This window comes from Patella vulgata, chromosome 5, assembly GCF_932274485.2.
Source record: "Patella vulgata chromosome 5, xgPatVulg1.2, whole genome shotgun sequence".
In the NCBI taxonomy this organism is placed as follows: domain Eukaryota; kingdom Metazoa; phylum Mollusca; class Gastropoda; family Patellidae; genus Patella; species Patella vulgata.
Genome location: NC_065883.2, coordinates 24638607 through 24698984, shown reverse-complemented (window position 1 = coordinate 24698984; position 60378 = coordinate 24638607). Strand labels below are relative to the sequence as shown.

Sequence of the window (60378 nt, the reverse complement as noted above, 5' to 3'; positions counted from 1 at the left end):
TGACAACTTCACGCCATTTGGTAAATGAGATTTAATTTAATCTCCTTACCCTGGGAAATGAGAGAATGTTATTTCTTTAATACAGATATAGCAGAAACAGAAAGCGTCAGTAAAGCATCAAGGAAAGAAAAAGAAATTAACGCCCACTTCAATACAAACCATGTCATATTGGGACTAACATACGGTCCAATTTTTTCCCATAATTCGCTTGTGTGTAGGGTACTTTAGCAATGGTAGGAAACCGGAAGTCCCGGAGAAAACACGCGAGTTTAGACAGGCGACATTACTCCTTATAACGCACAAGTGTTTGATCAACTATTTTTCATATTGCGCTTCTTTAACAGTTGGAGGAAACAACAGGAGAAAGCCCACAATGTTGGACAGGCGACCCTACTCCTCTTCATGTACTGGTGTGTGATGGATCGAACCCCGTCACTTGACCCAATGATAGACTTTACGATCAAAGGGGACTGTAGCAGTGGTAGGAAACTGGAAGACCCGGAGTAAACACCTGAGATTAGGCAAACGACATTGCTCCTTATCACGCACAATTGTTGGATCGAAAACACGCGTTAGACCAATGGGCCACCTAGCTCCTTTTCTTTTATTTTAGGCAACTTACCTATTGTCTCCACCTTATATACATCATAATCACCGAGGAGACTGTCAAATACACGGTAGATCGTATTCATCATATCTATAATCTGTAGCGGCGAACTGTTTAACACAATCTCGTTAAAACCACAAATATCAGAAAAAAATAGAGTCACTCCATTGTAGAATTCTGGTTTCACGGATTCTTCGCTTAACAGTTTACGAGCTATGGATATTGGTAACATTTCGTACAATAGAGTCTGTGTGCGCTTTCTCTCTTTTCGTTCGTCGTCACCTTTTGACCTTAATACTATATTGAAATGCTGCATTTTAGACACAAGTCTGTTAATAATTATCACAATGAAAGGAGACAATAAAGTTGGTATTACCAAGGCAATGATAGCTATTGTTAATTTGGACTGCAATGATAAACTAAGACCATCAATAACGGTTAAGAGGTTTTCAGCCACATCGTCTTGTAGCGTTTTTAATATATTTAAGTAGGACGTAAGATTTGCAAACCATATTTCACCAAGTTCGACCGATGGACGTGATTCGTTGTTTCTGAGAATTCGGCCTCGATTTTCCTCTATTATTCTACCTAGATCAGTATTTAGGTGTTCATCAATTCTTTCTTGAATAGCTTGTGAGTACAGTTTGCTTTGCTGGAGATAACTATCTCCAAGATATCGTCTAGTGTGATATCGATATTCCTCAGTGGGACTAAAACCACCTGGAAAAATAAATGAATTAATGAATAAATGAATGAATGAATGAATAATTGAACACCTATATACAGTTACCAATTACCCTACTACAATTATCATTAATTTCTATTTTGATTTCTACTTGCGACGGCCGATAAACAGGACAGAATGTGCCACAGGCCTCTCGTTGTCAGCCTCCTTTCTATTAAATCCGGTTCGGGGTGTCTTGAAATATAACCGTAGATATTAATATACAAATATATTCGTGTATTCCGACACACTGGGATCAAAAGGTCGTATTCAAAAAATCGTATCTGATATTGCACCCAAAGCCCAGCTTAGGCATTGACCTGCGGGTAGGGGGCCCCGCGGTTCATGGCAAAAATATCATATTATGTAATTATTCTTGTATTACAGACCGTTTAATTGTGTGTTACTCATGCATGCCATTCAAAAGGATATGAAATAATCTTTTCGTCGCGTTAAGGGCCCCGCAATTTTAGTCAGGCCCAGGGCCTCGCTTTGGTTAATCTGGGCTTTGTGCATCTAGACATCGAGTCGAAATGTCGTAGGTAAATTGTGGTATTGTGCGCATAGCCACTAACAAAAGACGTCGTTGTACGTACATGTATGACTAAATATACAGGCGAGAAAGATTAATCAGTTTATAGTTTTACAAAAAGAGCTATATTGGACACAGATTGGCCTTCAATTAATATTGAACAATAGATGTTGCACAATACTTCTAAAAGATACACAGTTAAATGTAAATCAATACTGGCTACTTTCGTTTGCTAGTACCCTTTGGTAAGTAACAGAATCGATTTTCTTCGCGCTTAATATTATGTACATTGTTTGGAATGATCTATATACGATGTTTTACAATATCTATAAAACCATTTTTGTTGGGTTTGAAATACGGACAAGAAAAAATAACAGTTTTGTCAAATATGGCAGATGCGACATTTTGACCACCCCCAACAACAATTATAATTGTCTATTGAAATATATTGTTTATCGGAATATTGAAAATAAACATACCATACCTTTCGCAAAGAAGGTGCTTCCTAATGCTCGTTCAATTCCCGCTTGTTCCTTGCTAAGTATCAGAAGATGGTAACCGACCGACTGTCTCCATACATGGCCATTAGCTTTTCGAATACTGGCACCAGTCCATTTTATAAGAAGGGTATTTTTTACTGTATAAAAATCTATCACACTTTGTATTGTCTGATTAAAAAGCACCATCCGGAATTGTCCCACGGTTGTCTTGAATGACTGTCGAGTCGCGTAATAGACTTTTGAATTCTCATTGGCATGTGGCCAATAGGAAATTTTATCAATTGCTTCATCGGTATTTCTGTAAGCTGTTGCAATTTTTCCAAACAGGCTATTGTCAAAGCCGGCACCAATATATAATGCACTTAAGCCTCTTTCAATTTGTAAAAAATGTATCGCCGTCCCTAACTCTAAACTCAGATGTATCTCCTTTGATATAAAATTATTATTATCAATGCCCTCCACTGCATCTTGAGAAGATACAGAATTCTGTACTACAATAGTTAACACAGGAACTATAGAAACACACAATATCATAAAGGACTGGAAGTTACGCCTGTTGAAAATTCTTCTGCATCCAGTCTTGCTATACCTATGTGATGTTGAATAATCACTAAACACTGTGGACGAGTAGACGGAACTTGCACGTGATATCATTTTGTTTCATAAGAAGGAGAATTGTACACTTGGTGATCGCCCAAAGTCAAATGCTCAACTCATTTGGAACATCCATTTACTATAACTCGAGAATTCATCCATCCTGAAAATACAAGAATTAGTAATTGATAATGTCCGCTATACGGATGATATTAATGGTCATCATCATTACAAGAAGAATTTTACCACCTTATCTTAAATATCTCTTGATGAAGAAGTGGCTTATTCCGTTTTCGGAAATTGCAGTTATGTTGATACAATGAGATGTCACTCAAAATAAACTAAACCCATAATAGATCTCTTAGATCTTAGATGCTAAACTTTTGTCATTCGGGAAGCTCATTCTCGACAATGGGTAACATAAGAGTGCCCATTAGTTATATTTATTAAGAATATCCGTACCTAAGACCACCGCTATTTTTGAAATGATGTATTTAACTTAATGGGACTATTATGAAAACTAACATGATTTTATTGACTGTGGACACTTGTAAAAGTGTACAAAAAAGTATTTTGCCCGGGCAGTACATTTTTGAAATAAATTTGATCCCGATAACAAATACAATTCTCGACTTCGTTTGATCTTAAAGCCGTGACTCGTCCAAAATTTAATGTTAGCAGACAGAAATCCATGGATGCCGATAAGTACCCTTTCGTCCGGAAGTTGTGAGTTAACAGCGCGAAGGCAAGAGGACAAGAAATGATCAGTGCTAGCCAAGAAATTGAATCAATTCTTAACGTCTCATTGTTCATTTTCTGCCTGAACAAATACATGTAATCCGTAATAGTGAGTTGCCCGTATTACTGAGTTCAATTTATAAGGAATATAGAAGAAAAAAATTGGTTCTTTCAATATCTGGCCGTATACGTGAGTTGGCCGTAATATTGAGTTGGTCGTTAAGCGGGATTTCACTGTACATGCTTTTAAGAATGACAAGGATTAAAATAGCCAGCGTCCTGTTTCATGAAATTTTAACTAAAGATAAAATCCAAATTTTAGTAGATACTCCAATTTTGAATGGATAAGCACTACAACCAGTCTAATATTATCCAATATTTAAAATTAACATCTCTTTCTCTCCAACCCCAGTCCTGTAAAAATCTATGGCTAGACCCAGGAAAACACTACCCCATGAAATAGTCGTCTAAAGAATTCACACGATCTATCTCTATTATTCTAGCCCCGCTCCCTTATATAGGTGCATATTCTTTTGTCTCTGTTTATTCTTTTGTCTCTGTTATTTACGTAAACAACTGATAACAGCTAAATTCCAAATATGGAATGGACATTCACCCCAAACCTGTATATCGACAGGGATTGTTACCTTATTTGGTCAACAAATATGATATATGTTTTATAACAAAGAAAGATGTGAATGGCCAACATGCTCATTAATCTATAGCTCAGTTAACGTATCAAAATAACCGGCATATACTTTCTATATTTGTGGTTATGAAGTTAGAATCAATAATATGAAAGACTAGAAGAATGCCCGGCTTCGCTCGGGGGTCATAACCCCGAAACCGGAAGTGGTAGACGACAGTCACAAATATTAGGTCCGAGCTACCCCTATACCCCAAATTTCAGACTCGGGGCAGACCTAGTGTAGCCGACAACCCCGAACAGACATACAAATAGACAGACAAACGACAGTCACAAATATTAGTATAGATAACGCTATCCATCATATTTCCACATTCTTGTCTTTAGACCCCATGTCTTGTTATTGTCACAATATTCATAACCAATTTTAATTTGCGTTTCAGAATTAACTTATACCATAGCTAATAATTTGACAATGGAGAATAATTAACCAAAACCCTAATATTATTTTACATAGATGTTTCAAAGCACAAATTCTTTCCCTCCATATTACTACACAGGCCCCAGATCACCATTAAGATACCCGCACCTTATCAAAGCCTTACACCCTTTCTTGCAATAGCGGTGTTCTGTTCACTGGGCAAATTGAAAAGTTGATTCATATACGATGGAATTTGAACGTTTTATAACTTTGATTCCAGATCATGCTCATTATGGTTTTATTCGTCAATAGTATACTGTTAATGAACACAAACAGATTGAGGAATTAATTGAACCTCGGTGCTACTGAGGTATTACAGACCAATAAAGTCTTACGCGTGCTTTATATGTGGAGATTAAACAAATAACTGATAGGAGACATAGTGACTCGTGGATAGGGAACTGGTTCATACACCAGGAAGTTCCGAGATATTTCCAGCCTGACTTCCCTTTGTCAGTGGTGCAGTGGCATTTAACGGTCTAAATTTCTGCATCAACTGGGCTCATGAAGACAGGCATCACCCAGTGTGCTGTGGGGGATATTTCTGCCTATTCGTCATTGAATTCTAATTCTAACCAGTATAAAGTTAGCCACATTATTAAAATAAACTAACTCGTACATTTCGGCACTAGTTTTTCATTAATGTCTGATATATACAATTTCCATTGTCTAGCTGTACATATACATACATACCTTATTAACCGTATAAACTATCAACTCGTATACATTGATTTTCTACATATTATATCAAATAGTCGTCTTAATCAGCCGTCCAATGATTCACACTCTACACAGAACTAAGCATATATCCGTACTAAAATTATTTTATATAGAAATCTAGTGGGAAATCAATGAATGGATTATACCTGTACTTGTCAAGGCAATTTAAACATCGTTTCCACCCAAATTCTTCATTAAATACTTTAATGGAAACTATATAAAAACAAGAGGCCATGGGGCATGGTTGGCAACTAGCGTTAAAGCTAAAATTCGATAAAATACAATCGGAACAGATTTTTTTGCTATTGTTTATAGGCTGATCAAGATGTATTTAATGTACACGACATGGCGGTAAATGCAATATTTTATAAGTTCATGGTCAATATGTACTCACTCACGAATCGACATACTTATGTATGCAAATGTCTTAATAATCAAATCTATGTGCGATTAATCGAGCGAAGATATTCATTTATAATACAATGTATTTTCTACAATGTAATTTTATTTTTAAGCAGCTTATCATAGTTTACATAACAAACGAGAGAGGGGGGCTAAAGTCCACTCATCTACAAACTAGATCATTTCATGACTAACATATAGCTCAATTTTATTTCAATAATTTTATTAAATCGTTTTGATCTTTAGCTGTGAGAGAAAACCGGTTTACGCACACTACGAGGCTGGATAGGCCAGCCTACTCCTTGTCACGTACAAGCTGGAAATCGAAACCACGCCAGTTGACTTCATGACGGGCCTTATGATCTAAAGCGCACGCAGTCACCTACACTAACCACCCCCTCCACCCACACACACGGAACCCTCTGGAACTGCCCCTTGTAGAACCGGCACATGGGTTTAGACGCCTGGATGAAAGGTGTGTGTATACAAAAATAATATTATCTAATTATCTGCGAACTTTTGAACATGAAGAAATGATACGTTATTAATGAACATAATTACTAATTACATCTCCCCTAACAACGTAATTATATAGTCAATTAGAACGGACGTGTTCATTTGATAAAGGCGTTAATGATTTGTATCAAATAAACGTAGTATTAATAATCTATAAATTATTTACAGTACGGACAATAACGTCTAAATACTAGGCCAAGAGCATTGAACTCAGTCTGGTTTAACAGAAGTTCGAAAAAAAAACCTCTAAGAAAAGGGTGAATCATTGGTTTGATTAATCGATATTCGAACCTACTAGTATAGCTCAGGACATAACTGTAATTTTTTATCTAAATATGACGATGGCTAATGAGATGATCTATGCACGTAATTATCACGGAGCTGTGCATTCGTAAAAAAAAAATCGACACCATCCATCACGCCCCTCTATCTAATTTTCCTATAATTGACTTCAATATTTCAAATGTAACTATTATACACACCTACAAATCGATAATCGATTATAAACATTAATCATAAAATGATCTGTTCTGATTTAGTTTTTTTCAACACGGCGACATTAATGCACTCCCACTACGCATGTCGGTTGAAAAATCACAATAGCACTCAAGTCGTCAACGCGATAATAAAAAAAATCTATGTGCGATTAAATAGGCGAAGGTATCCATTTACTAAACAATGTATTGTCTACACCAATCAATGAGTTGCTTGACTGAAATATTTTATGTAATTTTATTTTTAAGCAGCTTATCATAGTTTACATAACAAACGAGTTTCGTGCTATAATAAAATATGCGTCATTTTCAGGGTTTCCGATGTTAGAAGTAGACAAGGTATGATGAATTGACTCCCTGAAGGGCCTTTTGATCTAAAGCGCAGGCAGTAAGTTACCTCCACCCCTCAACCCCAGTTTAAAGCGGTTTGTAGCTATATAAAACACAGGGTGGCCAAAAATAATCATTTGTTTCGAATTAAACCATTTCTACGACAGCATATTCGTTCGTGCTAGCTGTTTTAAAGATTTAAAATGGCCATCCACGTTTAAAATCTGCCCGGTATTACATTAACGCATACACAAGCTTCTAGGAAAAAACGGTTTACGACGAATGGGCTAGAATTTATATATGGCGAAAACATAATCAGCCCACCTAAAGCTAATCACTCCAAACATTAGATAAATTGTATATGTGGCATTTAGTAATTCAGTGAGAATAACGCATGACACAGTTATATAGCATACACGTTACTTGGAAGATTTATTTCTGGCGACGTTTCGATGCTTGATAAAGACGAGAAAACCCTCGTCGAAACGTAGACAGAAATTTCAAGTAACTTGTATGCCATATAATTGTGTCATGTGTCCTTAATTAGATTTTCTTTAATACATACATAAAATACACCAGCCCCGTTGGTGAAAAGAGATATGGACAACGCATATTGCCAATATAAATACCACTCAACTTTTGTGGGAATTAAAATCTTTTCTGAATAACCACCAATAATAAGTGATTTGACTGATGACGAAAACAAATCCTAAATCTAATCAACTATATAATTTACAATAAACTCCTAAAACGGGCGACAGTTTTTATTTTGTGGTAAAAGTGGCAGTGGAAATCGTGTAACGTATGAAAACATGTTGGAAGGGGATTCTTTTAAATTGTGTTCCAACTTGTTCTTGTTCCTGGTCGTCTGTTTTAAACTGTTTTAATGAATGAATGAAATGGGGTTTAACGTCCTACTTTACTGCACCTATATCGGGATAATGAAGACTGGCATAGTTAAACAGTTTGCCATGTAGGAACATTTACCTGACAGCAAGGCCAACTGTCAAGGGTTCTTTCACGTGCACATCAATGTGACCTTGGGTTTTGCCCATCCGAACGACTAGGCGCTGTTCCTTACCCAGCATCTTGCCAAGAACCTTCTCGGCCTCACCGGGATCGAAGCATTGACCTCCAGGCTCGGGAGCCAGGGACCCATTCACTGATCCACCGCTGCTCCCAATACTATTACACATAATCGGATTTAGTTAATTACAACCTTTACTTAATCACAACCCGACAAGACGACGAGTCGACAAAATACAATTATTTAGACTTGTCGTGCGGCGACTTGTCGCCTCGGAAGTCAAACTCGAGCTTGCACATTTGCTGATTGGATAACTTGCATGCGCACAGATTAACGGCCGAGGCGACAAGTCGCCGCACGACAAGTCGAAAGAATTGTATTTTGTCGACTTGTCGACTTGTCGGGTTGTGAATAAGTCGAAGGCGACAAGTCGACAAAATCAACCCGCCAACACGACAAAATAACCCGACGATCGTCGCCTCGGAAGTCAAACTCGAGCTTGTGCATTTGCTGATTGGATAACTTACATGCGCACAGATTAACTTCCCAGGCGACAAGTCGCCGCACGACAAGTCGAAATAATTGTATTTTGTCGACTTGTCGACTTGTCGGGTTGTGAATAAGTTGACGCGACAAGTCGAGAGAATTGACCCGACAAGTTATTTTGTCGTGTTGGCGGTTTGATTTCGTCGACTTGTCGCCTTCTTCATAAGGCGACGATTTAGATGACATTTGAATGGCCGCTAACAGCCACCATAATTTGTGCATGTAAGAAGGGATTTGGTGATAAATAAAATCTCCTACTCGTCTTTTTTGATATCAAAAAATATCAACACTCGTTGATAAAGTAAAAAAGAACTCGGCAGAGCCTCGTTTTTTGTTACTTTATCAACTTGTGTTGATATTTTTTGATATCAAAAAAGACTGGTAGGAGATTCTCTATATAGCGATTATTCTCAAACGGCTCAATTTCTGTATTTAAAATTGACTATGTTACGACTATTGCCTTAAATCTACTTTTATTAACGATGTCCTTTGGAACTTGGGACGATTCCTTTAAATTTGATAAAACATGCCTTTTCTATTGTGTCAAGTGGACGAACAATCTGAACGACAGACTCACCCTACCTGCAGAGTGAATAGCCATGATAACCATATGACGTTATCTAAACGTCACAGGTCATGAGGTCATATCAACAAACACCATCATTATGATCATTATCAACATTACAAGACACAATGTTACATTGTAAACAATAGCCTTCTTGCAGCCTTTAGGGCTGTATAATCCGTACAGAACGTCCTATCGCTTCTTCCAATGATTTTTCACAAAAATAACACCATTTTACAACTCTAGATTTGACGTCGGCATATTGGCACAATTTTGTGTTTCGGTCGTGTCTATTTCAGATATACACAATCAATTCTGTTAATGTTATTAGCGTGAGGATTGACTTAAAGTTAATTTATTTCAGTTCTAAACAAAAATTTAAAACTCTAACGCAATTTTAAAAAAATAGCCAAATTCTGGCTGGGATTACTGAGCAAAATGGCCATTCACTGTATACTTCCGAAAAAAAAGCCAGCTACCATTTAATTTTCATATGTTAGTTACGTACGGTGGACGAACTGTTCACGTCATGTTGATATGTTTTTAAGATCTTCCTTATGAGTTTGCAATGTGAATAAATGTATAAATAATAATTTATATAACATTTAAAGCTATCAAAAAGACATATACAATAGGCAGATTTAGCTCTTGAATAATAAACATTTAAAACTTTAAGTGGCATAATGTATCTAGGTTTGTTTATTATACTATTAAAAAAAAGTAGGGGATATTTGATTTTGGGGGAATAATACTAAAATATGCAAATGACTACGAAAAAAGTCACTATAGAACCTAACAGAAGAAACATTTCCAGTTACATATGACGCCCAAACGCACCAATAGCTACCGCATGGAATGCAGGTGATGCTTGGGATCATCATGGGGGTCCAACCCAAGATTTGCACGACTCTGACTTTGAATGTTACAGTCATTGTGGCATTGAATTCCAGGGTGGAAACATCAGTTTAATTGTTTTAGTGACCAGAAAACAAATTTTGATATGCGTCGGCTTACCCAAAATGAAAGGTTACGTGCCCTTGGCATGCTACAGATCGGCACAACACAGGCGGTTGTGGCGCGGACGATGAATGTTTCTCAGTCTGTCATAAGCAGGCTATGGTCCAGATACCGTGATACACAATCTGTACAGGACAGACCACGCTCAGGTCGACCAAGGGCGACAACTCAAGCCCAGGATCGATTTATCCGTACCTTGGCCTTGAGAAATCGTGTCATCACAGCAAATCAGATCAGCGCTCGTCTTCAAACAGACACTGGTGTGAGAGTGAGTGGCCAGACGATTCGGAATCGACTGCATAGGGGTCACCTTCGCGCCCGACGTCCTCGCGTGATCCCTTGTTTGAGAGATCATCACATTCAGGCAAGACGTCGTTGGTGTAGGGATCGTCAACACTGGGATAATCGACGCTGGAGCAATGTGATGTTTTCAGATGAGTCAAGGTTCACTGTTGATTTTTTGGACAGACGTAGGAGGGTGTGGCGTCGTCGAAACGAGCGCTTCCAAGACGTTAACGTCATCAGACATGATCGATTTGGGGGTGGTATTGTTATGGTGTGGGGGGTATCACTGTTGCTGGAAGAACGGCTTTACATGTTGTTGCAGGGCGTGTTACAGGCCAGTACTACCGGGACAACATCTTGGCAGTCCATGTTGTGCCGTTCGCACGACGTCATGGCCGCCGTTTCATCTTCCAGGATGACAACGCAAGATGTCACAGGGCCAGGATCGTTACAGGTTACCTCCAACAACAGAACATCACCACATTACCTTGGCCAGCACTGAGTCCCGACCTCTCCCCCATCGAGCATGTCTGGGACATGCTTGGACAAAGGTTACGTCAACGTCAACAACGTCCTGCCAATGTCCAAGAACTTGCTGCTGCGTTGCAACAGGAATGGGACAATCTGGACCAAAATGACCTTAGACGTCTCATTTGGAGTATGCCACGTCGGATCAATGCTTGTTTGGCAAACAGAGAAGGATTTACCCGTTACTGACTTGGTTGTGATGCTGTGGTAACTTTACTGTTTGACCCCGGGTATCATTTTACCCTTATAATGGTCAGTCTGTGCCTTACTTAGTCTAACGATCATTTGGAATAAATCGATGAATGTGAACTTCATTTCATTTTGTCATTTGTTTCTTCGTCAGTTTCATTAGGTGACTTTAATAACACTTAAAAATCAAATATCCCCTAATTTTTTTTGAATAGTATATTTAGAGGAGCTTAATCTCTAACTTAATGTTTTCCATAATATTTGAAATCAAAAACACGAATTAGAATTCAATATGTATCCATTTCAATCGATAATGATGATGTTACCTTGTCGTGAACATTTTAAAATCAATACACCAGTCGAACATTATCCAACAAGACAATGCGGATGTTATTAGTAATGACTGATTCAAAACGACAAAATGATAACAAAAGAAATCCGGTGTAGATTGGACTAAGCAGACATGGGCGTCACACAAGGGGGGGGGGGGTCCGCCCCAATTGTTTTTCTGGGGGGGAGGGGGCTTGAATATACTTGGACCCCTCCCCCCCCAAAAAAAAAAACAAAAAAAAAAAACAAATTTACATAGTAGGCCCTAACTCCTATTTATTTACAACAATTATTAGGATTAGTTAAGATTCTATCTGTATAAAACCTGTACATATCCCAATATGGTTTACATTGCTAAAATAAAACACAGAGAGAATCATCCTGGAAACATGTGTGAAGTGAAAAGTAACTGTCTTCCATAAAATGGTGTCTAGTTAGCCTGTCAGTAATATTTTGTAAAATTCCAGAAGTATAATTTCACGCATAACCGTTGGTTATGGAAAAAAAGCATAGGCGTACGAGCCAGGGGGGCCTTTCGGGCAAGCTGAATTTTCGGGCAGACGGGTAAAGTGAAAAAAAAAATTATTTCATCTATTTGGCAAAATAAAGTTCCCGAAATCTAATAAAACACTAATTTTACGGGCTGGAATAGCACTAAAACGCACTTGCGAGCGTCAAATATTCCAAACTTTTTTGGGGGGTCCATACAAGGTCAGCGCCGCTTCTTTACGTCTCGAAGAAAACCGGCGCCACAGTCTGTAAACCTGAATTTTTTCGGGCATTTCTAGTTTTGCTTCCCTAACTGTCATCGATCCCTAATAAAACACTAATTTTACTTTTCTTTTAATTGAATACAACGAATTTGTACTGAGTTGACTATGGATTAAAACATTTTGTCTAGAGCCACTCTTCTTTGTGCGACATTTTTCTGGCATCGATTATTATTTGTGAATGCAACTGCAACAGTCTGATTGGATGGTTGGAATTCAGAATGGGATTTTGGTTACAAAACCATTGGATACTTTTGGAGCTGCTTTCACGGGCTAGAATAGCAGAAAACGCATTTGCGGTGGTTAAATTTTCAAAATTTTCTCTGGGAGGGTGAGGCCCCCATACCCCGCGACGATTGATTGGTTGTTTGGAATTCGGGTCAGCCAGGTAGGCTATATTGGACCGAATTGACGTTGCTGTATTCACAGGCTGGAATAACAGGAAAACGCGTTTGCGGCAGTTAAATTTTCAAAATTGTTTCCCAACGGTTGATCTTTTGATTGGAATTCGAGTCAGCCATTGTAATTAGGCTATAGACCACATTGAAGTTGCTTGTTCACGGGCTGAAATAGCAGGAAAACGTGTTTGCAGCCGTCAAATATTCCAAAATTTTCTGGGGGGGGGGGGGGCATACAAGGTAAGCTCCGCTTCTTCGCCTCTCGAGGAAGACCGGCACCGAAATTTTTTCGGGCATTTCGGGTTCTGCCCCCCTAACTGTCATCGAGCCCGTACGCCTATGAAAAAAAGTGCTGTTCTTTTGGTATACTTTATACATACAGTACAAGCTACTAATGTCATTTAATAACCTGTTCCTTATCAGTTTGTGACCATCAAACTTATGTTTACTTTTTGAAATCCATTTATAATACAACTTTTTTGTAAATGTCAATGTGTATATGTATATAGTATTGTAGTTAATAAGGTGATTGTCAAATATGCATCCTCATAAACTAAAGTTACGTGATCAAGTTTTGTTTCATTTGGATCCTCATAAAAATTCCCCTACTACATGTAAACTCTTTTTGTCGTGTTGTTCATAACTCAAGAGTAACATTCAATATGATAAACATTGTATTGGTGTGATGTTTTAGTTTAACCCCGTAAAATATGCCACACTCTCCCTATCGCGCTACATCGGCTACGCCTCTGTAAGCAGATGTAAAGAACTGCCGTTCAATTTGGAATGTTCACGTATTTCACCGAACATAAATGATTAAAAATTACTTTACTTTTTATTTAAAAAATTGGATATAAATCATTTTATTTACATTATATTCTTATTACATTAATAGGTGTTTTTATTCTCATTTTCATCTATTAATTTCAAGGTTCCAAAGAATTGAGCCATATGCCCTTTAGTAAAACCTTTCATATGTCATGTGACATGACCTGGAATATTTTTAGGTGAATTAATAGAATTAACGGAATTTTTTTTAAATAAAGCAGGAATATCGACTGAATACAGTAGACGCTCCTTAATAATCCTAATCATTCTGTTCTCCTCTTTGAAGCCTTTTCATCCGTAGCTTTGCTGTATAAATATTATATTTCAACTACGGTAGATACTATTGATTTAGTTATGATTTGACTGAGCAAAGTAATTAACGGTCCCTTTGACGTATAAATAAAATCTGAAATGTTTTCTAGAAGAAAAATCAATTATCATCATTGAGATCTAATGCTTTAAAACGGATGTGGATATACAATAATGATTTGTAACAATTAGCCCCATTTGCAATTATCTTTAAATAAGGTCACTGAATGACAATGTATCACCTTTTAATGCTGTGCTGGTTTCTTATTAGAAAGGCGGGAAGAATGGGTGACCTAGCGGTTTAACAATTGCTCGTGAAATCACAAGCTTTGTCATTGGGTCAAGGTCGATTCCCCTCCTGTATTAGTCTGGTCGGGGTAGAAAATTTGTGGGAAGAAATTCCTACCCAAATGATTTCTTCATTTTCTGAAACAACTATGTCCCTAGTGTTCCAGAAAAAATTTCCCCGCCAATCGGAGTTGAGCAAATTTTTGTACAGCATTTTGAAATTTTGACCCCCTTGGTCAACATAATGAAACTGAAAACCATTTATAACTTCAAAAATATCAATTTTACAGCCTAGAAATATATTATCAACATAGGAAAGTGATACCAAGGAATCCAGAAATGACGTCAAAAGTAACGTACGATGTCACCGTGACGTCAGAATACAAAATGGCGGAACTATGACGTCACTGTGATGTCAAAATTCAAAATGGCGGAGACGTGTTGTGAATAAAGCAATAACAGCAAGCAAATATACAGGAGGAATATTCTGGACACCATAAAATATTCATTCGGATCATTTGTTCTACCCCGTACCAAATTCATCTTCTAAATCAATGCTGATTTGTTCGCTATTGAGACAACCCTCCCCGTGGCATCCTCCACACGCTTCAACACATTTCAAACCATTCTTTGTACAAGAACATGACGAGCATTGGTGTTTCAACGATTTACATTTACACCAGATGAAATTCAGAACGTTGTCTGGTGCTGATGGAAGAACAGTCGCGATGGGAACGTATCTATTATCTATCACTTGCCAACCCCAATTCACAGGATCGACGCCATCGTCTAGTTCATCCCAAATTCTAACCTGAACATGAATGCGGTGAGCATGCTGCTCGGCCGCGGCAGCTGTTGGAGGAAGTCTATTGATTTGAATGGAAATTTTTTTCAGCAATCATAGCTTTGTACCTTAGGTACCGGACTTTAGTCAGAGAAATCTCATTTTTGTGACCATACATTGACATTGCACAGAATAACCTTTCCCCAGCTTCAGATACTTCGGACTGGGAACTTCCAGGTGAAGCTATTGTCTTGCTAGCTTCCTGAAAGATGTCACTGTTCGTATGTTTAAGAAGTCCCAATTTACTGAATCCGAAACAACCAGATTTCCCTCGCCAAATTGTCGTATTTGGTTCATAACCGTCGAACACGACGATTGGCGAGGGAAATCTTTTTACAAATGACCGATAGTTTTCTAAGATGTTGGAGATAATCGTACCCTTATTTCACCTTACAAAAATTAGCAGACCTCCATCAATGACAGTTATTTCACTGGTGAGCGAAGTGTTCGAAACGGGTGAAACGTTCTTGAGCAAATGCTCAGCGAGATCGGACTTGGTTACATGTCGCATAAGGCTCCTGCAAACAGTGAGGACGGGAAGGCACTCAACTCATATTTGAAGAACTGTTGAATATCTGTACCCGAGCTGCTACGTCTAAATATAGGAGCAGTGACATTTCTCTGAAATTGGACACCACAGTTATCTATAGTCAAGCCCAGTTTCTGGCCAACATTGAAAACAAAATCCGTCTAATCAAGCAGGTAGTCAACGATCTTGAATTTTGACATCACAGTGACGTCATAGTTCCGCCATTTTTTGTTCTGACGTCACGGTGACGTCGTACGCAAAGCCGTGTATAGGTAAAGTTACGACAACTCATTTACAGGCGCCATTTTGGTGTCCCAACTATAACGCCATAAAAACTATGACGTCATGGCGTCATATAGCTTTACTTAACAAAACGTTTTATTTTTTTCTTGGTATAACGTTTAACGGGCTACAATTCATCCTAAACAATTTGCAAAAGAAACCAATGCAGTTTGGTTCAATGATAAATATGTCAGACGAAATCATACTCAAAATCGGCCAAAATGACATGATTAACAGAATTCAATTGGGTGTTCTTCAGGAATTTTCGGAGAGCGAAATCTCGTAATCAGTGTATTTTTGTGGTGGGGGGGGGGGGGGGGGTGTAAATAATTTCTTTTTAAATTCTTCAAACACAGAGTGGTTATGCAAGCGAAATGTGTGGAAAAATCGAATTTGACAAACATCAATCAAAAAAATGTATTTGTCATTTGGTGGCGGGCATTTCTTTCAATATGACTGCCAAATTTGGTAAAAGAATATCACTTTAAAAAATAAAAATAAAAATGAAAAAAAAACAACATTAATTTGGTAATAAAAGGGCAGATATAATCTCAAAAATTTAATTTCGAGAAATCTTGATGGTAGAAATTCACAATGGCTGGCAAAATGAAATCCAAATTGGTGGAATTTTAATTAATCGTCATTTCTTTCCGCTGGGTATGACTTTATGTGGTATATTAATCCCGAAATGACATTGTTGCTCTTAAATGAATATATTGTTAACGCGCTTTAAACATCTAGATGCAATAGACTTGGTGTAGAAAATTTTAGGTACATTGAAATGTTGGCAGTAAAGATAATATCATAGTTTTTAGTTACACATTGTTAACCAACCGCCCATAGATCCTTTACTGATAATAAATCATATACTTTATTCAGCTCGACGCAACATTTAAAATGATTAGATGCAGTTCGTTTAACTTGAATGTAGATATTATATCTATGTTGCATATATAGGACCTTTCCGTTGAATCATATCATAGAAGTATCTTATTTCATAGTTTTACGTATTTGTTGACATTATAAAGGTGTACTTGTTCTATTGTTCCATTTAGCCTATGCATTTTCTTGTTTCACTTGACTAAACAACTAAACAAAAAAATTTGTAGGAATGTATTATATACACCCTTTTTGTATTAACAATATATATGCATATACAAATTATTTAGGGAGAGGGGTTTTACATAGGCTAAGCCTGTTCCCCAATCCCATTCAGCCAACCTGAATAAAAATATGGTTTAAAAAAAAAAATTGACAATAAATCATATACTTTATTCAGCTCAACGCAAGACTTAAAATGAATAGATGCAGTTTGTTTAGCTTGAATGTAGATATTATATATCTATGTTGCATATATAGGATCTTTCGGTTGAATCATATCATAAAAGTATCTTATTTCATAGATTTACGTATTTGTCGACATCAAGGTGCTCTTATTGTTCCATTTAGCCTATGAATTTTCTTGTTTCACTTGACTAAACAAAACATTTTGTAGGAATGTATACTTTTATAGATTGAACAAAAAGCTGATAAATATTGAGATGTGTGGAACATGTTCGGGGCGATTTGTAACAAATCTCAGACACGATATATACTATTCAAAAAAAGTAGGGGATATTTGATTTTGGGGGCATAATACTAAAATATGCAAATGACTACGAAAAAAGTCACTATAGAACCTAACAGAAGAAACATTTCCAGTTACATGTGACGCCCAAACGCACCAATAGCTACCGCATGGAATGCAGGTGATGCTTGGGATCATCATGGGGGTCCAACCCAAGATTTGCACGACTCTGACTTTGAATGTTACAGTCATTGTGGCATTGAATTCCAGGGTGGAAACATCAGTTTAATTGTTTTAGTGACCAGAAAACAAATTTTGATATGCGTCGGCTTACCCAAAATGAAAGGTTACGTGCCCTTGGCATGCTACAGACCGGCACAACACAGGCGGTTGTGGCGCGGACGATGAATGTTTCTCAGTCTGTCATAAGCAGGCTATGGTCCAGATACCGTGATACACAATCTGTACATCACAGACCACGCTCAGGTCGACCAAGGGCGACAACTCAAGCCCAGGATCGATTTATCCGTACCTTGGCCTTGAGAAATCGTGTCATCACAGCAAATCAGATCAGCGCTCGTCTTCAAACAGACACTGGTGTGAGAGTGAGTGGCCAGACGATTCGGAATCGACTGCATAGGGGTCACCTTCGCGCCCGACGTCCTCGCGTGATCCCTTGTTTGAGAGATCATCACATTCAGGCAAGACGTCGTTGGTGTAGGGATCGTCAACACTGGGATAATCGACGCTGGAGCAATGTGATGTTTTCAGATGAGTCAAGGTTCACTGTTGATTTTTTGGACAGACGTAGGAGGGTGTGGCGTCGTCGAAACGAGCGCTTCCAAGACGTTAACGTCATCAGACATGATCGATTTGGGGGTGGTTCTGTTATGGTGTGGGGAGGCATCACTGTTGCTGGAAGAACGGCTTTACATGTTGTTGCAGGGCGTGTTACAGGCCAGTACTACCGGGACAACATCTTGGCAGTCCATGTTGTGCCGTTCGCACGACGTCATGGCCGCCGTTTCATCTTCCAGGATGACAACGCAAGATGTCACAGGGCCAGGATCGTTACAGGTTACATCCAACAACAGAACATCACCACATTACCTTGGCCAGCACTGAGTCCCGACCTCTCCCCCATCGAGCATGTCTGGGACATGCTTGGACAGAGGTAACGTCAACGTCAACAACGTCCTGCCAATGTCCAAGAACTTGCTGCTGCGTTGCATCAGGAATGGGACAATCTGGACCAAAATGACCTTAGACGTCTCATTAGGAGTGTGCCACGTCGGATCAATGCTTGTTTGGCAAACAGAGGAGGATTTACCCGTTACTGACTTGGTTGTGATGCTGTGGTAACTTTGCTGTTTGACCCCGGGTATCATTTTATAATGGTCAGTCTGTGCCTTACTTAGTCTAACGATCATTTGGAATAAATCGATGAAAGTGAACTTCATTTCATTTTGTCATTTTTTTCTTCGTCAGTTTCATTAGGTGACTTTAATAACACTTAAAAATCAAATATCCCCTACTTTTTTTGAATAGTATATATTTTTGATACTAGTTGAGCATCAGAACAACATGATTATTTAATTGGAAATGGGGCGCAAATAGCCAAAAGAGTCGGATAAACTCTAAACCAACTGCGTCTCCTTCACTGGGCCCCTTCAATGTTTGTCTACCTGTGGAATAACATGTACATTATTTGTATCTGTTAAATTTGTGCGGTTTATATATTAGATTAATATTATTATTTACCCATGGGCGGGGAGTGATAACGTCTTACCCCAAACAAATTGCAAAAGAAACCAGAAAGTTTCGGAGAGCGATATCTCGTATATCAGTAATGTCACTGATGAAATATATGCCCGAGACACATGTCACGCTTTATTTAAATTTTACCGATTTTACACCGATTTTAAATTATTTATCCATTAGTCAATTTAAAGAAATTTCTATTTTCGAAAAATTGATGATACAATTAATGATCGATGACAGAAAACTGACACACAATCCGGAATGACTCCAGACCAAAAATCATGGAATTTCAGGCATTTATTTTGCCGGCTAGAAGGCAAAAAGGTTGTATCTCCCAAATTACTATTTACATTTACATTTTTCACTTTACCCGTCTGCACAAAAAATCTGATTTTTAAAAGCGTATGCAATTTAATAGCGCTTTTATTTGGTGTATCTTTTATTTCACTTTCTTACGAATTAGACTATTCTTATAACAATAATGTGCGCTTTCTGCATAATAATAATAATAATAATAGTTTGTTCAGCTATACTTTTCGTTTAAAAAATGTATTCTATGACATATCTATATACATCCTTGTCGGGGGCAGTCAACTTCGACAAAACAATATGATAGGACATAAAATAGATAGTGAGTAGGTACAAATACTTGGGACCCAAGATGGCGTCTTACTACACTTGAGGTCATATTTTCTTGACGTCATATGAAATTTCTGGCTTCACAGTTGTCGCAACTTTATCTATAATATACGGCTTTGGTCGTACGTTACTTTTGACGTCATTTCTGGATTCCTTGGTATCACTTTCCTATATGTTGATAATATATTTCTAGGCTGTAAAATTGATATTTTTGAAGTTATAAATGGTTTTCATTTTCATTATGTTGACCCAGGGGGTGAAAAGTTCAAAGTGCTGTAAAAATTTTTGCTCAACTTCGATCCGCGGGAAAAAATTTTCTGGAACACTAGGGACATAGTTGTTTCAGAAAGTGAAGAAATCATTTGGGTAGGAATTTCTTCCCACAAAGCTGGATTTGTCACCTTCTCCAACCAGCCTATATGTTGCAAGGAGTAGGGTCCATAGGCGTACGAGCCAGGGGGGCAGGGGGGGGGGGGGCAGCTGCCCCCTAACTTTCGGGCAAGCTGACTTTTCGGGCAGACAGGTAAAGTGAAAAAAAAAATTTTTATTTCATCTACTTGGGAAAATAAAGTGCCCAAAATCTAATAAAACACTAATTTTACGGGCTGGAATAGCAGGAAAACGTGTTTGCGACTGTCAAATATTCCAAAATTTTCTTTGGGGGTCCATACAAGGTCAGTTCCGCTTCTTCGCCTCTCGAAAAAAACCGGCGCCGCTGTCTGTAAACCCGAAATTTTTTTCGGGCATTTTTAGTTTTGCTTCCCTTACTGTTATCGAGCCCTAATATAACACTAATTTTACTTTTCTTTTAATTGAATACCACGAATTTGTACTGGGATGACTATGGATTAAAACATATTGTCTGGAGCCACTCTACTTTGTGCGACATTTTTCGGGCATCGATTATTATTTGTGAATGCAGCTGCAACAGTCTGATTGGATGGTTGGGATTCAGAGTGGGATTTCGGTTACAAAACCATTGGATACTTTTGGAGTTTACACAGGCTAGAATAGCAGTAAACGCATTTGCGGTGGTTAAATTGTCAAAATTTTCTCCGGAAGGGTATAACCCCGAACCCAGCGGCGATTGATTGGTTGTTTGGAATTCCGGTCAGCCAGGTAGACTATATTGGACCAAATTGAAGTTGCTGTATTCACAGGCTGGAATAGCAGGAAAACGCGTTTGCGACAGTTAAAATTTCAAAATTTTCTCCCAACGGTCCCGTCTTCGTGGACTGTAAACGATTGATTGGAATTCGAGTCAGCCACCTTAATAAGACTATATTAGACCACTTTGAAGTTACTTTGTTCACGGGCTGAAATAGCAGGAAAACGTGTTTGCAGCCGTCAAATATTCCAAAATTTTCTTGTGAGGGTGGGGGGTGGGGGGCAAGGTAAGCCCCGCTCTCTTCCCCTGTCAAGGAAGACTGGCGCTTTCTGTAAACCCGAAATTTTTTAGGCATTATGGGTTCTGCCCCCCTAACTGTCATCGAGTCCGTACGCCTATGGTTTGGTCGCCTGTCCAACCTCGTAGATTTTCTCCGGGTCCTCCGGTTTCCTTCCACTGCTAAAGAATCCAACGCGCAAGCGAATTATTGACTCTCTCTCTCTCTCTCTCTGCCCCCCTCTCTCTCTCTCTCTCTCTCGGGGGGTTGAAAGGCTGAATGGTTAGCGTGCGCGCGCTGTATCATACAGTCTGTCATTGAGTCGACTGGCGTGGTTTCTAATCCCCGGTTGTACGTGACAAGGAGTACGGTCGCCTGTCCAACCTCGTGGGTTTCCTCCGGGTCCTCCGGTTTCCTTCCACTGCTAAAGACCCCTATGCGCAAATGAATTATTGAAATAAAATTAAACCATATGTTAGTCCCGAAATGACCTAGTTGTGTCGAGTGGACGTTAAACCCATTTCTCTCTCTCTCTCTCTCTCTCGCTCTCTCTTTTAACATATAGTTGGGTACGAGACCTAAAATCCGTGACCAATTTTCGGGAAAGTTGTTTTGAAGGTGGTTTCTATATGACAAAAACCTGTTGAAGCGATTAAGCTTGAGTGCCTCTGTCTAAAATGCCTGTGGAATCCGCTAGAGTGCCATATTTAAAATAGAGGTGGAGCTAAAAATATAAAATATTTAATATAGGCTTCTGAGGTGGCTATTCCTATGTTTTAAGGGTCTCGGAATAGAAATATATCAAAAATTCATCCGGTCACTAGTTTGGCCAATCAATCAACGAAAACGAGACAAAATTGAATTCCTCGATACTGAAAACATACAATTTGACACGAAACTTGAGCATAGTTGAAAAAAAATATCCCAGCAAGAAATAGCGGCCATCTTGGAATTTTTGGCCATATTAACCAAACTAGTGACCGGATGAATTTTCGATATGATATTTCGATTCCGAGACCCTTAAAACATAGGAATCGTCACATCAGAAGCCTATATTAGATATTTCATATTTTTAGCACCAAATTTGGCCTCTATTTAGAATTTATCACTCTAGCGGATTCCGCAAGCATTTTGGACAGATACACCTAAGCTTAATCGCTTCAAGTTTTTTTTTATACAAAAACCACCTTGAAAGCATATCACTGACAGAAGCGGGCCAAGAAATGGCTAAGCATAAAACGAAAAACCATTCACCGGCTACAACCTCCTGAGGAGTATTACAAACTTAAACTCACCAGAGCTACTTTTCGGGCATATTTAATGCTTAATTACTCAAAGTCTAAGATCACATTCTCCCATTGGTGATGGTTGGAAACTGCTCCAATCTGGGCAGTTTGTTGTTAGTGATTTACTTGTTCATAGCAGCGATAGTGCAAGTGATTAAGATTCCGACGAAACTTCAACTTCGGAGGAACAATCTGAATCTGAACAATTAGAATTGGATCTATCTTTTGAATCGGGTGACTGGGATTCCGATGAGTAACACTTTAAGTGGAAAAGTTGATGATGTCGATTATCGTGCATGATTAAATATTACATGGATCCATTATCAAGCGTTGATTAAATTAAAAACAACTGATTACAGAGTATATCAGGTTGTAGATATCGGTGAGTACCTTCATTTCTTGCACTCTTATTGCTGGTTGCATATATCGACGCAAATTCATCATAATTGAATACCTCGACACCGAAAACATACAATTTGGAGTATACAAACGTAGATGGGAAAACTATTTTCCAGATCAAAAATGGCGGCCATTTTGGATTGTATGGCCATATTGGCAAAACTAGTGGCCTGATGGATTTTTGACTATGATATTTCGTTTCGGAGACCCTTAAAACATACAAATAGACACCTTAGAAGCCTATATTAAATAATATTATATTTTCCCGTGAAATCTGGCCGCCATTTTGAATTTGGCCCTCTAGCGGATTCCGCCAGCGTTTTAGAGAGAGGCACCCAAGCTTAATCGCTTCAACAGGTTTAAGTCATATAGAAACCACCTTTAAAACAACTTCCCCGAAAATTGGTCACGGATTTTAGGTCTCGTACCCAACTAATAAAGAGGGGACGACGGTGACACAGTGAACAGTGAATACGACACTGGCCAACCATGTGCCCGGTTTGCTCTCGAGACAGTTCCTTTGGAACAGCGTCTAATCGGATGCGACCAATAACAGCACACTATATGGCGTACGTACGACTTTATCAAACCGGTTTGATCGGAGAGGTCGTACGTTAAATCACATTTCAATTATCAGAAAAAATATTAGTGTTTACATGCAAAATACATCCCATAATCATACTCCTTTAGCTACATAATAATATAAGGTTACAGCGGATGTTAGCCTTTTGTTGTATGGTAACGTTTTTTTCGCAAACAGTCGTCATTCCATCGTTGACTTTAAAATAACAATCGGAACTTTATTAAAATTCATAGATAAGAATAAATATTTACTAACAACTTACCTTTTACTATTCCATGCCATCTCCCTCACAATTAACGGAGTTCACGACAAAATATTCCAATACATCATGTTATTTGTTAATTTCTGCTGACAAAGCTGATATGCGGACACCACGCTGATGGTGTGTGCCATCATCCATATTATCTGTCGTTGAATAGTGTCTTGTTACTTTGGTCATACTATGACTATTAAGCTTCACCTATCGATCTCATAATTACATCTAATTTATATAAGAGGAGAAATATCAATATGATCTTCCCGACATGAAAAACCTATAATATAACCTTGCGGTCTATGTCTATGACGTTAGTTTAATTACGAAATACAATAGCGGAACAAAATACGTTTTAAGGAGCTCAGCCTGTAGCTCAATATTTTCCAAACGCTTATTAAAATTCAATATTGGTCCATTTCAATCAATATTGATGTTGTTATCTTGCCGTAAAATCATATAACCACTATTGAATATTTTATATTGAACAAGTTAAAATCAGTACACGAGTCATGTATTAAACGGTTTCGAGTGTCATTTGTAATGAATAAAGTAAAGCATATCATTCAAGACAATGCAGAAGTAATTAGTAATGACTGATTAACAAGAACTCATGGAAAGCACTTATCAGGCGTAAACGACAGCTGTTCAATTCGGAGAATTCACGTATTTAGGGTTTAACGTCCACTCGACACAAACTAGATCATTTTAACTACGAATAATCGCCCATTGACTAGATTATACGGTCGTTTACATTATTATTAACAAAGTCCAAGGGGGGTAACTAGCACTAAAACACTGAAATTAATTTAAGAATTGCCATTTCAGAAATTCCATCTGTATTGCCAGTTCAATATCCAACTTAATTTTTTTGTTGTAAAATTTCTCTCTTCGTGGGAGGGGTGGGGCGAGGGTGGGGGACGAATGGTTAGCGCTGCGCATTGTTTTATAAGGTCATTGAGTCAATTGGCGTGGTTTAGATTCCTCGGCTGTACGTGACAAGAAGTAGGAGCGTCTGTCCAGCCTCGTGGGTTGTCTCTGGGAGCTCTGGTTTCCTCCCACTGATAAAGACCCTACGCGCAAGTGAATTATTGAAATAAAATTGAACCATATGTTAGTCCCGAAATGTCCTAGTTTGTGTGGAGTGAATTTTACCCCCAACTCTCTCTCTCTCTCTCTCTCTCTCTCTCGGTACCCTACATCTAGCCTCGACTCTGCGACGGTAAGTGATATGCACCTACGCCTATACAATTCCGATGCGGCACCGGTTTATTTATTAGGAAAACTTGCCGCTTTTAGAAAGAAGTTCTCACAATTGCGTCCTTCGAAGAGTGTGTAGAATTTTCAGTGCAAACTTGTCAAAAATATTGTTCAAAGGCGGCGTCATGGGCCTTTGGTAATCCGGGAACTTGAAAGTAGTTGCAATGGCGGATTTCGCCATACAGCCGAGGTTAGATGTAGGGTACTGGAATCTGCTGAGGTTTGCCGAGTGACAACAGACCCAGATCCTCCATACATTTAAGACTGCGAGGTTCTGGGTTGTAATGATAACATGGGGGTCACATGTTTGATCCCGGTGTTGACCGAGAAAGATCATCTGGATTTTCTACGGCTGCAATTGATACACTATTCGACTCTTTGCGCAAGTAAAATTAGGTTCAGTTGCAAAATTTTCAACACATATCATCATAGTTTGCATGGAAATAAGTGATTATGTTACAAATAGTGAAGAGTGGGACACATAAATCTTAATCTAAATTTTCTAAATTTTCGAGTGATATAATATCACGTGATTCTGGTATGGCGGCCATTTTTAACTGAACAAAAATTTCGCATTGCAGTTGGGTTAAATCAAATCATATAATTATGCGGTAAGGTTTCACCTTTATTCAATAGGGGATTGGTTTATTATATGCTAAGCTATGTGCAGAACACTTTGGGGTCAGTGTAATCTGAAATTAAGGGAGTTATATAAGGCCAGCAACTTTTTTGTAGTCAAATGACTTCAAAACTTGCGCAAAGCCCTTAGGACGGTCCACTACTGTGGCTGGAGTAAGACGTAAGACATCAGTAGTGGAACCATTTCTAGAACTTAACGAACTTATGATGGTAAGCGATTATCAATTCACTCCTTAGTGAATATTTTAGAAAGCATGTTTAACCCCGGGACTGTTGGTCTTTTAAAATATTTTAAGAAAACGCCAAACATAAATATCTGAAAGATGTTAAAAGAAATGATGTTATGTATGTCGCATTCTACCTTGAAAGGACTAATACCTTTTTGATTCAGGTGGAAATTTTAACGCTTGTTGAATTAACAGTTAGCTTCAAGCTGGGATACAATAATAAAATCCCGTTTCAGTTACATCGGCCGTATTTGTGACTCCATTTTAAAGAAAATGCGACGGCATCGTGGATGTGGCGTGTGTGGGTGGGTGAGTGTATAGGTGGCGTGTGTTTAGGGTATCAAAGCGCTGAATGTACCGCATTGATTACTAGGGTGTAACAGTAGCGGTCGAAGTGGTACTGGTATATAGAAGAAGTAAGTACGCTGATTTCAGTCTGATTCCATCGAGTCAAAATTTCCGAAATGACGTGGACGTTAAACTCAATTCCCCCACCCTATCACTCTCAGTGGTCAGTGGCACAGGACAGAAAGCCTGGCAAAGGGTCCTGTACGTACACATTAGCGTACACATAAAACAATCCCTTGGCAAGTGGAATTCATAGTACACTGTATGGCGTATGACCGTCTTCATTAATTAGCCCAGTCGGAAAAGAACAGTTCCCCCCCCCACACACACACACACAGAGTTCAGTCAAACATTAGAGCACTTAAAGGACAATATTGTCCTTTAATAATGTGCAAGGAATGGAATATCGATTGTGACAAATACAATATAAAAAACTAGTTAAAATTCTATATTGATGAAGACATTATAGAAAATTGCCGAAAGTAAGAAACATAATGATTATAATTAAAGGCATATTGACACAACAATTACAAGTATATAACAATTTTAAAATAAATCAAATAAAGTGTCATTGAGGATACCAAATTTTCAAGGACTGAACTTTTAAAGTGTGCTTTTAAACAATGGACATGTTGACATTTTAATTTTTTAATGTTTTAAAACTATTGTTTTAAGTTATATGTATTTTAATTGTAAAGAGCGCCTTGGAGCAGCTTATTAGCTGGAACACTCGGCGCTATACAAATTGATTATTATTATTATTATTATTATTATTATTAATATGTGTTATTTGGAGAAAAAACAAAACAGAAAGTAAAGATAGGAAATCTGGGGTTTGACCCCGGAATTATACGTTGGTACCAAAACCTGGATACTCTTCATATAATTCCCGAAATGACCTAGTTTGTGTGTCGAGTAGACCCCCCCCCTCTCTCTCTCTCTCTCTCTCTCTCTCTCTCTCTCTCTAAAAACTTAATTTCAATTTCACTCTTTGATTGGATGTCCCACTACACCTGTCTATGCACGCCAGTACTGGAGGAACACGTGCCTGATTGTCGAATATAATGACTGTGTTATCGACTGTCTACAGAATTCAAGGAAACAACGGTTTTTTTTAGTATTGCTTAATTCTTTTCATATTGGAATTATTGGATTCATGAAAAATTACGCCCTGAATTTCAAGAACGAGTTAAGCTAACTTGGTAACTCTTGATTAGCACCGGGAGTCGACATCTTGAAGTGGTCTAACTGCGTGTGGAAAGATCTGGTTAAACAAGAATAATGCTTAAAATATGTGAACTGTCGACAAACTGTGTGTACAACTGAAACGCGGTTTTATCCACTGTCCTACAGTTGTCTGCTAGCGAGGAGCTTCGATCAAATTATATTCTCTACCGCATACCGCATGATGTGTGCTGAGCGCGAGGGCACGGATTAGGGTATACTTATGTGGATACTACTTCTCATTCAAGCTAATTAATATTTTTATACTGTTGTATCAAGAAAAATATACTATAGTACGTAAGAGAATAAAATAAGCTAAATAAAACAATATTGTTCCTAAACCTCTTTATATTTATTCAGCTTCAAGCATGATGGTATGAATTTAATGGCATCTTATGCTTCCTACTTCGTCGTATCATCGCTCTAATAATGTCGTAATGTCGTGTTGTCGCTTATGAAATGGCGCGATTTTTATATGGCTACTCTTCGTCAACATATTATTTTTAAAAAAGCGTAGCATGTTGCCATAACGAAGGTAAATGAAATGAAATGAAATGGGGTTTAACGCCCTACTGTTCTGCTCTTATACTGGGCTAATGAAGACGGGCATACGCCATACGGTGTGCTATGAGGGAAATTTTGCCCGGACAGCGGCACTATCGCCTACTCTTATATCGAATTCCAACTGCCAAGCGATCTTTTACGCGTATTCCAATGTATACACGGAACCTCGGTTTTTCGTCTCATCCGAAAGACTAGACAGCTGTCCTTGTCAGGCCCTCCGTTCTGCACCACTGACAAGGGGAAACCACGTCGGAAAATCCAGATGAACTTTCTCGGCCAATGCAGGGATCGAACACCCGACCTCCAGGCTAGCGAGCCAGCGTCTTAACCACCTAGCCACCGTGGCTCCCATAACGAAGGTAAGAATTATATCACGAAAAATCAAAATGTTTACGAAACTAAATTGGCTACAATCTGCTTTAATGTCGAACATGTTTTGTAATAAATTTCAAGTAATAGTGGAAATGGAACAAAATACCACTTCTAACTGCAATATTCAGGAAATAAGTAACACGAATTTGTCTATATGTAAGTAGGAATTTATATTATGTAAGTAGCAAGTTATATGCATTGCAGAAAGTATATTAGTATATTATGCATTATTAAGTTAAGAGTTAATATTACGGCGGACATTCCGTTTCATAAGAATCTAGATCCAGGGTCATTGTTCTAACAGTTCAGTATGTCGTATCTAGATCTAGTGCAGATTAAAGAGAAGCTTGTCAGGTGGTGACTGGTTCGAACGATTAGACGCTGTTCCTGGTCATGCCCTTCGTTCTGCACCACTGACAAGGGGAAACCACCTCGGATAATCGTGAGGAACCTTGTCGGCCAAACACCAGGATCGAATCCGTGACCTCCAGATTAGCGACCAAGCTCCTTCCTCACTGAGTCCCCGTAGCACGACCAATGAAAGAAATACGGCCTTTAAAAATTGATCAGTACTGTCTTACGTAGTAGACTTCATTATCAATATCGAGAAAATACCAACCCCCCGATGTGAATCTAATGAGTACAAACAAGATATCATATATTTCCTTTCCTAATGAGCATTACATCATATCGCAGTACATTACATTTGAGTGCTATATAAATTAATCATTATGTAACATTATATTACATTACAATAAACAATAAATCGGATGTGGTTTACTTATTAAATTGCAGAGGAAATGTGAAATTTGTTGAAATTCGAAATTTAGTCTTTTGATTATGTTTTAATCTACCAAAAGGTAATGGTATCAAAATGTCAGCCACCATTCATTTAAATATACATTTAAAGGGAAAACTAGAAATAAAACCTAACCAAACATACTGTTGCTGGCCAACAGCCCACGATTTCATTCAACCAAGTAATTTCACTGTAAGTCGGTGTGATTACAATCTCCAGGCCACTTATTATAGAAGTTTAAATGAAAAAGGAGGGTCTGGTAAAGAACGGTGTTTACTACTAGTCACTCGGATGGTACGAAAAACTGAGGTTCAGTGTACACATCGGCGTGCATATAAAAGAGCCCTTGACAGTTTTAATTCGTAAAAAAGTATCCTCGTCTTTATTGGAATTCAATTGCTGTCCAGACAAAAATTTATCTCATAGCACACTGCATATGGCGTATGTATGTCTGTCTTCATTAAACCGGCCAGTGCAGAAAAGTAGGACGCTAAAAATTGTTCAGTCGATTATCAATTCAAGTTTTAAGGATAAACGAACAAAATATTTGTTTACGATGCAATATAAGATCGTTTGCAGGTTATGGTAAATGTCATATAGTTACTGTTATTTTCTTGAAAAAGTATACACTCATTCAATTGATTGTAATGTATATAATCCTTATCATGATAATATTATGTGTAATATGATAGCCAGCGATTCCTATAACGTAGGTCTTAAGTATTAGTATTACAAAATGTTAAGCTCTTGAAGTGTTGGCTTCCACTGGTAAGATGAAAAAGACGTGTACATGATATAAATGTATAATGAATGACAATCAAAATAAATACAAGTATATTAAACCACTCTTTAAAACTGAGATTTTGTAGGGCGTGACTCTATTGTAAAGCAATTTTTAAAGGGTCATCAGAAACAACACCAAGTTTATTGTTTTAATTAGCTATAATAAAGTGATAAACATAATAAACAACGTGTGTAATTTATTGTGTAATTTTATGAACCATAATAATGCTGGATATTTATAAACAACAATGATAATGCCTAAAGCTCATCAGGTGAAGGTAAAACATCACAGACTTAATTGTTTTAATTTGCAAAATAAAGTGATAAATATAATAAACAACGTGTGTAGTTTATTATGTAATTTTATGAACCATAATAATGTTGGGCATTTATAAACATACGCACACTTGTGGATTTTGTTAGTATTACTTAAGTTCTCGTGTATGTATTGCGAGTTAGCCTCTTAATAACTGGAGTGTTGTGTAATCTGAAGAGTTTGCTGGAAGGATTGTAAATATTTGAGACAGGTTGGTGACCAGTGGAGGCTATGCCAGTTTGAAATAAATAGCCGAGAATTGGGCGGCGTGTATGAAGTGTATGTGGACCAGCTTTTATTGAAACCAGATTGACGACCGGATTGACCCATACCTCAATGTTTTTCACTTGTTGTCAGAATGTATCACGGTGTGGTGTTTTGTATGCTACTGGTCAATGTTTTGAGCAAGAAATCAACGGATCCTGCGAAAGCTCAGAATTTTTTAGATGATTATAATAATCAAGCGACTCGCTTTTTTAGCGAATATGTGGAAACAATGTGGAACTTTAATACAAATATTACAGAACACAATAGACAGATAATGGCAAGTACATTTAGAAGATTATATTTTATTTTTATTAGAATCAACTATTAAAAGATAAGTTTAAACGGTTTTGTTTGGAAATGTTGATAATGATTAGAATTGTATTTAATGATATAAAAATAAAATAACGTTTGAGTTAACACTGACGGTTGAGCTAATATATTATATTTACTTTACTATCTGATTCCAATTTTCATTTATTTTTACGGTCGTTTTTCTTTTGGGCCAAATTTCTTTAAGCAGGATTGCTGATGTTGATGCTATACTGGGGGATTTGTGATGTTTATACATAAAATAAATTTTATTATGTATTTTACATTGCATCAACTTCGGAGTCTCAAGACTAAAGCTAACACCATAAATTTCAAGTCAAATCATATATAGGTAAAGTCAAATAATTCACAATATTGAAAACTTGTTCTTATCGCAATTGCCTAAAACCTGGAAATGTCGATAGTTGAATACGATGTCAAACCAATCGTTTTTACTATTTTTACAGACAGCCGTTTAAAAATCTATAATATAAACCCTGCCCTAAGACACCGATAGAAGTTGGCTTGGTGCTACTGAATTATTAATTTACTTTACCTTATACAATTTCGAATTTGCAGAGATCGCATTAGGTAACCAAACGTTTGCTGTACATTTGCTATATAACAGATGTTCGATTATTATTACGCAAATTCTCTTACTTCTAGAAACTTTTGACAAAAAGTGCCCACGTATTTAATATACTTTACCTATCCATCATGCAAACTAGTTTCATTAAAGTATTTTAATCATATTACAATCTGGTTCTGCCAGGTTTAAGTCATTTAGCATAAAATATGACAGGTAATGAAGTATGGCAGCTTTTTTTTTTAGAAATAAAGTTATTCGGTTAATGATAACAAATATCTTATTTCGATAAGTTAGAGTGATATATATCGGCAAGCGTTCATTTTAAGAACGAATATTACGGTGGTTGATATAGGACATGCAACAAAAAAAACAAAAAAAAAAATCGCTAGCGCTCGCGATACTAAGTCGAGCGGCTTGAGATATTAAGTCGACATAAGATAATTAAGTCCAGCGCTCGAGATAATTAAGTCAAGCGCCCCCAGCCTACGCTCCATCCCATGCTCAACACCACCACTAAACACCACCAGTAATCTGGGATGTGGGAGGGGTTGTCGCGTTTCAAGCTATAGCTTGAGATACTAAGTCGATACTAAGATAATTAAGTCGAGCGCTCGAGATAATTAAGTCGAGCGCTCGAGATCATACAATCGAACACGTCTCAACCGAGTTTTTACAGCCCATCCAAAGCTGCATTGACGGAGCGGATACCCATCCACCACACCCAACGCTCCATTCCATGCTCAACACCACCACTAAATATTTCCCATTATATCTACCCCCGTCCATGTTAAGGAGTGAGTAATCTGGGATGTGAGAGGGGTTGTCGCGTTTCAAGTGACTTATGTGACTTGTCGCAGGAATCAAAGTGCCATATGAAATTAGGACCTCAAGCAAAATATCTTTGGCAGATATCTTTACACCCTGTTGATACAAAATGATTATTAGTATTCTGACATCCTCTCTGCTAATGGAAAATCCAGCCAAAATACATTTAAGGTGCATCATTCGATAACCAAGTCGGTTACAAGAGCCGCCCAAGTTGCTATTAATAAAGTCAGCAACATCTATTACATCAGAAAGATATTTATTCCTGTACAGATTATTCCGACGTATATGCGTCTCAATTGCCTGTCAGATTTAAGATTAAAATTTTGGCTGGATTTTCCGTCACTGCAGCTTTGGGTGGGCTGTAAAAACGAACAAATGAATATCTTTATTCTACAAGTTGAACATTAAATAATGCACAAAATTATACAGCTTGAAACATTGGTTGAGACGTGTTCGATTGTATTATCTCGAGCGCTTGACTTAAAGATACATTATTCAAGAGCTAAATCTGCCTATTGCAGGTCTTGCTTTAAGCCTAAAATGTTATCTAAATTATTAATTAGACAATAATTAACTTATCCAGTCCATAATCAACTCTCGATGTCAACGCTACCCTGTGATATTTATTGGATTAGGGTCCGATTTGCTGCTCATCTTTCATTCATGATTTAATTGTGAAATGGATAATAGAGGCTATGTTTTTTATCGTACCGACTTTAGTAATGATGATCGAGGCTAGGTCAATAATTCAGTCACTAAAATCTCGGTTCAGAGTGGATAAATTTGACTGAAAATTTCAACAAATTCCCTTATTTAGTTTTTTAACTATTATAGTGAGAACTGTCAGCGGTTTATCTAATCTCCCATAATGTATCTTTAATTATCTCGAGCGCCCGACTTAATTATCTCGAGCGCTCGACTTAATTATCTCGAGCGCTTGACTTCGTATTTCGAGCGCTCGAGATATTACTTTTTTTTGCATGTCCTAAATCAGCCACCGTAGAAAATTTATATTAAATATTGTTATTCAAGCCAACAGTCTTTAGATCATTGACGGGGAAACGTCAAATGTATCACAGAAAAGGTATCGTTCTCTCCCAGAAAATCAGTCATTCTAGATTCGCCTATTCTGATTACAAACACGAATTGTGACAGCGTTTGGTAAACTCTGGAACCACGGTGGCTCCGTGAGTAACGCGCTGGTTTACTGACCCCACCTTGTCTGTGGTGCAGGACAGTGGGCACGATTAGGAATGTCGTTTAGGATTGGACAAAACCCGTAAAAGAACTCTTGGCCGTTGGATTTCGGTGAAAAGTATTCATATGGAGGGGCGTAAAGATCGAGACAAAATTAATGCATAACAATGTAGCAACAAAAAAACTGTACCAGTGTTTACATGTAAACCGCGTACTGGTTGGAATTAACGTTGTCATACATATGCCTTTATTTTCATTTAATGGCCATTTATTTATTTAAGGCTGCGTTTTACTTAAATATACATGGATATTGGATAATGGCCTCGAGTGGGGGGTTATTCTTTCACCACACGAATTTAATTTCTAAAGAATAAAACAAAATAAAAAAGAACCAGCATGAAGGGACAATCTCACTGAATTCGAGAATTGACATTTACAATGAGCATTATTGGCTCACTTAACCTGGCCGCATCACCAGAATACACTAACAACAATGTCATATTAATTCATGCATATGCATACGAATATTTATAGTTTCATACGATTTAATTAACCTTGTATTCACGATCGAGCAATCTTATTCTATTTTAAATCTAAAAATGTCTCCGTGTTATTAAAGCAACGGGTGAAAGGGGTGGCTATATACCAGACAAACCATTTATAATTCGTGCTAACAGCTTACTGTGACTTTTGATGAACACACACCCTTGACTGTAAAACTTGCGGTGAGCCGGACATAATTTCGTTCTTATTTTATTTAGTGCAAACTTAGTAATCAGTTTCACTCTATAATTTTACTTATAAGAAATATCATATTTTTAATTTTCTTTTAACTTAAAATAAAAACAATTCTACAACATCTTACAATAATTGACCAATTCAAGTGTCTTCCTTTTCAGAATGAAACTGAAAATTGGTTTCCCATTTCTACATTTCCAAGTTCTCGTCTAAAAGTATTAAAATTGTCACGAAAAGATCTTTTGGAAAAATTTAATAAGCTACAATATCTTAAAATAATGGTTTAATACAAGTGTCGTCCTTTTCATAAAAAAAAATGAGAGACGTTTCCCCGTTTCTACATTTCAGAGTTCTCGTCCATAAATGTTAAAAACCCTCCGCAATATAGATTGTCATGAAAGGATCTTTTGGAAATATGTAACATATTTAGATTGCTAAAACTAAAGGAAGACACATATTTGCATGAAAGGATCTACTGGAAATATATTTAACATATTTAGATTGCTAAAACTAAAAGAAGACACATATTTGCGATAGCGTCCATTATTGAGTTTCAAGATTAAGGAACCCCCAAGTGTCGCAATTCCCAAAAAATATTTATGATGTTTTACTAGATTCTTTAGCATGGCAAATAACATTTCTAAATTATATACCTTGAAAGCCATTCATTACTTGTTTATTGGGCGTATTTTACCAGACGCAATCTATGTTTAAAATAGTAGCTTTTACACGGATTTTCAAATGTGTCTTAGATACTGACCCCCCCTCCCCCCTTCCCATGCGCGCGTATATAATGTGACATCATGGCCTACAGATAGGTGTATGATGTACACTAAAAATACCCCCACCCCCGGGTCCTTCGTGATCCTATCCCTCTACACTAACCCTCATCCGATGGTTATCAAAATCAGGACATTTGACACAAATCCTAGTAATGGAAATTTCTGTTGCCAATAAAGATTAATGAGACTTTAATAGCATTCATGTTAATTGGTCATTATGATACTATAAAATGAGGACAATTTCGCCACTGAAGAGAGAGAGAAAGAGAGAGAGAGAGAGAGAGAGTAGAGAGAGAGAGATGGGGTTTAACGTGCACTCGACACAAACTAGGTCATTTCGGGGCTAACATATGGTTCAATTTTATTTCCATAATTCGCTTGCGCGTAGGGGTCTTTAGCAATGGGAGGAAACCGGAGGACCCGGAGAAAACCCACGAGGTTGGACAGGCGACCCTACCATGTCACGTACAACCGGTGAATCGAAACCCCGCCAGTTGACTCAATGACAGACTTTATGATACAGCGCGCACGTGCTAACCATTCAGCCATCCACCACCCCCCACCTATAGAGACAGCATATGAACACTCTTATAGACCACCACAAAGATATCTCCTGTCAATTTATTTGCTATCAAACATTTCTCGTACTCACAGCAAGTACACTGTTAAGAAATAAAAAAAGAGAAGTAAGTGCAATCCATTAGCCGTTCTTTAGCATGGTACTCACTTGACAAGGAATACTGTTTTAAAAACAAGCGTTATAAAATCATATAAATTTGAAGTTTTAATTTAATGCATCTGTCACGCCCCATCAAAACACTAATAATTAGCTCTTTTATAACCAGGTAGAGTTAATTATTACAATAAACCATAGGTTCACTTTCATCCCAGGTGAAATTCATTACCAATGTTTCTCTTAAATACAAGACATATGAGTTATTGCAAATCTTTTTTCTTGGAAGGCGCAAGAATAAATACGGAGTAATTAATTTATATAATATTTAGTACTAACTAACATACGCTATACAAATTTGATTATAAAGCAACGAGGGCGTCTTACCATTAGTTTGGCCATTATCGAATCCAAGAACACGCTAACCAAACAGTTCGTTTCGTTAGTAACTTTGGAACAGCATTTTTCAGCTAGTAAATAATGAAAGTAAAAGGGGTTTAACGAAAACTATGAAAGAAAACTAATGAAAGAAAACTAGATGCTGGACAAGCTAACCTACTCATTGTAACATACAGTCTTCTGGTCAAAACCGCTCAATGACAGATCCTATGATCTAAAACTTACCTCATCCCCCCACCCATCCCCAGGTTCAAAAGAACACTTTAATTTTAATGAACTTGTAAACCCGTCGTTGATTTTTTCATGTTGTAACTGGGCAAACTTTATAAAGAATGTGTGAAAATCTCTTTTAATGCCATTAAAATAAAATGAATTAAAGTCAAAATATGAAAGAGAATATTTATCTTAAGACGAAATTGCCTGAAATTAAACCACTTTAACGCTTGATTTTGTTTTTCATTTAAATATTTTGAAACATTATTTTTAAAGGGCTTTAGCATTCTTCGTTATATTTATACAGCTAAAACTATAAGTAGTTTCTCTTGCTAGGAAATGTTAACATTAACATACCACACAAAATGTGTTTAAAAGGTGAAAATAAGGTACACCTCATGTAAAATAGATACAATGGTGTGTGTGTGGTGTGTGTGTGGTGTGTGTGTGTGTGTGTGTGTGGTGGGTGGGGGGGGGAATGTCGTGTACGACGAACAGTATACTTTTTCCCTATTTAACATCTTGTTTGAAATTTATCATATAATTAGTTCACTTAACTCAAGAATATATGGAGGATATTTGTCGTTTTAGAGTGAATAACATATTTTATTTCATCGAGAAGCAAGAAAACTTATATTTTCACGAATGCGTAGCATGAGTGAAAATATAAACGTTTTCTTGCTTAGAGATGAAATAAAATATGTTCTATTTATTTTATGATTTTACAATCATTTTAGGTAAAAACAACATGGACTACTGCTAGCCAGTGGAATAACACTTTTATTTCACTGATAAAACGCGGTATTCCACTACTGATCATAAAATAAATGATTTTGTCTGTATACAAATGGCTTGCAGACAGCTGGCAATAAAAGAACTAAGACTACTAGGTGGAGGGGGCGGGGGGGGGGGGCGGGGGCTATTTTCGACCTCTCTAAACTAGCTGAACGTGTAGTTACTATGAAAACTGTTAGGACTTTCATTCTCCTGGTTTTTTTTTCGAAAATACCAACGTAAGTTCCTATTTAGATATTGTACACTTTATAGGTTAAGATTAGTTTCCTCATCATCTATCATCACTATTTAATTGCGTTTATTCTTGCGGTAAGTCTAAGTAGCATGATTTTAATACTAATTACAGCCATTTAACTTTAGTAGTTACTTCCTTTAGTACTTACTTACAACTTGAGTTATTTTTTACACTAAGATAATTACACTTGACACAAAACTACTTCTTACCAAACTGATTCCCACAAATACAAATACTTTCAGTTTTTCAGATTCATTTCTCATTACCTATACTTTAAAACCCCAGCTGTTCAGACGCTTGCTCGCCTAACAATAAAGTCAGAACACCAAGACCTAAGATCAAGCCGCTATTTGGAATCTGTATGGGGTTAAATTCTTAGGGAATCTCATAATTATTAAAAAAAATTTCATATAAATTTATATCAAAACAAGTAGTTAATTTATGTGCGATATCAGTCTCGGTGAAAGCGGACATTAAGCCCCACGTACGAACGGAAAGGCAGTTATCTTCAAAGTATTAGAAGGTATTGCAGTAGATAACGCTGAGATATCAGTTATGCGATGTATTATTGGGTGATACATATCTTTATTAAAGATCTAGCTCGTCACAAGCATTTCCACAAGCACCCTTAATTATTGAACATTTTAACTGGACAAAAAAGAGAGATAAAGTAAATTAAAAACTGCCCAACTACTGGATTTAAACGCCAGAAACAATGACATGTACAACAATAATGACAAAACTAGTTTATACATACTTAAATGGCGATCGCAGTGGTCGAGTGATTAGGGACTGTTCAATAGACGATGCTTGTGGTGCAGATATTATAAAAGGAAATTGTGTCTAGTCGTTTTGACCCGTGTACAAACTGGTAGTGCACCTAAAAGATACCTTGGCAGTTGGATTTTAAATGTCCAGATAAACTTCGTCCCGTTACATAATATTAGTCTCAAAGTGACCGAAGCTTTATGTAGATAAGACCCCCTTCATTTGCTTACAAATAGTGTATTTATCAGCAATTCCTTACATTTTAATTGGGATGGGGTTTTTTGAACAGCGATCTGAAAATCAAATGCTTATAAATTGAACACTTATTATCAAAATTAAACGGTCAGCTTTAAACTGAACAAAAGTACAAATTATATGATTTGGGTTGATTTTAGACGATTTTAAAGATTTGGTATGGAATAAATGTGAAAAAAATAGGGACAAATGCGCAAGATTAAACGATACCCGGGTTACAGTGTTATTTTGTTATATGAAATGAAATGAAATGAAATGGGGTTTAACGTCCCACTGTTCTGCTTCTGGTTAATAATTTGAACGTTTTATTAAATATAAATGAAAAGACGGGAATTATAGTATCCTTTACAAACAAAATCTATTCTACTATAGCCTTAAAGTAGGTGCAATACAATATGTGTTAAAGGGGTTAAACCTCTAATTCAATATATTTTTCATAGTATTCGAAATTAAAAACACGGATTAGAATTCAATATTGGTTCATTTTAATAAATATTGATGTTGTATATCTTGCCGTGAAAGTGTATAGAATATTTTAAAATCAGTACAGGGTTCGATTGCTCTATGGTTTCGAGCGCCATTTGTAATGAATAGAGAAAAACATATCGTACAAGACGATGTAGAAGTAATTAGTAATGGTGATGCACAAACGACAAAATGATGATTAAAAAAAAGTAAAATGAACTCAAGACTGCCGTTCGATTTTGACTGTTCATAGAACATTTCCGTTTATTGTAAGGTTCCAAAGAATAGAACCATACGCCCCTGAAAGCATGAAGCATGAATTTTGAAAATTGTTGTCTATATTTTCAGGTCAATAAAAGTGTAGAGGTTGCTCAAATTGAGAAAGAGTGGGCCAAAAGGGCGAATACTAGGTTTGATTGGGAAAAGTTGAAAGATCCATATATAGTTCGACAGTTCAGGAAGATATCTCATATCGGAATAGCAGCAATGAAAGATGAATCAAAATTACAGAGGGTAAGCATCTATGGTTTCTCAATACGACTCAGTGAGTAAGACGTCGTTTCGCTAACCTGGAGGTACCGTGTTTTATCCTGACATTGGCCGAGAAAGCTCATCTGGATTTTCCCGCGTGGTTCTCAGCACTTGTCAGTGTACAGGACAGAGGGCCTTGCAATGAACAACGTATAGTCGTTTGGATGGGACAAAAAAATTAAGTTCCCGTGTACACATTAGCGTACACATAAAAGAACCTTTGACAGTTGGAATTTGATATAAGAGTAGGCCGTAGCGCCGCTGTCCGGGCAAAATTTCCCTCATAGCACACTGTATGGTGTATGACCGTCTTCATTAGCCCCGTTGTAGCAGAACAGTAGGAGGTTGAACTCCATTTCATTGCATTTCTATTTTAGTTCAACGGTGATAATACAGCAACTAATGTAAATTATAGTGATTAATAAAAGATTGACACAAATTCTTAATTAATTAACCTAATTTTAACCTCAATACTTCTTGATGAACTCTCCGATTATATAAATTTGTAACATGCCAATTTAAGAAGTAACGGAAATCTAGACCTAATTATAATAATTGTTTTGTTTTAGTTATTTTTAACATTTTAAGCCCGGTTCCCACTTGTCAGGGGCTATTGTAGTGGACTGTGCGTAAAAGACCCTTGACAGTTGGAATGCTATGAAGAGTAGACGGAAACGCCTCTATGAGGTAAATGTTGCCCGGACAGCGGCGCTACGGCCAACTTTTGTATCGAATTTCAACTGCCAAGGGATCTTTTAGATGCACGCCAATGTGTACACGGGACCTCAGTTTTTCGTCCAATCCGAACGACTAGATAGTTGTCCTTGTCATGGTTTTCGTCCTGCACCGCTGGCAAGGGGGAGCCACACCGGAAAATTAAAGATTACGTATGTATACATTGGTTTTAAGTAAGGTAAATCCTAGTTTGTGATGAATTCTTTTTTTTAATTTGAAGTTGTATTATATAACTCTAGATATGTACAAGCTTGCTTAAAATACGTATGGACATATACAACGGCACAGAAGATGTTTTATTTTATTTTATATTGTATTATAATTATGAATTGAATTGAAGAAATATATATAATACGGCATTCTGGTTAAATCGTGTCGTCTGAAGGGATTATAACATATATATTCATATATTCTATTTTAGTTGAATCATTTTACGTCTACATGTATTATACTCTAACCAAATGAAATGAATGGAGTTTAACGTCCTCCTTCTCGGCACCAACTGAATTAATGAAGACACACATACGCCATGCTGTTTACTATGAGGGAAATATTGCCTGGGTTGCCTTTAATTCCCAATATTCCTCGAATTCCAACTGCCAAAGATTATTTAACATGTACTCCGTCGTTTATAGGTACCTCGGAGTTTCGTTTCTAGTCAAACGACTAGACCCCGTCCCTTGCCAGACCCTAATACCCTGCCTTGATGTTGATTTAACAATCATGTTACATCTGATATAATCGAATTATGGAGTTAAATTATATTGAATTTAAATCATGTAATGTCTGAAATATCTAAATAATGTATTGATTTTGATTTAACAATCATGTTATATCTTAAATGGGCGAATTATGGAGTTAAATTATGGGGCTATACTATATACCGGAAAACACCGAAAAACACCGGAAAACAACCGGAAAACTACCGGAAAAGACCATGTTATACTGAATACCGGAAAAACACTAAATACCGGAAAACACACTAAATACCGGAAACCACCCTAAATAGGTAACCCGGAGAAGGGCTATACTATAAACCGGAAACTAACCCTAACCCAGGCACACAGAGGACCAGGTTCCCGTTTACCTATTTAGGGTGCCAGTTTCCGGGTTACCTATTTAGGGTATTTTCCGGTATTTAGTGTTATCCGGTGTTTTCCGGTATTCAGTGTAAAATGGTGTTTTCCGGTTGTTTTCCCGTTGTTTTCCGGTGTTTTCCGGTTGTTTTCCGGTGTTTTCCTGTGTTTTCCGGTATATAGTATTGCCGAAATTATGTTGTATTTAAATCCTGTAATGTCTGAAATGGAAAGGATGTATAGTTTATTATATTGTAATTAAATCCTGTTTTGTCGGAAATGGAAAGGATGTATAGTTTATTATAATATATTGTAGTTAAATCATGTAATGTCTGAAATGGAAAGGATGTATAGTTTATTATAATATGTTGTAGATAAATCATGTAGTGTCTGAAATGGAAAGGCTGTATAGTTTATTATATTATATTGTAGTTAAATCATGTAATGTCTGAAATGGAAGAGATATACAGCGGTGGTAAAGTGTGTTTATCAACCGGTGATTGTCATGCCTTAGAACCAGGTAATATATTTATTGTAACCAGTTTGTCTCTTTGCAATCCGATTAAAACACAGATCCTATTACGTTTCGTTTTTTATAGTTCAAAATTTCGTTTTACTTGTCTTTACTACAATAGAAGAGTTGTTATATAACCCGCGTTCTGGTTGATGTGATGGATTAGCCAACGAAACGGTCTGTTGCAGCGAGTGTCTATTAGAAGCATCAACGCTGATTGGTTAATCAAATGACTGACGTCATAGGGTGAAATGCCGTCCGTATGAACCCTGCCCCCCCCCCCCACACACACACACACGCACTACAACTGGTCAGATCGCATGTATAAAAAAACGAAACGAAATATAGATCTGGAATTTAATCAGATTGGCCTCTTTGCATAAACGCAAATCTTTTGGAAATGGAAATATTTAGTCACTATCATGCTATAGCTAAATATTGCTTTGTCTTAAGTTAAAGTATTTCTCTGGCTAAGTTTTGTCTGGGGTTAATGTATCTCACCTTTACTTTCTCTACCTAAGATTGATCTGAGGTTAATAAATTTTACCTTTACTTTATCTAGCTACTAATTTTCTAATGATTTTCTGAGGCTAACGCATTTTACTTTTGTTTTCTTTACCTTGGATTTGTCCTAGTTTAATATATTTGCCATTACTTTCTCTATCTAACATTATTTTATTGTATTATAGGACTTACGAGGTTATTATCTACATCACGTGATTATGATTTGTTACAAGAAGTGTGGGTAACATGGAGAGATGTTACTGGGAAAAAAATTAAAAATCTTTATTCTGAATTTGTTGAATTAATAAATGAGGCCCACAGAGACGGCGGTAAGGTTAGCTACATAATAGAATTTATTATCATAACAGTATAAAATTGCAATAAAACTTTACCATAAAGTTAAGGCCCATCCTCAGTTGAGTTGGCGGTTGAAAACTGTTTGAAAATCTCAATATATCTGATAAAATGTACACTTGTTTAATGGTTAAAATTGTAAATGCATCTGCCCTGTAATAATTGGATATTAGCATCGCATAAAGCCAAGGTAACCTTTTTCATAGCGGACCACATGAAAAATTTTGATTCATTTATGTGAAAGACATCTGCTCATTGAAATAGTCCCGTGGATATGTTATTGTCAAGACGAAAACAAAATACAATTCATTCCATATATCGAAAGTAGCATAATAGTTTAAAGATCAGGGAATGTTTTTTACGAAAACGTGAACTAATTTGTTTAAAGGATGCAGCTTTGGCTTGATGCAGTACATATGCATACTTGCGATAAGTCACACATAGTCACAGCACACAATGCGGGTCTTTTATTACAGTCAGCATGTTCAAGAATAGAAACGGTTTTCAAAAGATGCGGATAATTATACTGTCGACCTTTTTCTGGTAATCTCTATTATACCCTGGCCTTAAAGAAGCCATGTCTTTAACTCAATATCCTCCACAGTCTTCGACATTGCAAACACGACTTATTGGTCATTTCAAATCCACATTGATGTTGTTATCTTACCGTGAAAAGTAGGACTGCTGATATCCAATATTTAAGACAAAATGAAAATTTCAAAATTGGCACACGATTCGCGTGCCAGAATGCTTTCTAGTGACATTTGTATGAAGCGGCTCGATAAACGAGTCTAAACATATCCTATGTAGGAGAATACTATCGGTGTTGACTGGAATAACCAAATTGTCATTCAATTCGCGTATTTCGCCGAACATAACTGATTAGAAATTACAGTAAAAACGGAAACGAATGAATGTAAATCAATTTATATACATTTATATTACATTATTATATGCGTGTCCATTTCTAGGTGCCAAAGAATAGTGAGTTAGCTCCTTTAACAATAGTTGTTCTTTTTATCAGGTTATAGCGATACGGCAGCGGCTTGGAAATCTAAATACGAAAGTGAAACTTTTGAACAAGATATAGAAGATCTATTTATTCAACTGGGCCCTTTATATAAACAATTACACGCCTTTGTGAGACGAAAATTAATGTCGGTTTACGGAAAGGATAAATTTCCTACCTCGGGTCACATACCAGCCCATTTATTTGGTGAGTAAAGTTATCAAGTATCAATGTAAATTTCTATATTTATCATTGTTTTGTCATTTTTATATTATCTGAACTATATTATGTAAACGCCCATATTTTTTAAAACAGATAAATTTAAATAGTGTGACAGAATAATCGTTAAATGTTTATATTTTAAAAATAGTATTTATGCACACTATCAACAGCAGATACCATCATGCAATTATCATATCAAGCTCAAAAAATAAGAATTCCTCAACATGATTCCATTGGCCAGTAGGTTCTGTTCATGACCCCATAATCAAGAATGTCGATCAATTTGATGACATTAGATCGCATTTTTATTACAATCTGTATGTAAATAAAATTGTTTTCATTGTGCTTTTATAATCCAAAGGTATATATTATGCTGAGTTTTAACATTTCAAATGATCAGCTGAAATTGTAGTATCTTTGAAATATCTTAATTGTTATAGAAGTATTCCTAATATCTTTATATCATAACAAAACGTGTTTCGATGAATAACATGAAGTTTCCATAGCTTGCAATAAACAAAAATGCTTGTTCAGTTTAGTCGATTAGTTTATCTTTTGACTTATTCATCATACAGAATTAAATTTAAAAATTGAATTAGAATCTGAGAGTATTTATCTATAGGTAGAGATACACATATAGTATAATAGATTTGTTCTACATTTAGTTAGGTGGCTTTTTGATATCGATTCTGGTTTCTGCTTTTAAGCTTTGTAATTATAAGACAAAGATAACAAATTCCGCTTCGATTTTGAGACGTTGTCAAAACAAATTAAAAGAAATGACAAAAATGTCAAACATGGTGTTCTTTTTGTCATTACCAAAGTAAATACAAGCTTGATTGATCAGGATTTTAATTAAAATCGTAGACATTTTATGTTTTTAGAACGTAAATATGGCCAATTTAGTCTGTTTTGAATTAAAGTCAGAATTTTAAATATTGGAATTCGATACCCGTTGAGATTGTAGTCCTATTGCTTAGAACCTAATTCCTAACAAATGATAAATCGCCAGGGTCAGTGTAAATATACATGTTGTAAGTACAATCACGTGTTATAAACATATATATTTCCATAAATACATGTTTACCTATGTTGAGTTTATTTACAGGAAACATGTGGTCACAACAATGGAGTAATTTATTAGATCTTTTACAACCTTATGATAAGGAAAGTGTGGATGTCACGCCTGCCATGAAAGAACAGGTAGAGTATAATAAAAACTTAATTAACAGATGATAAAACCCATTCTAACAATTTGTGGAAATGACGTCATATACTCCTGGTAATCCGTTCTGTCCGTTGAATATCCTCCACAACCAACATGAGAGAGAGAGAGAGCGAGCGAGAGAGAGAGAGGGGGGGGGGCTAGAAACCCACTGAGTTTGACAGCCGACCCTGCTTCTTGCCATGTACCAGTAAGGGGATCGAAACCGCGCCACCTGACTCAATGTCAGACATCTTATAAGATAAACTGTATATAAAATTAAGACTTGGGTGGAAAATGACCTTATATTTACTATCAAAGAAAAATATCTTTAATAATTATTGGTTTGTATAGTGATGTCAGTCGAGTTTGGCTGGCTTAGGTTCAGTCTGATGAGTAATTAGACAGTTTTACGTTTTCTTGTTTTTCTATTTGAATTCCAGAAGTCAAAAATCACACACAAAAACTATTTGTTTCATTACATAAAAAATCTGTCTAAGATAATAAAAGAATTCTATTAACACCTCATTGTCAACAATCGAAGATTTGCTTTGTTTTTCCATGTGTTTTTACTTACATATGGTCCTAATCATGACGCGTATACCATTACCTGATGTTAAACTATTCCCTGTTCTACAGCCGAGGGTAGCCAGGTCAAGTTCAATACGGTGCACTTCAAAAACACCTAATAAAACTCACATCGAAGGCTTTAAAGGTACATGGTTTCTTATCATAAAACGAGACTGTTTTATTTATGAGTATAATAACGTGGTCATAAATAATTCAAAGCCTGAATTTAACTTTCTTTTGAAAGAAAGCTAAAAAAACACGCTATCGATGTTTGTGATGACCCATACTTGGCAATAGCTCGAAGTAGGGTGTAATGGTGAAATTTTATGTTTATATAATAATTAAGAACATCTCAAACTTCTATAAAATAAAGGAGATATGACATAGTTTAAGGAATGACTGTATATAGAAATAAATTTCAGTGAGCATGTCGCCCCCACCCACCAGAGCGACTGGAACAGATCGCAATAATTGCATAACAAATCTATAACTGAACGGAAGTAAAGAATCCCTGGCCTTATTAACGGGACGGATCTATCCCTACCTTTCTTTAAGCTGGATACAAATTTGACGTGCAACGAAATATCCCTTGAATATGTTGACCAACATTTCGTCAATATACCTGGTTCAACAGAAATTAAGATATGGCAGCTGATTTCAAGCAGATTTCTGATTGTTTAAAGTTAGTTAACTTCTCATCAACACGGCAACAAGAACTGCATTCGCATTCTTTCGGCAACCTGTTTACCGGCATGTTGACGTACTTTTTACGCTGTGTGTACTTGTCAAGCTTTGGTGAACATATTAGGTTTTAAATGTTGGGGGGGGGGGGCATTGGTTGGATGGCCGAATGGTTAGCGCGCGCGTTGTATCATAAAGTCTGTCACTGAGTTCACTGGCGTGGTTTCGGTTCCCCGGTTGGGGTTTCTCCGGCTCCTCCAGTTTCATTCTACTGCTAAAGACCCCTACGCGCAATCACATGTTAGTCCTGAAATGAACTAGTTTGTTTCGAGTGGACGTTATTCCCCATTTCCCTTTCTCTCTTTCAAATGTTGGTCAGGTGACATTGAGACAAAGTTACAGACATTGAATGCACACAAAAAAAATCCGAAAAGTTGACCAATCTATGGTTAAATCTTATGTTGGTCAATTAAATTGTTAAAATTGTTGGTAAAGCCTAGCCCACAACCCGCAGTACATGCTACTGCTGTGACAAAGTGCTCTATACCGTTCATCAAATTAAACGAACATTTAGATGCAGTGAACTTATTGACCATAACTGGTTTTGATAATAGATGATTTCGGCTTTTCAACTATACTCTTTGTTCCAAACACGTACGCACTAATTAAAGACTATCAATTCCACATGTATATATTTATATCAGTCAGCGAAATTAAGATAACTTGAAAATGCCATACGTGTGTTTAGACCCAGTTGAAAGGTATATAACCAGCAGTTTACTGGCAGTTGGGCACCGTGAAAGATCGCAGACTTTTGGTCCTGCATATATATATACAACATTTTCATCCGGTTTCTTGCGTCATTTGCGTGTGTTGGGTACCGTGGAGATCGCAGACTGATCGTAGAGACTTTTGGTCCTGCATATACAACATTTTCACCCAGTTTCTTGCGTCTGGTCTGCTAGCTACCAAACCCTGCGACCCGTGCGTGTCAAAACACGTACGGCGGGTTTTGAGCTAGGCTTTAGATAGTTGCATGGCAAAAGGATAAAGGTTTCTTTCACTCAAATAGTCCATTGAGGATCGGCTCCTTTAAGGCTATAAGATCATTAAAATGCCCCTGACATTTATTGCTTATAAACTAAAACAGAATGTAAGTCGGTTCAACAAATAATATCTGAGCTTCTGTAATTAATTTCAAGGTGTTGCGACGGACATAGGGCTATACTATATACCGGAAAACACCGGAAAACTACCGGAAAACACCATGTTATACTTCATACCGGAAAAACACTAAATACCGGAAAACAAACTAAATACCGGAAACCACCCTAAATAAGTAGCCCGGAGAAGGGCTATACTATAAACCGGAAAATAACCCTAACCCTAACCCTAACCCAGCCACACAGAGGACCAGGCTCCCGGTTACCTATTTAGGGTGCCAATCTCCGGGTTACCTATTTAGGGTATTTTCCGGTATTTTGTGTGTTTTCCGGTATTTAGTGTTTTTCCGGTGTTTTCCGGTATTCAGTATAAAATGGCGTTTTCCGTTTTTTTTCCGGTTGTTTTCTGGTGTTTTCTGGTGTTTTCCGGTATATAGTATTGCCGACGGACATATTGCACCGAAATAAGTTTTCTAATCGTTTTTGAAAGACTAATATAACTCTATTCTTTGGAACGTTACAATAGACAAATGGGGTCTAAAAGCACACATTGATGTAATATGAATATATATAAAGATATTTATATTCAACTTTTAAAAGCTTTTTTGTAATTTCTAATTTACCAACTCATTCTACGTGTTCTCATTATTACTTTGTCGCTGATGAATCAGCCGTTACTAATTACTTCGGCACTATCTTGAAAGGTATGTTTTTTGTTTTGGGTACATTTTGTGATTAGAATTACTTATTGTACCCAAAACCATAGAATACACGACACTTGTATAGTGATTATAAAATGTTCATTGTTTTTATATTGGGTATTTTTATGGCAAGATAAAAACACCAATATTTAGAGAAATGGACAAATGTTGAATTTTATTTCGAGTTCTTAATTTAATATATTATGGAAAATATGGAGAAAGAGATTTAGCTCCCCTAAAAAAACCTTCAACTTTGAAACGTGACATGTATGTGTTGAGGGTTGAGGTTTTGACAAGGTCGCCTCGATTGTCAAGTCAAGTTGCTACCATAATAAACACAATCCAGATTATCCATTTTAACGCTAATTTATTTTATGGGTAGGTGGTTCTAATCAATTCAATATCTCGGTGTTGTGTAATAAATGTCTACATAATATTTGAAGTCAGACAAATGTCCTTAATTGGTAATGTAGCTCTTGAATGGTGTATCGTTAAGAACTGAATAAAACACATTTTTTGATACGATTATAATATGGACTGCTCGGGATATTAGGGACCTTTCGCATCGGTACGAAAACGAACACCAAAACGAACATATGTTCGTTTACGTTTTTGTTTTCGTATCCTCGAACACGCGGTTTCGCAATCCAACGTACGATATTAGCTATAGATGGCGTTAATTTCCACTCCATGAACTTCTGGTCAAGGCAAAGTTTACAATCGATATATTGCTTTTGAGCACATTCTACAAACTCTACACAATCAACAATATACACAAAGCCTCGAAAAACGGTGGAAAATTCAATATATGAGACAAAAAAACATTCGTTTGCGTACGTACGTAAATCCAGCTCCATACGCGTAACGTTTTTCACTGGCCGAATACTCATTACGAATTGACGTCACAAGTACACACGAATCGATGACGTTTTCGTTTTCGTATTCGTACCGAAGCGAAAGGTCCCTAATGACACCGACTCTACGACCTACTCTTATTCGATTTCTAACCACCAGGGGATCCTTAACGTGCTGCCAATGGTATACACAAGACCTCGGAGTTTCGTCCCTTCCCGCCCTGTTCCGTTCGAACGAAGGACTAGACGTTTTACACTGTCAGGTCCTCCGTCCTTCACCACTGACTAGAATAACCAGACTGGAAAATCTCAAGGAATAACGGATGCTAATTTAAATTTTGAATGTTCAGATAGTTTTCAATTAATATTTGTATTTTATGTTTTTATAGACATTTAATTACCATGCATTTTTGTATTTCATATTTTTGTAATCCATGCTTTTGTATTTACTATTATTGTAGAATTATACGGCACTGAAGATGTTTCAAGTATCAGACGAATTCTTCCAATCATTGGGAATGTTAAAAATGCCGAAAGAATTCTGGGAACACTCAATGATAGAAAAGCCAAAAGGACGACAAGTTCAATGTCACGCCTCGGCCTGGAATTTCTACAATAAGAAAGATTTCAGGTATTTTAAAAATATAGAAACTTAATTCCGAGAATTTGATGCCCTGGTGATGTCTTTAAAGCTTTACTCATTACAATTTAGTAAAATATTATACCCAATTACTGCAGAGAACATAGGAGAACATTATTATATATTTTGTCTTCAATGATCTAGACTGTAATAATCCTCATATAGATCATATTAATAATTAGATGAATAGATTTTACAAGCGAATGAAAGGTTATATCATTTAATTAGTCTACGTGTTTATTTGGGACCCTAGTCCTTAGGTTCCTTAATCTTACGAAAAAGAAAAAAAAATTATTTTTGAAATTTATCATTCATAATTTAATTTAACGTCTGAACCTCCAAATGAATTGAACAAGTGATGCCGTTCTATTTTATAAACATTTTTTATAAAGCGAAAATATATATAAGATGGCAAAACAATAAGGCATTCATTGGTTTTTTTTTGTTAGATTGATACTGCACGCTTCAATCATCAAGTTTAAATCTTATATTGATGTACACAGAGGACTGGGTTGGTTTTGTGCAGGGTGTTTCCTTGTGGTTTATCTGGTTACAGTTTTGTGGGGATCATCATTCAGTATAGATAGAATTTAATCACAAATACTTTTTTGTGTTCTGTTCTTTGAAGATCTTAAGTGCAAAAAGATATACTCAAGGAGTCAGATATAAAAATATTCACACAGACGCCCATATGTTAACATTTGGTGATAACTATGGTTGGATCTCGTATTTATAACATGTAGTATCACAATTGTAAAATATTCAAACAATTACAAGCATTCCAAGTGATACAATGTCCTTCGAACGTGATCGGATATTATAGCCTTTTTTAATATCGAAGTTCATGACCCAAATAGCTGTCTCGTCGTCTAAATGTAGGTCATATTGATTTTTTTTCTTTTCAATCGGATACAATACCGGTTAATTAATTTGGTTTTATCGCATTACAATAATTTGCGATGATTTCTAGACTTACCGCGACCTCACTTATTTAACTATGTTGTTTATTATTTCAGAGTAAAACAATGCACTGATGTAACAATGTCTGATCTGATTACAGTTCATCATGAGATGGGACATGTAGAATATTATCTTATGTATAAAGATAAACCTATTGTATTTCAAAATGGTGCAAATCCAGGTATTTATATACTTAAATGTATATATTGTTCAAATGTTTCATTTATGTTTAGTGCATACATATTTTACCCCATTTTTTTTTTATAAAAGTCCATCATATGTGTGTTTATACCTTGTCATGACATATATATTATAACTTCTTCTATAACAAAAATATTTAGCTTGGACGAGAACAAACCGGCAAATGCGATGTACATATTAGGATATGCACCAGGATTCTAGCCTAAAACAAAACTTTTGGTAACGATCAATAATTGATTTTAAAATCTAAAATTTGCAGAGTCCTTAACGAGATATGAATACAAAGATTGTAAATAATAAATACCGATCGCTTATGAGAGACAAGGCGTTCATAAAACGAAATAATCGTGTTAATAGTAAGTGAACGCAATGATACACAATAGAAGTAATACCAGGTCTCCACGGGGAGTAAATATACCATGCCCCGCATCATTACCACAACATAGCATAGACCTTATTACCGTTAAGTACTACTACTTCCGGTTTCGCAAATATGCTACTTCCGGTTGAGGGCTCTACGTCATGCAACACCCGATTAGCCGCTAGATTTTGTATATTGAAAGGATACTTAATAATTTGAAAAATATTCTTTTTATCGATGTGCTTATCATTCAATTTCTGACTAGTTTCTTGGTACAACGGTATTCAGCTTGATGCCATTTTACTGCATATCTGTTCGGGGACCTTTACACCTGCTTGTAAAAGTTCTTGACAATTTACTTTACCAAGTTCATAAGACTATCGTGATATGCTAACATATTGTACGCACATAACAACCGCACACACACTTAGTTAACACCAATTTATGATAACGGAATTTGAATATTACCCTTTTATGCCATTCGAAATGAGATTAATTGTACCATTAACCTTTTGCTAATATAGGATTCCACGAAGCTGTGGGAGATGTTCTTGCTTTATCCGTGTCTACACCCAAACATTTACAGAAAATAAACCTTTTAAAAAACGTGGTTGATGATAAAGGTAAGACATATTTTATATATGTGAATAAAGTTAAATGTCAGCATACACTTTGATAAACTAAGGTTAAAGCGATTTTCCGGCATGGTTTTTCCTGGCAAGAAAACACCCCCTACTCGTTCGGATGGAATGAAAAACCTATGTCCGTGTACACATTAGTTGGTTTTCGCAATAAGAGTAGACCACGGCACCACAGTCTGCGCAAACCTCACATGACCTATGCACGTCTTCATTAGCCCAGATGGGGCAGAAAAAATTGGAAGTTAAACCCCATTAGTATTTTAAAAACGCCTAGAAACGAATATCTAAATTATTTACCGATAGATAATTTAACATAAAGTGGGAGTTATCTTTTGGAAAATGTTAAAATTCATGATGATCTACTCTTCAGAATTATTAGAGATAAATTATTATCATAGATACATTTTAATGTCAGTTAGCTTTTAGAATCAACCAACACCCCTATTTATCATAAACATTGCAAATTCATTCCCGTGATAAAATAAAATGAAATGGGGTTTAACGTTGTACTGTTCTGCACCGACTGGTCTAATGAAGACGGGCTTACGCTATACAGTATGCTAGGAATCAAACTTTGGCCGGAGGGTAGCGCTACGGCCTACCCTTATATTGAATTCCAACTACCTAGAGTTCACCACATGGTAACATGAGGTAAAAAATATACTATGAATAAAGATACTCTAATTTGCATATTCTAAAACGAACATTCTCGATGTAATGGAAAAAGTATGTGTTGATACAAAAAGCCTTGATGGAAAAGTGGATTTTGGCCAGTAGTATATAAGTTTCTAATGATCCCCCACCCCCATCTAGTAAAAGCTACACTTCTTCTGTATTTATAATTTTTTCTAGGGAAATAAAAACGACTGTATGAACTAATTGCTACTAAATTCAAATACATTCTCGTGCACTTATTATATATATCAGGAAATTAAACCACCTGTAGACTAACTGCAAACCAACAGAGTAAGATAGAGTTATTTTCAGAACTAATTGCAACTAGCAATTATACATACATTTAAAACCAATTTAGAACTAATTTCAATTTACCGTGTCGTGTATCTGTACATCATTATGTTCTTTTTATCTTCAGAGATTGATATTAATTTCGGAATTAATATAAATGTGACGTTTATCTTGAAATCATGTCGGTTTTTTTATCTTTAGAGAGTGATATTAATTTTATGTTAAGTATGGCTTTAGATAAAATCGCCTTTTTACCCTTTGGTTATTTGATGGATCAGTGGAGATGGAGTGTATTTAGCGGAGAGACTCCACCTTCTCAGTATAACGAAAAATGGTGGCAACTCAGGTAACTAATTTGTTCATCGGACAAGCATGAAAGTTAAACCCCCATGTACCAGAGACATATTTTGATATGAATATGCATACATCACTGTTAAAGTGCAGTTAAATTTCGGAAACTAACTTTTTTCAACTTTAACGTAATATAGAATTCAAATAGCATTTCAATGAACTGTCGAACATTTCGAGAAACCATCTAGGTTAACATCGGGATCCAACTCGGTGGCTGTCATTTAGTGCTATAACTGCATTATTGACTAAGCCATCATGACTCCAAGAAATAGTCGGAAAAATACATTCACAAAATATGTAGACAAAACAATACATACCTTTTTGTTCAAAGAATAAGTCATTATGGGCAATGGTCATACCAGAAAAAAAATCAATGGCAGTTTTCACATTTAACGAAATGAAGGCTAACTGTTGTACATGCACGGACCTAAAATTCAGACGCCCTTTTAATGTGTTGATCTCCTGTAATACTGTAATCATTTTCATTCATTATTATATTTCATTATTTAAGATGTAAGTATCAAGGAATTTCACCACCAGTAATGAGAAGTGAAGATGATTTTGACCCAGGTGCGAAATATCATATACCAGCTAATACACCGTATATCAGGTAATACCATATATACCAGCTAATATATACACCGTATATCAGGTAGTACCATATACCAGCTAATATATACACCGTATAACAGGTAATACCATATATACCAGCTAATATATACACTGCATATCAGGTAATACCATATATACCAGCTAATATATACACTGTATACCAGGTAATACCATATATACCAGCTAAATACACTATCAGGAGGCTGTATTTTGTCTAATGTAATAGGGTCCCTTTCAACAGGACAATGCTGTTTAATGTCCTACTGTTCTGCACACGCGAAGACGAACAAACGCATACGCATCTCCCATTTGAGGAGTTCACAAACTAGGATATTGTTGTCGCCCAGTCCGCCTACATTAACTTGTACTCGCAAAGTTAGTTTTTTTACCAATTGTATAACATGATGTTTATCGATTTTGAGTGTTTCACAAAATTACTTTTAGACTTATGTTTATTGAATACTTGACCAACGAACAAACTTTGTGTTTATTAGATAAAACTCTTAAAAGATGGTAAAAAAAAATCGGGAAATGGAGAGCGTAGGAAGCTGCTGGGAGGCGCATCTTACCTTGTCTGCAAAATTATTACTGTGTGGTTGTGTACCGAATGTGTTATGTTTTTGCGTTTCAGATATTTTGTAAGTTTTGTAATCCAGTTCCAGTTCCACAAAGCCTTATGTAAGGCAGCTAATCAAACAGGACCGCTTCATACCTGTGATATATACAGATCTAAAGAGGCAGGAAAATTATTAAGGTTTGTACCATGAAAAATTACAAAATTAACAGAACATAAGTTATGTAAGGCAGGATAATGGCTTAAGGGCCAAATCGATTAAAGGTCAGAACGACTAAAAGTACTCAGATATCATATAATTATTGGTCCCAAAATGTATTCAAATTTTTCTATTCTAAACGAACTTATGGCCGTCCAAATTTTTCATTTGTTTCTATTGATGTTGTACCCCCATTATCGCGTGACTGGGGTAATATTTGATTTTTGTCCGTCAACATCGAGGACATAAATATATTCAACATACATGTCTTCTTTCAGTCTTCTATAATTTTATCTAAATAATTTAAAGTAATTATTTCCAATCGCTTTCTGCCGGCTTGAGCACAAGACAACAAACCTATAATTTATTTGCTCCACCAGCTTCTCAGCTACAGAGAAACGAGCTTGTAATAATCCCGTTTTTTTCTAGATTCTAAATCTAAGTCATGTAAACCGATCAACCAGTTTCCTATCCAAAATTGATATTCTTAAAAAGGGAGTTTAAATATCGTATATGCCATGTTGTATGCCATTGACCATGTTCCTGAACAACGACCGCGAGTTTACAACATCTAGTCGTTGCTACCATAGTCTGAAATTACCGAAGATATAGGTACGTTGTCTCCCTTTACCGCAGACACGTGAATAATAGCTTTGTTTAATCAGAGGTCGTGAAACAAACACACTCAAATTAAACATGGCGACCAAAACGGAAACCTTGACATTGAACGAACCTTGAACTTTGCAACTCGATTATCACAGGTAGATATTTTAGCTGGAAAGCGCGAGATGACATTTTCTATCGAGGAATTTGAAAGGACCCGAGCTGGGTCAGTGACCAATAGAAATTAGTGACGAAATATGCAAGGCATTACGTGAAGGGCCTGATAAGATGTATGGAGTTTAAGAGAGGTCGAGCCTATTGAAGATGGCCATTGACGAGGCCTTTTAAGGGGAGTTACTAAGACTAATAGTAACACAGTAACAGCTAGAAATGTCCCCAGACTCGTACGATTGGCGTTTAAATTATGTATTTCACCATAAATGTTGTTATCTTTCAGTGATGTGTTAAAATTAGGATCATCAAAACCATGGGAATACGCAATGGAGAAAATAGTAGGCTCGAAAAAAATGGACGCTGCACCTCTCATGGAATATTTCAAACCTCTTATTGATTGGCTAGTTGAACAAAATTCACAGGATGAGTCTATTGGTTGGGAAGATGAATGTCCCATGCCACCTACTGGTCACTCAACACAAATATCTGCTCGATTTTGTCTTATTGGCATTCTGACTTGCTTAGCTTTGGTCATATTCTAAACGAATACCATTCAGTGTAGGGCAGCAAAGACAAAGTTACATCGTTTCAAGTATCAGTTTTCGTTAAATGGCGAGAGAACAAATAATAAATCTTATTTCTCAAGACATTCCCCGTGAATTATAAGTGTGTATACTCAGAGTGACCTCCCTTGTTTTATTAAAAACATCTTTCTTCAGTAAATGTGGTAATTTTTAAACTTTATGTATTTAAAATAAAATGACAACGAATCTGGTGGTCTAGTTAGTCCTAGGTTGATACATTGGGATATAAATATACAATTATGGAATACTTTAGGTTGAATAAAATCGTTTGGACAACGATAGTAATGTACAGCCATTTGCACAGGTTTAAGGCCACCAAGGGGTTTTGTGTCATTTTTGTTTTTAACCCCTGATGCGTTTGATTACATCTATCAATAGAAGTGATTGCATTAGATAAACAGGGTATGGAATACGCTTCTAGGCCCATAGATATGTTTTGACTCGCCTAACGTTCATTTTTTTCTGTATCAGAATATACTTCCTTGAGTACTGCAACACTTTAAGGTCTTTTTGTAGGATTAAGTGAGGAGATTTGTCGACAAATTTTCGAATGCTTTCATAATAAATTTTATTAATTGATTAAAACTGACCCAAAACAAGTAAAGACACCAAACACACTTGGTGATCCTAAACTTTTACAAATGACTGTAAACAAAAACAAACACCAACAAAGAAAATTTGATTTTTATGGAATACAATACTCGTTTCACCTTCACTCGTTTTAATTAATAAAACCACATAGTTTAGCAAATGGAAAAATGAAAAGAAGAATATACCCCACTGACAATTTTGTTTATATTTATATATAATAACTACGACAGCGCGATCAAATTATGTCCGCTTCTGTGGAGTGTCGGACGGTAATTTGGAAATGCCAGCCATTTTACAGTAGAAGGGACAGAAGTGCATGTTAATGATATTATATGGATGCAGACCACAATGAATTTCCCCATAAACTTAAATGTTAATTCGACTCTATTTGGCCGGCTCCAACTATTTCCCAAATATTCGGTGAGCTGAACGTTTTTCACTACAGACAGAGCAACAAATCGACAGGTCTTTACTCCAAAATGCGTACGCGGCTGACCGCTGAGTTTTAAAAACACACTTAAAATAGCATATTATTGAAACGTATACATATGACCGTAACCAAACTCTTAACTATGTCACCCTTTCTCCTCTAAACTATGTCAACCTTTCTCCTCTAAACTATGATAATTTACAAAAACGTGACAGAAAATTTAAACCCTCTTCTTGATTCAATGCCAAAAATCAACAGAAATGGCTATTCAAAAAGGGGAGAAAAGGGAGATAGAATTGCTATATTTGTTTTTCTGCCTCCACATTGCTCTGACAAAAGTCGTGCAAGTGTCAAGGTGGCATTGTGATTGAACCGTAACGTCGTAACATTTATGCGTAAGTTCCTGGTATCACACAAATACTGAAGGACAATTATTGAATTATGCGACTCTGACACACGGGCGTGCCATTTCGGCGGTAGTCGTGTTTTCGCGCGGTTTGCGCATTGTACACGTCTAAGTTACGCACTGTCTACGCAATGCACGGCATAAATTAAATCGGTCGCATTGGTAAGTATTGATAAGCAATGGCACTACTTGTTTATGCATAGGTTAAGTATTGTTCGATCATTGTTTAAGTCTGCCGCTCGTGATGGTTTCATATGACACGCACTGACACGGATTGATACATCCCAAACTTAGGCTGCCTGTCTACAGCTAGCTAATTAACCGATATTTTAATTCCTACATCGACGATTTTAGTCGAAAACACTGAGTATGCTTTTAGTAATTTTTAGAAGTATTTATTTCTCTTCTATTGTCATATTGAATGAAATTAAATATGTTTATTTAGCCTCTGTGTGTATGAAAGATGTCAAACTAACCAAAGCCGAATCACAAAATAGTCCTCTAATTATTCAATATGGCGGCGTCCATGAAAGATAATTTCACGGAGGCGGTTTTGTTTGCGAAGACAAATTTAGTAGTATCTAACCTTGTTTTGAAAGATAAACAGATTGAAACTCTAAAGACAGTTTACAATAGCAAAGAATGCATTGCAATATTACCCACTAGCACATATTATATATCGCTTTTACCGGAATGGCAGAAGTTGACATTTTGTCAATGACACGTGTTTACATAAAACACGTGCTTGATCGGGTTATGTTTACTCTGTTGTGTACACAAAGCAGTCGTCCAGTCGACAAGTCCCGCCCCAAAATGATCACGTGAGCGTTTTAAATGGAGGCTAACTAGGGCAGTGATCATTATCTCGAAGTATGACGTAGATGGATCGCTGCGTGCAGTTTCGGATTGATACGCACCATTGGCAGTGTTCGCGTCGAGTTCCCACCGTGTTCACGCATGCTTCACGCAAAAAGAAGTGAGATAAGGTAGGGAAAAACAAAAAGGCCCATATTTTCGAACAGTGTCTAAAATAATCAGTGATTAGGTCTAATCGGTAACTAGCTAATTAGAGATTAGTAGTTGACTAAGTTTGAGATTCTCAAATGTCAGATTAGCTAATCTTAGACTAGAATTTCTCTTCGTTAGCGATTAGGAATAAGTTTTAGAATTTGATTGTAAATCAAACATTTTTAAATAACTGGTTTCATATAATCATTGATTAAAGAGTTTTTTCTTATCATTAACCAAAGGGAGTAGATTACAAAAACATGACATTGTGTTTGAGAACCGTGTTTCCCAACCCGCGGTTCAAAGGGATCATGAGTAGGGTGTAAGCAGGGAGAAAAAGCAGGTCCGTGTAAAAAGACATCCAAGTAAATTAGAGTAGGAAATTTTGGGTATTGTAGAAATTTTTAGTATCGGGACAATGATTTTCAGTGGTTGTTATCCGTCACATCTCCCAGAAGCGACCTAGCTAGTTGAGTTCACAAAATAAATTAGAGTATGACATTTTATGTATTGTAGAATAATTTAGTATTGGGACAGTGAATTACAGTAGTTGTTATCCGTCACATTTCCCACAAACGACCTAGTTCACAACGGGGAGGTGAGGAGGTGTAATTGTCTTCACTACAACAAAAAATTCTCTCGGATTAACATCAATATTGTATAAACTTGCATTATTTCTATTGAACAAAAGTGCTGTACTTGATAACGAAAGGTACATTTCAACTGCACGTTATTTGTATAAAATAAAAGTCTGGTTTTATCCAGACATCGAATATTACTACTTTAAGTTGTTTGAAAACGTATCACGTATATTGAGTTACAGTTGCTCGACCCAAAGGTAGGTGATTTTAAGGGCTTTTAACACAAAATGAAGCAGTTTTATTCTGCAAAATAAAATCGAAATTGTTCCTTTTAAATAAGACCCCAGACGTAGGCCGGTCACCTGGAAGATGAAAATGTAATTATTATTTTTAATAAAGTTGTTCGCATCGCCCCGCTTGGCATGTCAAAAGACCTTGATTGTTCAAAAGACTTTTGGCATCGTAACAGAATGGGAAAAAAATAAGGCATGCGGTATATTATATTTTTCAATCTAAATTTTAAAATCAACTAATGGATAGTATTTCCCGTTGGGTGAACTAATGTGCACATGTAATTTGGGCTACAGGGAAATCTAATTATAAATCCTGATCATTGTTAAATTTTCGACAAGGAATCTGGGGCCTGTTTCGCGAAATTTTAACTAAGATAAAATCCAAATTTTAGTAATTTGATTGGATAATTTTAGACTGATTGTAGTGCTTAGCCAATCAAAATTGAAGTATCTACTAAAATTTGGATTTTATCTTTAGTTAAAATGTCGTGAAACAGGACCCTGGCCTGATAATGCTTTTTTGCATCATATTACACCACATGTGTGTGGAATGTACACACAGTCATCGTCTATATCTTTCAAAAATATATTTACGTCGTACCATAATATTAAAGATACGTTATGGGAGATTAGATAAAGAGTTGGCAGTTCTCACTATAATAGTTAAAAACTAGATAATGTAAAGATAATTTGCTAAAAAATTTCAGTCAAATTGATCCACTCTGAACCGAGAATTTAGCGATCGAATTTTCGGTCTATATAGCCTCGATCATCACTACTAAAGTCGTTACGATAAAGAAAAAAGTCTCGATTATCCATTTCATGATTTAATGATTTAGTTATGAATGAAAGTTGAGCAGCAAATCGGATCATAATCCAGTAAATATCATAGGCTAGCGATGACATCGAGAGTTGATTATGGTCTGGATAAGATAATTAATGTCTAATTAATAATTTAGATTACATTTCTGGCCTAAAAGAAGACCTGCGATAGGCAGATTTAGCTCTTACATAATGCATGTTTAATAAATCATTAATATTGCTACAATTAGATTTTTGTTGGTTGGCTATTTTCTGTACGTAAAAGATCCCTAGGTCATTAAAAGTCGAGAAAAAGTAGGCAAACACGTCCCATCCATTATCTCGTT

The 60378-nt window shown here is 36.5% G+C and overlaps 2 protein-coding genes across 3 annotated transcripts in view; one reads left to right on the top strand and one right to left on the bottom strand.

Annotated features, from left to right (window-relative positions):
• The window catches only part of LOC126820859 (atrial natriuretic peptide receptor 2), an 18722-nt gene extending 15968 nt beyond the window's left edge, over positions 1–2754 (bottom strand). For both annotated transcript variants that reach the window (XM_056101407.1, XM_056101408.1), the window contains exons 1-2: positions 2348–2754; positions 623–1327 (exon numbers count right to left, since the gene is read on the bottom strand). In XM_056101407.1, the coding sequence (XP_055957382.1) occupies positions 623–1327; positions 2348–2549 (907 nt within the window). In that variant the 5' untranslated portion in view covers positions 2550–2754. The remainder of the gene's footprint in view (positions 1–622; positions 1328–2347) is intronic.
• A 27785-nt stretch (positions 2755–30539) lies between these two features.
• LOC126821689 (angiotensin-converting enzyme) lies at positions 30540–56108 on the top strand. Its single transcript, XM_050550162.2, has 13 exons — positions 30540–30968; positions 39286–39450; positions 41712–41799; positions 42483–42626; positions 43676–43867; positions 44991–45085; positions 49517–49686; positions 50712–50836; positions 51742–51840; positions 53026–53170; positions 53687–53785; positions 54419–54541; positions 55621–56108. The coding sequence occupies exons 1-13, from the start codon at positions 30783–30785 to the stop codon at positions 55877–55879; spliced, it is 1890 nt and encodes a 629-aa protein (XP_050406119.1). The 5' UTR covers positions 30540–30782; the 3' UTR covers positions 55880–56108.
• The last annotated feature ends 4270 nt before the right edge of the window (positions 56109–60378 follow it).

Excerpts from the sequence above, each read along its gene's own strand:
- LOC126821689 (XM_050550162.2), top strand. The coding sequence starts at position 30,783 with ATGTATCACGGTGTGGTGTTTTGTATGCTACTGGTCAATGTTTTGAGC. Across the intron at positions 30,969-39,285 it reads AACACAATAGACAGATAATG|GTCAATAAAAGTGTAGAGGT; the intron begins GCAAGTACATTT and ends CTATATTTTCAG. Across the intron at positions 39,451-41,711 it reads ATGAATCAAAATTACAGAGG|TTAAATCATGTAATGTCTGA; the intron begins GTAAGCATCTAT and ends ATTATATTGTAG.